This window comes from Monodon monoceros, unplaced genomic scaffold (genome assembly GCF_005190385.1).
Source record: "Monodon monoceros isolate NGI ecotype Baffin Bay Population unplaced genomic scaffold, NGI_Narwhal_1 Super_Scaffold_3, whole genome shotgun sequence".
NCBI lineage: Eukaryota > Metazoa > Chordata > Mammalia > Artiodactyla > Monodontidae > Monodon > Monodon monoceros.
Window position 1 is genome coordinate 7,716,410 of NW_021703780.1, and position 72,089 is coordinate 7,788,498.

Here is a 72,089-nt window from a genome sequence, read left to right on the forward strand (position 1 = left end):
GCTTAAGCAGCCCAGCCAGATATCTTCACCCATTACTCTGAGAGAGAGCGCACTTGAATGACAGGCACGGAGCCAGTGTTTACCCTGTGGGGCTCACGACACACACAATGTCTGTCAACACTCCCTATCACTTGCCTGCTTATGCAGACTTTTTTTTTTTTCCTGATGTATTCATCACCAGACTGCAGACACCTAGTTAATCCATTTAGAACCTATCAGCTCTGTTCATCGGCTCATAAACCTATTACCTTGGAGGCGCAGCGCTAAGGGACACAGGTGCCAGACCAGTGCACAAAACCCAATTGAGTTATGTAGCAGGCAGCGAGGGGTTCCTAATCACGGCTCTGACTGCATGCGGAATTGCCCGTGTTATGCGGTAGCAGCCACTTTATTAAATATCGATTTAAATCACGGCCTTTAATCAAATCTGATAGAAGACCTTTTTCACCTTCGCCCCTCTTTGGTTCCTCCTCTCCCCCTCCGTTTCCAGTCAGCCTGTCTGGTGACATCGGAGCTGAGGAATGAATAGTTAGCAAGTAGTTCACTAGAAAACCCTTTTCAGCAGTAATGAGGCATTTGTGATAATCGAGTGATGAAATGTAAATGGGCAGTAATGAGCACAATTACGTCCACTAGGGAACCGTCAACGTGGCTTCTTTCCTCACAGATAGATGAGCTTTCTCTGTCATTGCCCACTGCTTGACTTCACTGTGAGGCAGGATGCCTAGCGCGGGGTTGGGGAGCTGAGAAATAGATGGAACACGGCCCTGAGAGCGGTCAGCGCCGGAGCCTGGGCCACTGCGGTCTTTAACGCCCCGGCCTGGACGGCTTCCGTACGTCTCCCATCCCCCGCCGCTCCTCTCTCTTCCGTCGCGGTCCTTAGAGGATGCTACAACTCCATTGGCGGCGAGGCTGGAAAGCCGCCTCGCTGTGCTAACGAGCTTGCGTGAACCTCGGTCTGTTTGTTACCCTGGAAAACTGTGCGGTGGGACTGGGGCCGACTGGATGTGAGCAGAGACTGAAGCCAAGGAATGGGACCCTTGCCAGGAGCCACCAGTGCACTGCTGCTTGTGTCATCTTTGTAGTCAGGGAACTAGCAGGGAGAGAGATGCTGGCGTTTCCAGGAAACAGGACAACTCAGCACATCTGTTATCGCTCTACCCAGAGTTAACACAATCTGGCGTTGCATGGCAGGATGTTTTTACAACAAAACCAGAATGGCCTACCAGTTGCAGAACAAATTGTAGAGTATGGAAAATGTTTTGTGATCTTAAAAAGTTAAAATTAGTTGGAGAAAAGCATAGTCGGCCCTTGACATAGGAAATATGGTATTAAGATGTTTTAAGAACACATTAAATGAACTACTGGTTCACCAATGTGACTATATAATGTACACAGTCACATTAAAATTATATAAACATGTATATTTCTTTACTAGATAAATAAAGTGTAGATATACACATGTAAGGGATCAGAGTTAGGATATGAAAACTGATTTTAATGAATTTTCATCAGTTAAAAGCCAGCTAATGTTATTTTGTATTAGAAGTTTCCAAACCCACAAAAAGTTAATATTTCCTAAGATTATATTCCCAATTTATAGTAGAGCAGCTGCCATGTTTTTTGTTATTTTTTTGTTACTGCTATTTTGTTCTTTGAACTTTGCATCATTAAATATCTACTTAGCCAGAGTTGGTAAATTATAACAAGATATTGGGCCAAATTCTGTCAATAGACCAAGCTGTTAAATGCACATGACTGTTGATCAATATGAGAAATGTATCTATTGTTTAATGATATTCATTTGTCCAAAGATAAATTGACAAGTTTAGCAACTTTTTTCCATTTTCTAAATATTTTAAGGATAATTTTTCTTGGAAAATTCATTTTAAAGAGTGCTGTATTTCTGGAAAGCTAAGGTTCATGGGTGGCTTCATCTTCATAGTCTTGAATATATTTGGAAAGTTTGGCAAGAAGGCTCACTCAGAGAAAATGATGAATTGCCTTTTGGTGAACTGGTCATTTGGTTTATCACTTATTCATTAAATAGCCTTCTGGCAAGCTGACTTTTGTTAAACTGGCTTTAAAAATTCTGAATGACTCAGAAAGCAGAAGTGATTGTTGAACAATGCCAATCTGACCTAATTAAAAATAAATCAGTGACATCCACTAATTTAGTATAGAAAGGTGATATCTCCAATGACGACCTTGAGTCGCTCAGGACCCTTAATCTTTTGGGGTTTTTTTTAACATCTTTATTGGAGTATAATTGCTTTACAATGTTGTGTTAGTTTCTGCTTTATAACAAAGTGAATCAGCTATATGTATACATATATCCCCATATCCCCTCCCTCTTGCGTCTCCCTCCCACCCTCTCTATCCCACTCCTCTAGGTGGACACAAAGCACGGAGCTGATCTCCCTGTGCTATGCGGCTGCTTCCCACTAGCTATCTGTTTTACGTTTGGTAGTGTATATATGTCAATGCCACTCTCTCACTTCGTCCCAGCTTACCTTTCCCCCTCCCCGTGTCCTAAAGTCCATTCTCTATGTCTGCACCTTTATTCCTGTCCTGCCCCTAGGTTCTTCAGAACCATTTTTAAAATTTTAGATTCCATATATATGGGTTAGCATATGGTATTTGTTTTTCTCTTTCTGACTTACTTCACTCTGTATGACAGACTCTAGGTCCATCCACCTCACTACAAATAACTCAATTTCGTTTCTTTTTAGGGCTGAGTAATATTCCATTGTATATATGTGCCACATCTTCTTTACCCATTTATCTGTCGATGGACACTTAGGTTGCTTCTGTGTCCTGGCTATTGTAAATAGTGCTGCAATGAATTGTGGTACATGACTCTTTTTGAATTATGGTTTTCTCAGGGTCTATTCCCAGGAGTGGGATTGCTGAGGACTCTTGATCTTATGACAAAAGTTCAGAACTAAAACCTACTGAGGCAGTGATTATAAAAATGTATAAAACATGCTCTATGTAACTGGCTCCGCTCGCTCCAGCAGCCTTAGTTCTTTCAATTTCACAACTTGATTGTCTGAGTAACTGAACTGTAATAGTTCCCTACAAACACCATGTGGTTATCTGCCTGCACCTTTGTTTATTTACACAGGCCTTTCTGTCCTAAGGACCTTAGCCTGGGCCCTTTTTTATCTTCTTTCTCTTCATCTTCGCTCAACTTAAATGTCCCTTCCTCCTTGGAAAACCTTCCCAAGTTCCCAAGACTAGATATTTTGAACATTTTCTCAGCATCCATTGCTTCATTTGTGTCTTAGTTCTACTTTGCATATTTTATCCAGAGTAAAGATCTTGGAGTTAAAATGCTCAAAGATGAATCTTTAGGTTTGTACCTGCTGCATGAGTCGTGTTGCCTGGAGGATAGTAGTTTCTCAATAAATGTTTATTAACTAGGATTGAAAAGGTTTTAACCCATCTTCTTAGTAAGTATTCAAGCAGAAACGTTAATTGCATCTTAATCTTACCTTTTTAGTTTGTAATCTTCTGCCTCTTTCTCTTAAAAAGGTGAGTCAGAAAATGTCCCATAAATTAAAGGTTCTATGAGGTTGTGAGTGTGTTAATGGAGCCTTTAGAAAATTCACTCTCCCTTTTTCTGTTAGAATAAAACCCAATCTGCCCAAAATGATTGTCTTCCTGAGCATCTGACATGAACACAGGTCTAACTCTGACAGGTAAAGAATGCTTTATTTGCAGCTTTTTTTCTTTCAAAATCAGTTTGCACTTACAAAGGACATAAAACACGCATGAAATGACAACACAAGGAAAATAGCTTGACCTACTTAGAAGAACAAGCTGTTTTAAACAATACGGAATCATGTATTTTAATTCAAAAGTGCATGATAAATCCTTTTAGATATTTTAATTGAAATAGATCCTCCATTTAGCAAAAAAAGGATAACTACTTGGTAACACTTTTTAGCCTGTTTTAAAATCCCATAAGAGATGTTACTCTAATTCAGATTGCCCTTGTTCACAACATATTCCTTTCAAGAGGGCTGAAGGGTACCAGTGTTAAGCTATTTCTTTGCTCATTTTTCATGACTTTTTCTTCCTGCTGACTTTTTAGTATTGTGTTTCACTAGTGCTTAGCAGCTCTACTATAGGAAAAAAAAAATGAAACTTAAACCAGTCAATTCCACCAAATTGGGAAGGGAGAAAAATACTAGAATAAGAAAAGTTTCAGAGAATCTGATGGAAATTTGGAAATTATCATTTTCAGTCATCCCGTGATTGTGAGCTGTATATAATATAATATATAATATAATTATATTCTATATAATTCTGAAGTATGCCAAATTTTAAATGCACATATACCATTCTATTGTTTTTCATTTCTTATTTTCTAAGAAGTTGTTAACAGCCTAAAAGGCCATACTTAAGTTATCACTCTAAAAAAAATATAAAGAAGCTCATTTGAGTCTTTTAGGAATAACATTGGCCTATTTTATACGGCACGTATCAACAATTTATTTCACTTTTAACCCATCCCATAGCCCATCTGCAGTTATCCGTGGATGCAGTTAGAGGAGGTTATTTTCCCTCTGACAAAAATGGGCCATTTTCCCTTGTTTAGTGAAATCTGGAACACAGATCATTATAGTGCTTTTGGCAGCTAATTTGAACAGCAGTGACTCAACTTTGAGAAGAGTCTTTTTTTCTGCCCTAAAGAATCTCTGAGTTTTCAGACTCCAGTAATTGAAAAATCCCCAAACACTCACTCACAGAGGAGATACACATTACTTCAGGAACAGTCTACAAATTGTAAAGTATTCAATTTACATCCCCAGCACCTCAGGGCAATTCTGAAGAATTTATATCTTTGGGAACCTTTGAACTAACAAAAGATAACAATTCACAGTAAAGTCTGCTTGCATAAAAGTTTTTAACTCCCTTCTTTCCTTTTTATAAAGGAATAACTTCCTTCATTTGTGATTCTGAATGCTAAGAGCATATATTCACAAAGATGAAACCCATCCATGACAAAGTTGGACAGAAAGAAAAAAAGAAAGAGAGAAAAAAAAAAAAGGAACACCTTTTCTGTCAAAAAAGGATGCCTGGATTTATGTTAATTATTCCTGAGCCATCGTGGCATAGTTACTATAACTTTTAGTTTTAAGAAACAAAAGGAAGTTTTATTTCTATGATTATAATTCGAATTTGAGAAAAAATGGTACAATTTTTTTTTTCTATTTGGGATTCTCACCTGGATACATAGTTTTTCGATGAATAAATATATCTGGTAATTTTGATATTTTTAAGGAAGTTTTGGAAAAATGCTTTCATTGGAGCATTAAAATTTGGAGCATCCATGAGACTAATTTCTCATCAAAGGTTCAAATTAGCAAATAAAAACTCCTCCTTGTTAATTACCGCATGTACTCCCACGTCCAATGAACCTTAAATGATTCATTTAATTTAAAAAATATGGCTCCGTAGTATTTGGTTCTCCTTATTTTCCGGCTCTTGTAAATGAAGCAGTAAGAAATTTGCAATGGATTAAATTGGACCTGTATTTTCTAGGTAGGAAATGATCTTTCTCTGCCCCTTCCTCTGGCTTTTTGATCAAAGATGATTTCATGTAGAGTAATTACTAATCTTCTGACCTCTGTGGCTCAGGACAATGTTAACATTTGGATTGAAAATTAAAAAAGCAAAGAAACACTCCCTTATGAAATCCTTTCTCAATTTTTCAATTAGCATATTCATTACCAATACTATGGTAACAATAATGAAACATTTTAAATGCAATAACTTGATAAGCTTTTTTTAGGTTAAAAATTGATCAGTGTTTCTATTAACTAATAACCCAGGAATCAACAATCTCATAAAACTGTTTTATTCAGCCCAGAAAATTAGGCAATCCATCATGACTGATTTGCTCACATTTCCCCCTGCAAATAAGTGAGATGGAAACTTTAAAACCAATAAGATAATGCACTTTACAAATTCAGCTGAGAGAGATGGATAAACTAAGATCCACTGGCATCAGTTAGGAAAAATCTGTCGTGTTTCCAATTATTTGAGCAGATTTTTGTATCCCAATTTGCTGCCAACCTGGCTGCATCTAGCCCCCTCCTCCTGTTTTTTTCAAACCAAATCATCAGGTCTTAAATCAGAACAAGCTCATCATATCATACTATGAAAGGCCAACAGGGGATAAAGGACACCAGATGTTATATGAGTTTTCTTTTAGGCTTTCATTTCAGCCTTCCTGCATTCCCCATGCTGCTTTTTACTTGTCAGAAACAAAAATGTGCTTTGATAGATAACAACCCTATTTTCTTCACTGGCTGAGCTTAGAGAATACCATTAAGTATTGATATCTAGGGTGCTTAACTAGGGAATGCAATCACAGCAGTCCCAAAATTGGGGTTCTGTTGCATTATTTTACATGCCAAGATTTTTGAAAGACTCCAAATTAATTTTGTTTTCCTTAGGAAATAAAAGTCATATAGTTTTAGTTGTGAGAGATGAAGGAAGGGAACCAAGGCCTGTCCTTTCCCTGTATCTCTTCTTCCTCCTATAGATCGCAGCTCACATCAGGGGGTCCAGATACCCCTGGGAAGCCGTGCAAAGGTGAATTCTTGAAATGGAACTATAGTCCCAGCGTGCCAAAGCAAACTATTAAAACGCTTTGTACTTGGAGAGCTTAGCATTTGTACCACTTTGGTTTTATTAACAAAGAAGGGAATAAAAACAGGGAAATCTTCCATCATCTACATTCACAGAGACAATCTCATCATGCTTGATGATAACTCTGACACATGGCAAACTGGGGTGTCTTGATTTGTTCATGAGGGGGGTTCAAGGTCAGCCTATACTAGCTATAGTAATATAGCTACATTATGTGATTTGATTCAGGAGACAAGATCACTCTCCTCTGGATTCCAATAAAACTATATGTAAATATATAAATATACATGAATTTATATTTACATATATGTATATATGTACATATATATGTATATATATACACACACTTTTGTAACCATTGAAGTACATATGTGGTAGAAGGATGCCCAATTTTGCTTGTAGTCTTCGGTAGCCTTAGGTCATGAAGGTGGAGGAAGACCCTTGGATGATGTCTTACAAGGAAACACCGCTGTTGTTAAGTCTATAGCAGCATCCTTAACTGGACGGGATTTTCCCCTCACCCCCAGGGGACATTTGACAATGTCTAGAGACACATTTGATTGTCACAGTTGGGGGGTGGTGTGTCCCTGGTGTCTAGTTGGTAGAGGTCAGGGATGCAGCTAGACATCCTACAAAGCAAGGGCAGCCCCCCGCAACGACCGTCTAGCCCCAGATGACAATAGTGGCAAGGACGAGAAACTCTGGTGCCAAGGGTGAAAATGGGAAAAGGAGCCCTGACTTCAAATGCTGGGAGGATGGTAGTGGGGAGGCAGGGGCAGAACTGGCCTGGCCATCAGTTCTGTGAAAACTGGGAATCCAGCAAAGGCTCATGCAGGTGTGGCAGGGTTGAACCAAAAGGGACTTCCAGGGCTTGTCTATTCAGCTTGTCACACTTTTGTGACCAGCGGCTGGAAATTATTAAAAATTATCTGGTAATAATAAGCTGTAAAATGAAAAGGCACCCAGCTGCTCAGATTAAATCCTGCAATCACCCGTGAACCAGATACTACTAAACGGCACATGATGGCCACTAGATAAATGTTCATTTAATGAACAGAAGAATAATTGTTTTTTAATTGAATGAATAAACAGATGAGCTAACTATTTTGGGATGTCCGCACTCCGAGAGGTTTACTGAATCTTCTCAGTCACTAAGCCCAGCAGGAATGGTTTAATGACAAATACCTTAGGGATTTTAAAGGGCGGATGCAGACCTCAGAGGTTCTCGTACACACAGAAGCAGTCGGCTCACCTGTACAATCCTTACTGTGCAAGAGACAGTTGATGGTTTATGGGCAGATGCATACATTTAAGACCTGGAGCATTTTACGATCAATAGCGTATCCAAAATTATCCGCTACCAAGAAGTTCATGGATATTTTGTACTTTGTCTTCTTTACATACTGGTTTCAAAGACTGAGAAGCAAAACTAAGTTAGAGACATAAAATAGGTCAAAACTTATGAAACTGCTAATATTTAACCTTTTGACCTACAAGAATGGCAATTTTACATGGTTCAACCTAAATAAAAGATGCGTAAGATAAATAAGGTAAAACATATACAACAACGTCTTTGTGCAAACAGAGCAATTTTCCTAATCAGTAACCATGATAATCCACTGTCAGCTTCAGGGGACGCATATGGATCTGTATATATTCCACTATGCAGCTATGAAGTAGGTGAAGCAAAGGATAAATGGCAGGAGAGAAACTACCTGGAGAAAGGAGTAGAAATTCTAGTCCAAAGAGGGGCACCCTGCCATGGATAAAGGCTAATTAAGGTGAATCCCAGGCTGGGATAGAGATCCCAGAAGATGTGGATCTTGTGGTTGAGTTAGAGGATTTGGATATAAATAACAGTAACTGTAGCCTCAGATATAGTATCGAGTTTAAGTGGAGAAATCCACCTGAGAAAAATATGAATAAGTGCCTGGTCCTATTTTATGGCAAGAAACCCTTGGGCAGAACAGACTTCCAAAGGACTATTTAGAAAACTCAAAATGGAAGCACAAGCCACTTTTCAAGATTCTTTATCTTTGGCTTCAGTGTCACTTCTCACTTACGTTTTGCCTTCTATCTCCCTGATCTTTTCTTTGCCTCATATGCCTTATTCCTTTAACCTTGGCATTACTTAGGAAATCATCTTATCGTCTTCTCATTCTGTTATAGTTTTTACTAGGACCAGCTCATGCTACATTCATAATTTTATTAAGTGTGCGCCACATACTGATGACTCTTTATAATCTGTTCTCTCCCTCCCGGTGCTTGCTTCCTGTAAGCTCCAGACATGAATAGCCAATATGTCTAATCCCTCTAATGCAGTATGTTTGCAACTTAACGTCTCTGTTTCTACACCCCTTCCTAACTACCACCAGTCTGTTAGTCATTATCCTATGCGTCTGACATTGACTAATTGCATGACCATGTTGCCTATATAACCACCTGCACATTTTCAAGTCTGTTCTTGCTTTTCCCTTGCCACCACCATTTTTAGCTGTTTGACCTTGGATTAAGTTATTTAACCTCATTAAATGTTTAAATAAGTTCATCTACTTCTTGTCTTGCCTCCATTAAATTAATTCTCCATCTTGTAGCCAGAGCCTAATCACGCCATGCCCCTGCCTAAAAATGTTCATTGCAGCCCCACTGCCTATATGCTAAAATTCAGTTGTTTAGTATTGGATTCAGTACCATCCCTAATCCCAGTTACCGTTCTCTCCTCCATCATATTTTGCCACTTCCTAGCCCTCTGATAATTTCTTACCAGTTTCCATTTCCATTTCATCTTCCATGCCTTTTCTCATACTTGTTCCCTTCGCCTTTAATAGGATCCTCACTGTTTACTCTTTTGGTCAACTCTCACCCCTACTCCAATTCAGGCATCATCATCTCCATGTAGCATCCACTGAACCGTATTTTTAGACCAGGTGCCTTCTTTTCCTGTTTAACTATAGCATCCTGTACCTGCAACAAGTTGATGGTATTAGGGTCGTTTTCAAACAGTACTGAACTGTTATGTTATTAAAGTTTCAGAGTGGGTGACAATGAGAGAGAGAAGTAAAGGGGATTCTGAGTCCAGCTTCACTTCAAATATGGAAACTTTGCTTTCATCTATTTTAAAATTGTTCACCTAAGTAAGATTTCATTTGAAGAGAGTTCTCTGCAGCAACAAAAGCAACAAAATTCACCGAAAATCATTGCCATGTGATGCTGAAATTTTCTGCCTGTGACACTTTCATAAAGTCTTCAATATCATGCAGCAAATGCATGCTGTAATGCTTAGAAACAAACAGTAGTTGTTGAATGGAACATACTTGGCTCACAATAAGCATTGAACAAGCGATGGTCGATAGTAGTAATAATATTTTTCATGCTAAATATTCAAAACTTAGTGTTTTCATATTTGGAAGATTTTTACCAAATGATACTTGGATATGTGTATGTGTAAACACAGAAAGTTACATATATTTAGCCTTCTTTAAATATATATATATATATATATATAAATATACTAATATATTTATTTGTAACAAACTAAATACAGACTCTCTTCCTGACCCAACTTTATTCAGGTTCCTCTGAACCCTCTGATGGATTAGGCCTGATCTTGCTTTTCTCTCTATCCTATAGAATCCAGTTGAGCAAGAATTCTGCTAAATCAGGTTAGGGAAAATCCCACACCCTTAATATCTGACCACCCTTCATATCTTATTATCCTGGCCTGCCTTCAGCAGGAATTCTACTGAGTTGATCTAACAAGAATCCCCCTTAACCCTGAGCTCTTCTCTTAGTGATTTTTCACCCACTGACGCTCCACACTGCTTATTCATTATAAATCCCCACTTGTCCCCAATTTTAACAATTGAACTTGAGTCCAATCTCTCTGTCCCATGTAAGACCCTGTTGCCTTGGTCCCTACATCCAACATGATGCCACTCCACCCATTGAATAAAGTCTGCTTTACTATTCTTTAATAAGTGTCATGGAAAACTGTTTTCTTTAACAGTTAGAACCATATTTTTTCTTTAACGCACATGTACCTATTTATACTGATATGTACACTTATAATCTGCCTATAAAAAGTGTCTTTATCTGAAATTGCATGAAGTAAGATGCTGAATCTTAAAATCCTGCCTTCCCCGTTTGTTTGGGGTATAGGAGTTTTATCACGTATTTACAAAGCTACATTCTGCAAAGTGGTTTGTAAGTGCTGTAGCACATGAGAATTCCATAATTATCTATTGTCATCAGAATAGACCTGAATGACTATGAGTTCTTTTTGTCTTTAAACCCCATGCAGATTCCATACCACATGGATATTAATCTGCAAATCAGTCATAGACAGGGAAAGAAGAGAATTATTGATTGCATAACTGAGCCGCTCTAAATAAGCAACTGTCACCATTAGAGATGAAGACAATGACTTGGAGGCAGCCTGAGACCATCATTCAAACAACTCATGTGGATTTTCATAAAGAGAATCTGAGACTGTAGCTGCTTACTACATGGCGAAGGAGGCCATGGCTTAAATTATGGAAGACTGACAAGTAATTTAGAACTTAGATCATAAATAAACAAAGTCCAGGACCTGATGGTTTAAGAAACACAAATTTGTCACTGTCTAAGCAGGAGGTGCTAGACAAGAATTTCTGTGATATCAAAACTCATCATCCTAAAATAGAATTCAGGGAAAAATTAAATGGATTTTTAAAAATCAGTTAACATAATGTATTACTTATTAAATTCTTTCATAGAGCAAATAGAAGACTAATTTCTCTGGAGCCATTCATGCCCCCAAAAGTTATAATTAAAGACACAAATTGAATGATTTTAATAATGATGAACATTCACCTTTTTAGTGCTTAGGTATGGTAATATGACAGTCACAGAAGGACTTCGTCTTCCATTTTCATTTAACTTTCTCTCCTGGGATTTATAAGGGCACTTTCCTCATGTATTTATTTATGGACATTAAAATACCAGGAACTTGCAAATGAATCAATGACAAAGGATTAATCTCTAAAATATATAAACAGCTCATGCAGCTCAATATTAAAAAAACAAACAACCCAATCAAAAAATGGGCAGAAGACCTAAATAGACATTTCTCCAAAGAAGATATACAGATGGCCAAGAAGCAAATGAAAAGCTGCTCAACATCACTAAGCATTAGAGAAGTGCAAATCAAAACTACAATGGGGTATCACCTCACACCAGTCAGAATGGGCATCATCAGAAAATCTACAAACAACAAATGCTGGAGAGGGTGTGGAGAAAAGGGAACCCTCCTGCACTGTTGGTGGGAATGTAGATTGATACAGCCACTATGGAGAACAGTATGGAGGTTCCTTAAAAAACTAAAAATAGAGCTACCACACGACCCAGCAATCCCACTACCGGGCATATACCCTGAGAAAACCATAATTCAAAAAGACACATGCTCCCCAATATTCGTTGCAGCACTATTTACAATAGCCAGGTCATGGAAGCAACCTAAATTCTCATTGACAGATGAATGGATAAAGAAGATTGTGTATATGTGGTACATATACACAATGGAATATTACTCAGCCATAAAAAGGAACGAAGTTGGGTCATTTGCAGAGACGTGGATGGAACTTGAGTCTGTCATACAGAGTGCAGTAAGTCAGAAAGAGAAAAACAAATATCGTATATTAATGCATATATGTGGAATCTAGAAAAATGGTACAGATGAACCAGGTTGCAAGGCAGAAAGAGAGACACAGATGTAGAGAACAAACGTATGGACACCAAGGGGGGAAAAGTGGGGTGGGGTGGGGACGATCTGGGAGATTGGGATTGACATATATACACTAATATGTATAAAATGGATAACTAAAAGAACCTGCTGTATAAAAAATAATATAAAATAAAATTTAAAAATAATATCAGGAACTGAGAGGCTGTTTTTTAAAGACAGAATTAGTAGCAACTACTCCAAAAAACATAGTGGGGTTTTGAGATTACAGAGGATTTCTGAGCTTCCCAGTGTTCACCTCTCTGCATGCTCACCTCTTCATATCTGTCCTGTTGTACGTGCTCCTGTCAAGAACAAGGATTTTCACGTATGTTGGAGCCCTGCCTCTGTTGTTTCCCTTTTGCAGAACACAATTAGTGATCATGGATGACTTTACAGGAAGCACTGATAATGGAAAAAGGAAATCAAAAAGATTCTTAAAAGATGGTGGCAAAATGCAGTCCGAAAACTTGCTGGAAAATAAGCAGCCTCTGCAAGCTGGTTGGTCTGAATATTTGTATTTTTGTATCATTTAGGAAAATCCTATTATGGCCTTAGCCACAGACACATCCCTGGTGTGCAAGATAGAGGCAGTTCATAAAACACGCAGCATTTTCAGCCAGAAAAGAGGGCAACCTATCGCTTTCTGTAGATGGCTGTTACACCCCAGTTCCCATGAATAGAACATAAGCTCATTGCAGCAGGCAATACTTGGTATCAATGAAACAGGAGTATTTTTAGACATGTGCTGACCGCTCCTACCTAAAGGATGGAAATATTTTGTGTTTTCGCAGTGACTAGTATCTTCAGAACTATATTTATAAAACAAGGTAGGAAAACAAAGAGGTACAGTAATTAGATGCAGGTACTCAGAGAATTCTATCTCCTTTTTTTTTTTCTTTTCTCTTCAATCTGTTTCTTTCTCTCTCTCTTCCATAAACTGTCATTTCTCCAAATGCCATTACAAAATGATTTCAGTCGCAGTATCAGCTACATAATTAATCCTCCCATCAGTGGATGCCAAATTGGATGTCTGTTTCCGTAATGCCCCCTCACTGGTAGAGTAGGGGGCTCTATGTGCATTTGACACTTGATAGGATAATTCCCAAAAATATTGGAAGAGATGCCAAATTCCAAAAGCCTGTGTGTGTCTAATACTAGGTAGGCTACACACCCAACCTGGCCAGTCTACACCCAGGCAAAATAAAATAAATTTTGCCATGCTGTTATCACAATGATTAAGATATAATAAGCTAATGAGATTACAATAGCTGATTGTGAACAAGACCAATTGTGTTAATTGGAAGCTCCTGAATGGCAATTTTAGCTGCTGCTGAGTTTTGAAATATAATCAGTTTTACTAATTTTATCTGATTTCTTAATGAAGCTTGCCCTGAGCAATTGTTCTATGTGTTCTTTAGCAAACAGTGTGTGTCATAACTGCTGATATTAATCTCGATTACTTTAGTTAAAATAAATAGTTATACTTGGGTGGCTTTCAGAAAATATATCATAATAGATGTAATGCTGGAAAGCAAGTAGCTTTCATTTTGTTTCTTTGGTTACATTTTATTTGATGCATCCCAACCATGGAGCTTCTCCCTTTGGTGTTACCAGATCCTTCTCAGAGTCTCTCTGCCTAAATCAAGAAGAGCTACTATCTGTGTGTGTTTTTTTGTTTGTTTTTTGTGTTTTTTTTGCGGTACACGGGCCTCCCACCGCTGTGGCCTCTCCCGCTGCGGAGAACAGGCTCCGGACGCACAGGCCCACCGGCCATGGCTCACGGGCCCAGCCGCTCCGCGGCACGTGGGATCTTGCTGGGCCGGGGCACGAACCCGTGTCCCCTGCATCGGCAGGCGGACTCCCAACGACTGCGCCACCAGGGAGCCCCTATCTGTGGTTTTGTAATTGTCCCCGTCTATCAGTTAAGGGATGAAGGTAAGATTTGCACCGAGGAGAAAGTAACTGATATAAAAAGTAGCTGGTACACAAGACCAGGAGAAAAAAAAAAAGTCATTGGAATGTCTAGAAAGAGTTTCCATCCAAGGCCTTGCTTTGGCAGCGCACAGATAATAGCGTCAACACCAACCACCAACATTAGTGACGGAGACTGCAGGAGAGCGAGCACTCAAGTTATTTGTGTTCACAGTGGATTAATATACATTGGACGGCTCCTCCGAGCCTTGTAAGTGCGTTGGAAGACTGCCATGCCATACAGCCAGTTATAAAGGGCTGGGAATGCTAAGAGAAAATAATGTTTGGGGAAATCAAAACTGCCATTTATGCAAGCTAAAGAAACATCTCTCATCCTTTTGATTTTTATCATTCACAGTCTTTCAACGTCTGCAATTAAGATTGTATATTTAGATTACTTAATGCCTGTGAGCAAAGGTTAAATGCGTTTTTATAGGAATAACTGAGGGGATGGGATTAAAACCTTTTGGAATCCAGTGAAACATCTAAAAATGACATAGTGTATATTAAAACCTCACAAAAAAGAGATTTTAAAAATTGAGTGTTTACAGAAGCAAAGGTGATATACCACTCTCCCCAATCCACACTAATATTTTAAAACTTTTTTTTATTGCATCCCAATGTTGTATGCAAGTGGATGGATAAATTGCACAAGTCTTAATTATACAGCTGGATTTTTTTTTAGGTATGTATATATCCATGTAATTACCACCCAGATTAAGAGATCAAAAGCTAGAATATTTCTAGTAGCCCAGATTCACTTTATAATTATTTTATCTATGTTGGTATTTAATTGTATCGATGTTTGTATGCTTATAAAAGGAATTAATAAGTGACTCCATTTCTTGTGCTGTACTTACCTAGGTTTGCTATTGAAGCTATCTTGGCTCATACATTAGAGGTTTCCGAGTTGGTTTTTCCTACTCTCTGGAACAGTGTACATAAGTTATAGATTATTTCTTTCTTGAAACTTTGATAAAAGTCTCCTGGAAAACCATCTGGCCCATCTATTCTGTTGTTCCATATTTCCGTGTGGTCATTTTAAGTTATTTATCTTTTACCAGAAAATTATCAATTTCACCTAATTTTTAAAATTATTGGTCACCTAATTTTTAAAATTATTAAAAACTATTATTCAAAGAAGTCTCATATTTATTTATTTTTATAAAGCTCTCTGGGTTTATTTTTGAAAAATTCAGTTGAACAAGTGTCTAAAACGTGAATTTTAGTGTCTGCATGTTGCCTGTTAGAAACGTGGTGGGATTCTGTTCACACACATAACGGGATATGGAGATGGAAAACGAGCCTTTGAACAAATGGTATATTTGTTCATAGGTAAAGTAAGAAATATACTTGATGTTTAGGGTTGAAAAAAATGAAAAGCTCTCAATTCAAACTCAAGGGCAAAGAAAGAAACCTGGTTTTAAAAATAACAACAAGGAAACAACTTTGTTACTACTTGCAGGTAGTATTTCACCTACATTCTTCAGACAGTTCAAGTAACTGTATATTGTTTGCATGGTCTTCTGTTTTGATATAATTTCAAACTTACAGAAAAGTTTCAAGAATCAGTAAAGGACCTCCTATATACCCTTTACCATTTACTATTATTATTCACTATTTGTTTACATGTGGCCTTATTTGCTTTAACATTTTGTTCTCACTTTTCTAATCTCTCTAGATAAAAAGATAGATAGATAGATAGGTAGATGATAGATAGATGATAGATTGATAGATAATGTAAATAGGTAGATAGATACTTATTTTTCCTAACCAATTGAGAGTTAAACCAATTGACAACCAACTGACATGTAAATAGCATATCCTGTAAATACTTCCTTCAGTCTGCATTTCCTAATAATAAAGAGCATTCTCTGACAGAACCACAGTGCAGTTATCAATATCAGGAAATTTAACAATGATAAGTTACTTTTGTCTAATTTACAGTCCATGTTCAAATTGGATCAATCATTCCAGTAATGCCCTTCATAGCTACTTTTTTTTTTTTTTACCAGTTCAAGATCAAAGCCACGATTATGCATTTCGTTTATTTGAGTAATGTCTAGCTAATCACCTTTAAAATCTGGAATACTTTCTCTGTCTTTCTGTTTCTTGTTTATTTTTTTAGAATGTCCCTTAATTTGGGTTTGCCTGATGTTTCCTCATAATTCAGTTCAGATTATGTAGTTTTGGTAGGAATATTACAAAAGTGATGCTCTTTCCTTCTCAGTTCATTTTATTAGAAGGTGCTTGTTGGTTTGTCCAAATAGTAGTGATGCAATGTTTGAAGACTGAATTAGTATCCACTAGGTTTCTACAGTATAAAGTTAATATTTCCTCCATGATTAATAAGGAAGTTATTGGGAGATACTATGAGTCTATGTAAGCATGTTGCTCTTTATCACATTTTCACGACTAGTTTTATTATTTATTCATGATTTTCTAACCACATATTGTTACGTAATTATTAGTCAACTTTCTGCTCAGGGAAGAGATTTTCCTTCTCTCTGTTCATTTACTTATTCATTTATTTTATCTTATTCACATGGGCTATTAGGTTTTATTTTATTGAATGAGTCACAATCCATTTTTATAATACTTTATTTTGATATTTAAATTATCTATATTTGACTACTCAGGGCTCTTTCAAGTTGGCTCTTTTGTCCTTTTAACACACTCTAGCATGATTCTTTGAGCACTGTCTTTTACTTTCTGGGGAAACAATACATTCTAGCCTCTTAAATTTTTCACTCCTAACTTTTTCTTTTTAAGAAATTTTAAACAGTTGGAACATTCATTGGAGAATTCATTTGAGACTTGCCCTTCCCAGTGAAAAGAAGGATGGTTATGTGCTCTGATTTTTGGTATAATAGGAAAGAGGTTAATCTCTGAATTCTGTCTCTCCCCATGGACTGAAATTTCATCCTCAGAGCTTCATCCTCAGTAACTGTAATCCCTAAATTACCATAATCTCTAAAGCACAGGAACTATGTTTGTTATATTTACCAGTATATATCTCTATGCATCACAACAAAGAAATGTTTATTGGGTGAATAAATGCATGAAAGAATGAATCGTAGAAGTCACAGAAGAAGAAAAATTGAGGAAAAGCCAACTCAAATGTTGCTTCTAATTTTTCCTCTACTGTGCGTTAGGGCCTTAAATCTCATTGTTAAAACTTTGTTCATATATTTCAGTGATTCTGCTTCTAAACAATTTTCTCCCTTGGATACTATGTTTTGAGAGGCTTGTCTAACAAGATAACTTATTGCTCCATGATCTTAAGGAGTTTGCCCAGCTATCACAAGTCTCTTCTACAAATGGGTCCTCTATAACACTAATCATTCAAATGTCAATACCACCACATATTGCTCCTTTTTTATACTGAGTCTCAACATCCTGCCAAGTCTCAGATCCGGAATGTGTAAGACAGGGCAGAGACACTTCCTGGAAAGTCCACACTCAAAATTTTCTGTGTGTCGACTGCCGATTAAACTATTAAACTAGTGATAAAATTTGTTGCCATACAACATAGAGAATTGAGTCTTGTTTGAAATACTAAACACTTGTATTCATTTGGACAGAAAGTTTTTTAAAAAGTTATATGTTACCCTCCTCAAGCCATGCTCTTAAAACCAGTAAGACAAAACTTCATTGCATGAAGAGCAGAAGGTTTGTACTTCCCAGTTTGCCTTTTGTTTAAGTCATCAGAAATGACTTTTTATCACACAAGGTAAAAATTACTGGCCTCCAGGAGACAGAAATCAGCCAAAATATTTCTGCTGTCCCTACCAAATTCATTATCCAGTAATGTCAAAGGATAACTTATAGAGCTCTCCTTTCTCTGAATGCAGAAATATTTGAGTGTATGAATGACTTAGGACTGTAGAATAAGCAAGACTCCCAGCACCTGAATCTCTGCCAGCAGAACCTGGTAGGCATTTCTGCTATGGTCTAAATGTTTGTGCCCTCACCAAATTCATGTATTGAACTCCTAATGCCCAAAGAGATGGTATTAGAAGGTGGAGCCTTTGAGAGTGCTTAGGTCATGAGGGTGGGATCCTTGTGAATAGGATTAGTGCCTTTATAAGAGAGACTCCTGAACAATCCCTGACCCCCTTCTGCCATATGAGAATACAATGGGAAGTCTGGAGGAGTGCCCTCACCTGATCATGTTGGCACCCACCCTACCTCAAACTTCCAGCCTCCAGAACTGTGAGAAATACATTTTCTGTTGTTTATCAGCCACCCAAACTGTGGTATTTTGTAGCAGCCCAAATGGACTAAGATACCATCCTCAGGTTAAAATAAAGGGCCCTCAATTTTATGACGTATTCAGAACACAAAGAGGCAAATTTCTCCTATTTATAGAAATAAGTGCAATTTAAAAATAGCATTTCTAAAAAAGGAGATCTAAGAAAAAAAAAGAGTTGTGAGGGGAATTTGAAGACATTATACTGCTTTCTTCCTTAGAATTTTAAATTTTAGGAGAGACCAAAAAAGTGCATATATATCTCACTTAAAAAGAATAGACAACAGCAGTAGACAATCCCATCTACTCCCCATAATAAAGCAGGTTTATCATTGCTGGCATCAGAGACACTGTATAAAAGGACTTTTCCCAAAGTCTTCCTTCTTGGACAACCTTTTGTTGCTTCAGTTTACTTCTCTGTAATATAGCAATAATACTGAATTTGTAAATCAGCGTGAAGATCAAATATATAAAGGATTTAATCTACTGAGATTAATTGTGTACCTAGTACACAAGTGAACACACACACAAACATTTGTAAGGCTTACATTTCCTCAAGGTTCATTTGGGTGTGCTGTTTTAACTATATTTTCCAAAATTTGCCTGGCAGTGATTTTCAATGTATGTCTAATATCATGGAATTGCTTTGTTTTGTTTTGTTTCTTTCATTGATCAATTCAGGTAAACAGTGTCAAGTGATCAATGATCATTTTAAACGTTGCCAATTATTTTATAAATACTGCCATAGACAGATAGTAGGTGAGAAGTCATCGTAGGCAGTTTTGAGCAGTGCTTTCCTAAATTTTTAAATTGTATTTGAAGTTCTAGAATGTGTGTTATTAAACATAGATCATTTTATTTTTAGTATATCTTTATTGGAGTATAATTGCTTCACAATACTGTGTTAGTTTCTGTTGCATAACAAAGCGAATCAGCCATATGCATACACATGTCCCCATATCCCCTCCCTCTTGAGCTTCCCTTCCATCCTCCCTAGTTATTTGTAGTGAAGTGGATGGATCTAGATCATCTTTTTTGAATTTAATCCGATGCAGGAAACCCTTATTCACTTGTTTAGGTATCTGAATCTGTCACAGGGGCAAGCATTTAACAGAATTTGTAAATGCCTTTCAAAATCCCATCTTAGTCACGATTGACTCTATACTGACCTCTTAAGAATTCAATTATTACACCTATTATGTTTAATAGAATGAGTCTGTGATTTTTTTCGAATAAATGAAATAAGTAAAATATGATAAGATCACAAGATCTGCTGGAGTGGCATCTTTATATCAAAAGAACACACACCTACACACAGTTATATTTCACTCAACACATTTGAATAATACGGTTTATCATTTAAGTTTATGTTAGCACATTACGTAGATTGAGTTAAATTTTTATATATCTCTGTTTTACTAGGTGTAGCATAACTTGTAGATGTTTATTTTAGGTCATTATCTACTGATGTTGAACAGTCCCTGATGAATAATCTAATTTCATTTTAAGCTTATGACTCCAATGCTGGATTTCTTGTTTCATGTTTTGCCACCAACTGTATGTCACCCAGATTGCAAATTATTCAGTATATATTTATTGAATAAATAAACTATATTAAATAAGTAAATCGAGGCAAGGAGAGATAGAATCTGTCAGAATTTCATTTTAAATTATATTAAAGAGAGACAACAGGGAAGTAATAGGAGTACAAGGAGGTCAAGTGGTCAGTAGTTTCTAATTGCATACCATTTCCCCCTTTGATATAAGGATTTATAAGGATAATTTGAAATGGGAAACATTATAGATAAGTTTGTTACCTTTAGACCGTGTTTTCTCATAGACACTAGATCAGTGTACACTGCTGTCCTCCCTGCCATTGGTCTCCCTCAGCTTGTGTTCCTTCTCTGGTTAGAAGAATCCATGGTTTATGGAGGCAAATAAAATTTACAGGGGAGGAGGATGTTAAAAAAAAAAAGAAAGAAAAAGAAAGCTAAAAAAGAAAAGAAATACAGAAAAATTCTATAAACGTTGAGCAGTGAAATCAAGCATAATTCTCCATTCTTTCTGAAATGCTCCATTCTTCCTGTCCACACCTCACCCACGCGTAGTTATCAATTGCCCTAAGACCCCTTGAGTCCTGAACGCAGGTGCCACATCTCACCACCACACACCTACCTCTAGTAGTGCAGTATCAGAACTTTAATGGTTCCAAGCTCAACCAACCATTTCTTTCCGCTGTTATCTATTTACATGTTTTAAGATAATTGCCTCTATATTTTGGTAGCTCCAAAAATAGAGCTACAGAGCTAAATGATCTAAATTATACTCTCTTCCAAAGCATGTATCAAATTGTAAAATATAATTTTGAAGATGTTTTCCTTCCCACAATATACCAGAAGGAGTTGAATGAAAACCCACAGATTTCCTTACCATTTCTCAGGTAGAAATAACACAATATTGCATCTCCAATTTCAGTTGGTGGGAGAACAGTATTAGTAGCTCCTTTCAACGAGAGAGAGTCACGTTTCATAAGCCAGAATGCATTTTCACATTCAGCTATCAATTTAGGGGTTGTTAAAGGGAAAATGACCGAAAAGAAATATTCCAGGTCCTCTATGTGAAGAGAATTGTGCTAAAAATCAAGCTTCAGCTTTGCCAGAAACAAGTTATATGATTTGAGGCAAATGACTAAACTCTGTGAAACTCAAATTTCTCAACATAAAAGCAAGAGTGATAAGACAGAATGTCGGCGGGTGCATGTTTGTGTGCACGCATGCGTGTATGTGTGTGAGTGTGTGTGTGTTTGCGTGTAACTTATTGAATGATGAATATATAGTAACATCTTTTGGTTACATGAGGTTAATGTGCATTGAATAAGCGTAAATGGCTACCTTTTTCTCATGAGTCAAAAAGAACTATTTGTTAGCTTTGAAACTCACTTCTCCCTCTAATAGAATTACATTGAAAATTGAATCCATTTATAAGAAAGCTACACATAAATGTCATTTACCCCGATCATGTCTATAAATGGGATGTACAAACCAAAGTGGGAAGCATTATTTTAAAAGAAAAAGCAGGGCTTCCCTGGTGGCGCAGTGGTTGAGAGTCCGCCTGCTGATGCAGGGGACATGGGTTCGTGCCCCGGTCCGGGAAGATCCCACATGCCGCGGAGCGGCTGGGTCCGTGAGCCATGGCCGCTGAGCCTGCGCGTCCGGAGCCTGTGCTCTGCAACGGGAGAGGCCACAACGGTGAGAGACCTGCGTATCCCTAAAAAAAAAAAAAGTAATGCATGTTTGTTTTACAAGTTATTTTCATAGTATACTAGATGAAGAATCCTTCTGTATATTGATATATGTAACCAAATGTGGAAAAATGCAAAAGTCTGGAAACCTAATATGGAAGAGATATATATATATATATCCTCTTGGCTCCATTTTCCTGATTCCCCTGGAGAACCTTGACTAATACAACTACCTTATATAGTAAAAGAATAAATGTCACCCTATATGGCACAGGATGTGATTAAGTAAAGGATTTTGAGTGAAGGATTTATCCTGGATTATCTGTGTGGGCTCTAAATCCAATGACAAAATGTCCTAATAAGAGTGAGACAAAGGGAGAATTAACAGAAGGAAGAGGAGGAGGAAGTGTGACCTCAGAGGCAGAGACTGGAGTGATGTGGCCACAGTCAAGGAATGCTGGCAGCCCCTGGAAACTAGAAGAGGCAACAGAACTGTGAGCAAATAAACTTCAGTTGCTTTACATTACCCTAAGCTTGGGATCCACAGGAATGCTGTTTAAGCCTGAAAATATGGTAGCATTTACTCTTAGGTTTCTTTAATGATCAAATGCAGTACCTCTTTTCCAGAAACCACACATGTACGGGGGTCACCGGTTTGGGATACATTCTAGCACCTACTTCTTCTGAAACCACTGTCTCCACAAATTCAGGCTCACTTTCCTAGACTTCGCACCCTACTGCTGTGACACCGTGAGTTCCCTTTCAGGGCTCCCCACTGTCCCTCCTTGAAAGTGAACCTCTTTCAGGATTGCTCAGGTCCATCCCAGATGTTTATGTCTCTACAGTTTAGGAACGGGCAAGATCTAGTTCTTTCTCCAGCACCTCAATTTGATATGCAGTTGAGCTTTCTTGACTAGAACCACTTGCCAAAAATATTACAGCACAAGAATGTGACCAACTAAACAACTTTATACTTACCTCACAGTTTTGTTTTGTTTTTTACAGTGTGGTCCCTGGACTAGAAACATTAGCATCATTTGGCATCTTGTTAAAAAATGCAAATGTTTGGGTCCCTCCCCAGAACTAGTAAGTCAGAAATTAGTAAGTCAGAACTTAGTAAGTCAGAAGCCCAGTAAGCTGTGTTTTAACAAGCCTTCTGGTATCTTCTGATGACATGTTGGCTTAGGTAGCTATTAATGGCTCTCATAACAAATTTACATTTGGATGACAACGTCTATGGCTTTTTATAAAAGTACCGAATAACAACAGAAAACGTTTCTTCTTGGGTAAGCATAATTGCAAGCAGAAACAAAAAGCAAGAAGCACCAGAGAGAAAGCTTAATGTAAGTAACCATGGTGACTAACACCATGTATGATACATTACCTGCTTTACAAATTTGACTCTAATTGATTTTTGTATTCTAAGTAGATATTGAGAAAAGCCTAGCTGGGTATCTGTTTCTATAACATTCCTCTTCAAACACATCTTTCTCTAAGCTTTCTTATTCAAAGTCCAATATAAATAATTACTTTTAGAATGTCAAAAAAAGAAAATGTAAATATCAATGTAGTTACTTGTACTTAGACGGTCCTACTATAGATCTCTCTTCACTCACTCACTAGTCCAATAATCTCAGGCAAGCTACTTATTAAGACTCACTCCTTGGAACTGTTAAAATGGGGTTAATGATTATCTGCCTAACTGGGTTGCTGAGAGTCTATAATAAAATCATGAATATAAAGAATAAGGGGCTTCCCTGGTGGCGCAGTGGTTGAGAGTCCGCCTGCCGATGCAGGGGACATGGGTTCGTGCCCCGGTCCGGGAAGATCCCACATGCCGCGGAGTGGCTGGGTCCGTGAGCCATGGCCGCTGAGCCTGCGCGTCTGGAGCCTGTGCTCCGCAGCGGGAGAGGCCACAACAGTGAGAGGCCCGCGTACCGCAAAAAAAAAAAAAAAGAATAAGAATGTGTGCCATATAATAAGTACTCAGTAAATATTAGGTATTATTTGTTTTATAATAGCAATGTTTTTTAGCATCAAAACAGCCCCTTCTCTTTCTTTCTGCATGGTCTGTATTTCCTCTTGACGACTGAAATATCTCCTATTTTCTCCTTTATTATTGTCAAATACAGAGAATGTAAATATATGAGATTGCTGGGGGAGACTTGGCAGTCTTTTCATATTTACTCAGTGTTTAAATGCATATCAAATTTGGGGATATCTCACTAAGAATATGATTTGTTATCTGACTAGGTCTGTGCCCGGTGGAGAGGTCAGCTTCAGGTGCTTCTACTACAGCTGGGTGTATTACAGATGATTTATTTAATATACCTTTGCTTTAGATCTCACTTCTGTCTCTACATTTGTTTGCCATTGTTCTTGTGGTTGTGATTATTATATTTTTCTGGTTATACATATATAAATCTGGACCCTTTTGTGAACCTTGGATGTATGCTACCTTGTATGCTAAGCCTAAGAATTCACTGAGGTGATCAAAGTTAAGATATGATTATGCTAGGAAAAGACAAATGAACAGAGTAAAATATCACAAATACAAATTGTGACTAAAGGTACAAAGAACTGGAAAATGTATAAAAACATACACGCATTAAAATACTTCAATGAAGAGAATGGAAACTAGCTCTTCTTCTTCACTGATGACACAGTATGAAGAAATAGACTTACAGTATGGCATAAAAACAGCAGGCTGAACTCCCTGGTAGATTGGTTTATTAAAATCTTTTAGTGAATAAAATTAACATAAGAGAAGCTATATAGTAAGTAGGAGAGTTAAGAAGGAGAGTTAAGATTTGAATCCAGTTCTACTTCACTGTAAAGTCCCTTAATATATCTGTGTCATGTAACAACATTTTATAGGAGCAATATCTTTCTCACTTGGAGGTCTGGTCTTTGAAAAATAAACTCCTATTTCTGAGGCTTTACCTTTGTGTGAAAACTGAATAGCCATTGTGCGGAGAATTTTGCTTATGTTCATTTTAATTACATATTGTGGATAATAAAATATGTAAACTTTATTTAAACAATCCTATTAGCTTCATGTTGGTCTAGTTTGAATACTTCATTGGCAAGCTCTAAGACAGCTTGCGTACAATCCTCTCTGTAAAAGAGAGATTGTTCAACACTCCCTGCTCAAGTGAACTAAACTACTCCCTATTCACTGCAGAAAGAGCAATCCAGTACAAGTACAGTTATTACCATTCTAGCCCTTTCACAACCTTACCATCATCCATTCATTCAATATTTACTAAATGCCTACTATCTACCAGAGAGTAGTCTGGAAATACAGCAGTGATTTTTAAAAAAGACAAAAATCAGTGCCTTCCCTGATATCACTTTCTAGTCACCCTCCATTCTCCATAGACTGTCAGGTCCTTGAGGACAATAATTTAATTTAACGTTCCTTTGTGTCCATCTATGTTTTCTAATGTGAAACTCCATACAGAGTGTACTTCAAAAGTTTTTTGAATAAAGAGATTTCATGGAAAAGAAGAATCTTCGAGCTAGAAAGAGCCTCAGAGCCTTTATTCCATTGTGTCATTGTACAAGGGCTCCATTATAAAATACCTTTGGGAAACACAGCATTAGATTTCTCTTCTCTTGGGGATTTATAATGCACATTAATGGATTATATTAAAGATCCTTAGAATTCCTACTACCAAGAACTTCCTAGAATTTCCTACACAATTTTTATCACAGAACTATATGGGGAGATAACATTTTAATACCCTTTAATTCCTTGCTTACTATTTTATTGAATATTAATATAAAAGTATGTTTTGCATTTAATCTAAGATGAATACTGTTATTTTAGATAAAGTTTTAAAAGTACCACCATCTCAAATTCTTCGTACATTTGAGATTTGAATAGGAACAGTAATGTTACTTGATGAATTTATAGATGAGAGATGGACAAGGTATCATTCCTTTCTTGCTCATATTACTTATTGATATTCTACTTTAAGACCATGCAAGGAGGTAGTCATGAATAATCTCCCAGCCCCAACTCTCTTTCATTTATTCCTTGATTCAATAGTTTGATCAGCTCCCTCTTGATTCTTTTTATATAGGAAAAACTGTCTTCTCTTTATGTACCCACGTTATGGGACCTTTCATCACCTCCCCAATGCAACTTTTAACTTATGATGGATCAAGTGCTTGTAAAGCGAAGCATATTTAACACTTTTCAGATTACAAATGCAGGGTCATAAATGTAAAACAGCCCAGTAGGTAGAAAGTTTATGTCATAATTAGGAATGGAGAGCAAAGCTTTTGTAAACCTATTCTCAATTATCTACAATTCCTTCAAAGCGGAAATCTGGAGCCAGGTATGGCAGAGCATTTTTCTAGCCAAATGATTATCAGTATACACCTGCACTGTTAAAAGATGGCGTCCCTAAATAGCCCATTTTCTTCTCCCTCTCCATTTGGTATACCAGATGTTTTGGCTTTTTTATTTGTTGAAGAATGCATTGAGTTCCCATATGTCCTTTTAAAAAAATTATAGCTTTTAAAAATAAAGCTCTCTTCCTAAATGGCAGTGGGCCATAGATAAAGACCAACATGTGTTGTAACTCAGAAAGTCTATTGCTGTGGTTACATTTTTATGATTTATTGGTAACATATTTAATATAGACATTCTTGATTTTACTTTAACTTTAAAGAAAAGGAGGATTAGAGCTGTTTCCTTAATTTTGTAAGATATAGGGTATGTGTAGAAATTTAATAACTTTATTTTGGTCAACCAGCTGCTCAGTGACAGAACTGAGTTTAGAATTCTAAAATTTCTTGTCTGCTACTACATCCATTTCACTCCACTCTAGGTACAGGTCCTAACTCACTATGCTTCCCATTTCCTACCCTCACCAGTCTATTACATCTGAATGTACAGTTACTTTAATCATGCTTACTTTACTCAATAAACTAATCTGTGTTTTTTTTCAACTGAAGAATTTCTTTTACGAGATTTTGTTGTTCTCGTTTCAACAAGTCCTCTGTTCTAAAATTGCAGTTCCTTCCTCCAGAAGTAACATGGATATTAAGGAACTGAGGTTTATTCTAGTTCCATACACTTCCCTCATCAGAAAATAAAAGACATAAAGTACATACAAATGAATACATGTTACTAATCATGAAGAGCTTAGATGGGAACCACCCAAGCTGAAAAGTCAAGGAGTAAATCCTGTGCACCCAGAGGAAGAAGTTATTCGCTAGCATGTAACTATTATGAGTTGATGTGTGTCCACACAAAACATCGAACCTGCGGTTACTCAGTCTCTTCATTATCATAAACTACTGTTTCTGGTATGCCTATGAGCAATTCCACCTCCAAACCTTTGGTCAATATGACCCCTTGACCTCAAGTGCTACTGTGAAGAGCTCAGCATTACTGCACTGGTGCCATATAAACTTACCTACCTAGAAGAACAAATCTCTATTTTATCTAAACTTTGACAGTATTTCATTTTTATCTCACCTAGAGCTTTTATCTAAAATTAGAGTTATTAAGTTATAACTCCCCTCTTATGCAATAAATTTTCTAATAACATACTCCAAATATCACAAGGTATCCTTTGACTCTCCTCGAAGTGTCTAACATGTACTTTGATGTAGTTGCAGTTTAATATTTAATTGTTAGAAAACAAAAATGTCCACTGTCACTATCTTACCATTTAAAAGATAGTAATATTTGGTGGTACCAGCTAATACGATTAAACAAGAGAACGAAATGGCATATAAAATGAAAAGGTAAGGAAATATTGTTATTAAGATTATTTTATGTAGGTAGAAGAGGCAATTGAGAAACTGAAAAAAATCCTAATAAGGTTAATAAAAAGTTACTTTGAAAAATCAATAGCTTTCCTATTATAAAACCAAGAGTTAAAAAATAAAATGGATAAAGAAAATGTAATATATGTATAATGGAATATTATTCAACCATAAAAAAGAAAGAACTCCTGCCATTTGCGATAACATGCGTGAATCTAAAGGGCATCATGCCAAGTGAAATGAGCCAGGAAGAGAAAGAAAAATGCTGTATGGTCTCATTTGTCTGTAGAACCTAAAAAAAGTTGAACCCAGAGACAGAGAGTAGAATGGTGGTTGAGAAGTGCTGGAGGGTGGGGGAAGTGTGGAGATGCTGATCAATGCACAGCATGGTGGCTGTAGTTAATAATGGAGTACTGTATACTTGAAATCTGCCAAGAGAGTAGATTTTAAGTATTCTTACCACACACACAAAAAGGATAAATTTGTGAGGTGAGGCATGTGTTAATTCACCTGATTTTGGTAATCATTTCACAATATATACATACATCAAATCCTCAAGTTGTGTACCTTAAACATGTACAATTTTATTTGTCAATTATACCTCAACAAAGCTGGAAAACATACATATACAATAGAAGAAAAGATTCAATTTATAACAGTAGCAAAAATATAAAGTGCCTTGGTATGAATACAACAAAAATATACAATTTGTATATTAAAAAACTTTAAAATTTTCCTGAAAACTTTTAAAATTTTTGAATAAATAAAGCATCTATTTCATCTTATGAAGTAAGACTACATTATAACACAAATGATTCCCCCTAATTAAGCTATACAAGTAACAAAACTCAATAAAAATACCAAAATGATTATTTTGTTACTACTTCACCTATACTGAAATAAAAATAAAAAAATGAACGTATATACAATTTCTGAGGAAATTCTAGGGGAAAAAGATATAACAAGCTGTCATAATTACAAACATTTAGTAAAAAATTCATCAATGGAACATAATGGACTCCAATAATAGATCCCAAGAAATATAATGGTTTAAATAAAGGTGACACTTGTATTAGTGAAGATGTATGATGGTACATGTACTGGATGTCCACCTTAAAAAAACATAGATCTCTTTCTCATTACTCACTCAAGATTCTAGGTAGATTAACAATTCAAACATAACAATAAAACTGCAAATTTATGCAATAAAACATGGAAATGTTTATTTTTTATAATTTTATACATGTGGAATCCTTTGTATCAATCCTTTTGAATGATACAAAACCCAGAAACTATTTCGTTAATGTTTTAAAATCTGAATACATAAAAATTGTATTAAAAATCTGAAGTGGAAAAAGTACAAAAGATCAAAAACAAAGAGTATCCTGGGGATATTTACAATATTTGTAAAACAAATAGAAAAGTTTAGTTACTTTGACACAGGAAGCACTCCTTCATATCAATAAAAAGAAAAGCCATGAAAAGGCAGTTCAGAGGAATGGGAGTACACATAGTTTGAAAAGATGTTCATTGTTATGCATAATGATAGAAAGGTATATTAAAATATTAAAATCATTGAGATACACATCGTCTTCCCTCAGGTTAACGGCGATCTACAAAGTCTGATGATACTGTGTTGTTAAGAACACCTGGTAGCAAGCAGTGGTGAGTTAGATTGGTGAAAAGAGGGAGAAAAAGCATACCTGACAGAAGCAAAACCTTTTGTAAAAGGCTGAGGCAGGAAGATCCTTGGAGAGTCGCAGGGACCAACGAGTGGGATGCTGGCCGCAGTTTGAGCTGAGTGACTCTTCCTGGACCTTGGCCTGGTAGTCAGTGTAGGGATCTGGAATTGGGTCTTAAAAACAATGGTAGGTCATTAAAAGAAGATGACCAGGTCAGATTTGGAGTGATCTGTCAGATCAAGACTCCTCTGGCTTCTGTATAGAGAGTGGATTAAAAGTGAGGAAGAGGTGATGATAGTCTTTGACAAAACTGATCGCTCCGACAGGTTTAAGCTTTCTTGATGACTATATGTGGAATGGGTTTATGAGGTACAGTGAATCTAGAACTGAAAACTCTTGGAGGCTGGTGGGCCTCTGTGCACAGCAGGATTCCCCTTTTTCCTTGCAGCCCCTGGTGCTGGCAGGTGGACCCAGGAAAGCAGTGAGTGGAAAAGCTTGAGCTGTATGACTGTTGTTAACAGGGTAAGGGATGGAAGGATATTGTTAGTGATTCTCAGCATGAAGGGTGTCCATGCTGTCCATGATCTTGAAGTGGTTGGATGAGGGGCCTCCTGGGATCCCCTTGAGATATTCATCTAGCCTTTAAGAGTCATCAAAAACTTTCATTAAAAAACAAGCAAGCATTTCTTATTAATAAGGAAATTGTCCCTTCTTGTACTTAGAATAAATGTTCACATGCTTCCACTACCCAGTATTTGTGTATCAATGTGCCTATATGTGCTTGTGTGCATGTGTGTGCATGCACGTGTAGGGAAAGACTAAAATATTACGTGTAAACCTCGTTATGAATAATATTTCTCTCTCATCATATTCTTACTACTGATTCACTGATTTTTGTCGCCATAAATCGTTCCACTTATTTCAGACTTAAGGAAAAGGCCCTTCCTTGCCTCTGAAGTTTTTACTGTGACATCGTTCAACTATAATTATACAACACACTGTATCACCTTGTGCTGTATGATACCAATCAGGGACTTGGCTGATGAGTTGAATTATTTCCCTTTTTCGATTAGTTTGAAAGTAGCTAATCCAAGATTAGTTAGTTAATCTTTCAGACTTTCCTTGTAATCATAAGTCCACTCTAGGAATCAAGGTACCATGAAATCATAAGCAGACCTCTAAGACATGCTCATCGTGAGATGTGTATAGTTAAATCCTCACCCATAAATGGGGTTTTAGTAAAAGCCCAAGTTTTTCAAGTCTGTTGATGAATTTTGCCACTCTGATATAATCAATAGCATTTTCAGTTATTCATTTTGTTAGTAAATAGAAAGATTTGCCTTCCCTTCTAGGTAGATTCTTTAACTCATTGATTATTCTGATTTTTATAATGGTCACTGGCTTTTGAAAGAACTGAAGTTCATGCTGACTAGATAGTGGACGAGTGGGAATGTCAGCTCTTATACTTATTCTAAGTAAAGGAAGGAACAATCTGTTTCCTTATTAATAAGAAATGCTTGTTTGTACAATAAGGGGATGAAAAAAGAGCGAGGACTTTGGATTTACTTAAGTAATTCACACAATGTCATGCACTTAATTTGAATCCGTTTTTGGATGTTTTCATGATAAGAAAATCTGTGTACTATACTTTTCAAATTGATAAGGACATTTTAAGCTTGTATGAGCAATTAGCATACCATATTTGTAATTACCTTGAATTTCACTTAGCTATTCTTTGAAATGTGTCATTAAATATTTTTTTCCAGCTCAAATTTGACTTCAGTAGGGTAAAAATGCTTCAATAAAAATTCCTCTGAATTAGACTGAACAATGAAAAGGGACATTTTTCTCCCAATGACTCTAGGTTTAAAGCCTGCCATTAGTTGAATACTGCTTCCTATGTGCTGAGGTTAAAGGACCATTTCACACCATGGTGTGTGCTTCTCACAAATTGCCCCTCTCAAGTCCTAATTCAACACCTAGAGTTTTGCTTTACTTATTTCTCATTTTAAGCACCTTCTATGGGTAAGCACTGAACTAGTTGCATTACAGATTATATTAATATAATCCTTCCAATAGCCCTATGACTTTAGGAATATTTATCCCATTTTACGGCTGAAGGAACTGATGTCCAGAGAAGTGTATCTGCTTTCCCAAGGTCACCTCGCTGATGGGTTAGAACCAGCCAGAATTTGAACCTATGTCTATCTCATGCTAAAATCCAAGTTTGTTTGTTCCAGTACATTAATTGCCAAGAATTGCCATCTTAATTGAATTGCATTTCCACAAGCATGTAATATGAAGTGTTGTCTTATTTTTAAGATGGATTACTATTTAGACTTCTTGCAAACCCACACTTTTGGGTAATACAAAGCAAGTTGACCCTTGACACTCCAGTCATCACGAGACAAGATCTAAGACAGTGGCTCAACCAAAAAAAAAAAACAAAACAAAACCCTTTGTGTACCTGCAGTCAGATGAGCTGCGTCCTGACCTACTCAGTTCATTTCACAGACTCCAGTATCTACTCTAAATGGAGGGGCTGAAGTATCCTCAAGGTTGCTGTCATTTAGAATTTTAGGTCATGCCACACTGCACACCTGCACATCAACTTAACAACCACCTTCTAGCTAGCTCCTCTGGCATACTGTATATTAATAGAATATTGATATAGCAAAAACACTGTTGTGGGATTCATCATTTGGTAAATCCTCCACCGTCTGCAGTTTTACAGAGCCATTTAATTAGCAATTTTACAACCTCCTCTCCTCTCATTAAATTAATTAATAATTAAGTTCAAATATAGGCATCTTTAATGTCATAATTATATTTCAGTTTTATGGTCACTGGAGTTTAGCTCATTAGAGGAGGCACTCATAAGCCATAGCCCTGTTTAGTGGCTGAAGCACAGCTATGTCACCCGGCTGATTCCAGTTGGTATTGTATTTTCTCTCTTTCTTAAGTAGCACTACCGTTTGGTAGAGAGAAATTTCAGTCTTTGTCCTCAGTGAGCATAAAATAACAATTGCAGTAACAACATCAACAAATGCAACACAAAACAGGTATGATGTGATTCTATGAGTCTCCTTGACTTTTATGATGTCTCCCTGGAATATTTTTGTAACATTGGCCCCACTGTGCTTTCTGATTGGCTCAAATTCTCCCACCCCTACACTTGGCATTAAGCACAAAGTAACCACGTCAGAGACTCATGAGCGATGTCCTCTCACTGACTTTATGATTTACTAAGTCAGTACTGGCATTTCACACAGTATGGTGGGCTGTGCATTACTTTAGATGGAGCGGATTTATTTCAGTCATTATCACTGATTAAACCAGCTTAGTTGAAGAAGCAAAACAAAACTTGCCTTTGAAATCATTCTTATTTAATTTTGTTCGCCTTCACATAACCCAGGACAGTGCTAATTATTCCTTGATGGAGCTCATATTTCTAATGTAATTCATATGTAAATTCTAATTCGATTCATATGGGAATGTTTGTGTTCCTTGCCTCGTTTCAGGCAAGAACACAAACACAGAATTAAAACTGTTTGGAAATGAAAACTTGCTGTTGCCTTTTTTGACCTGGTTTTGATTTGCTTTGCTTTGTTTTTCCTATAATAGCACTTAATCACTTTTGAAGCTTAAGATTTTAAACTGTACTTTAGGGGATAAAAACAATATTTACACCTTTAAAGAATTTGAGGATGTTTTGAAGGTGCAAACTGCATTCTCTCAAGCTAACAAAAGTCTTATCATTTAAAGCTTTACTCAAGTTTTCCTTGAAAGAAGGTATTCTTAAGAATCTAAGTACCTTAAAATGAGGATCTTCATAAGTTATATTAAAGGAAAATATAATAATCATTCTACTGTCTTGCTGGCAACAGGCTGTCATGAAGATGAAATAAGGGTGGAGCAGATCTCAAATTAAAAATTCTTTTTTTAAAAATAGTGATAGATTATTACAAGTTTGAATAATCTTTGGTGTTGTAACTGATATTTTTGAAGAATTGTGAGCTAAGATATGCCATGTTTAAAAAAAAATGCACTAGGCTGAACGGGTAACATATACCAAAAATATCCAGGAAAATCTCTTATCTAATGTCTAGCTAATATGTTTTCTATCCTTAGATTGAGATCCCTGCCCACAACATGGAATCTGTATTTCTTGAATTTTGGGGGATCTCCGGCTTCTAACATAATGCTCTTTGTAGGTAATAACTGCTGGAGGAGAGGGAACAGACAAACAAAAACTTCTTTAATCAATAAATTATTCAATTAATAACAGAAGTTCTATTATTTGATTTAATTGGTATATTCCTTTCACATCTTACTCATTTGGCATTTTCCTGAATTGTTAAAATATTAAAAATTATTTCTCAAAGCAGAATTTTGCTATCACCATTTGGGACAACTTTTTTTCTACACTGTAACTTTATGATTAGGGCAAAAATTCTGATAGATAATGAGTGATTATATCTTAGACTTGAGATCAATATAGAGCAGGTGGAAAAACTATAGGGTGTTCTATCTAAAACTCACAGTAAATTACCAGTACAAGGTATGCAAAGGGAAGATGTGCAAGTGACAGGCACATCTGAAGAAACTGAGTGAGAAACTGAAAGTAGAAAAGATCATAAATTATTATTGAACCAAAACTTGGGTCTGGTTGCCCACTAAGTAAAGCCAATCTAGTGACACCGGGTTGTGGTGAAGGAAAGTACAGCATTTATTATAAGGTGCCAGATGAGGATTATGGGTGGGTCATGCTCAAAAACCCCGAGCTCCCTGAAGGATTTCAGCAAAGTGTTTTTAAAGGCCAGGTAAGGAAGGGGAGTCCCAGGATATGTGATGAGCTTGTTCACAATTCTCTGATTGGTTGATGGTGAGGTAACAGGGTGGTGTCACAGGGGTTAACACAACCAATCCTTAGGCTCCAGTAGGTCTGGGGGCTACATGCTCTTGGTCATCAGGTAGTTAATTTCTTCCATTTGGTTGTGGGTTTAGCATCTGTAAGACAACTCAGGAAATGTGCATCAGGTACTGTTATCTAGGCACTTCACAGAGGAACTAAAGCGGAGGGTATGGGGGAGGGCCTGTCCTGGAAGGCCCCGTAGTGTCCTGCTCAATTATATAATGACAGTGTGGTTGGTGAGCCAACTATCAATTTACTATCTTCAAGGGAAGCTTCAAGGCCAGAGACTTACAAAGGCTCTTTGCACTTTGCCAATTTGGCTTTTAGTCTACCAGATATGTGTGTGTGTGTGTACCTGTTCTCTTCCCACTCTACAGTGAGATTGAATTATGCTCTCATGCCCAATAAATTTTTATCTGCTGTACTTTAGACAAACTTTTCACACTTAAGGATGTTTCCAATATAATTAAAGAACAGGAAGATATCTAAGATGAATCACCTGAGATTAAAAAGTTAAATCACCACTAGACCTATTTTCCACTTCAACCATACTGCCCTTAACACTTTTTTAAAGTGAAAAAGTTGATTCCTGCTTCTTTGCCTTCTCTCTTATTACCCATCCACTAGACACTGCTTTGTAATGTGTTTCACACAAGCCAAAGAAGCTACAATGTCTCGGTTAAGTAAAAGTTACAAACTGTAGAATGGACATAGACAAATAATGACGTATTTGTATTCGGCATCCGATCTTCTTTGTACTGCAGTCATAAAGGAAGGGCCTTTTCTGTCCTAACATCCTCACGTAGACTGACTTTGTAATATCTAGGACATAATTACACTTGCATTCAATATGCACACACACATACACGCACACATCATGCCAACATTAGAGCTGTCCGAAACTATTTTCAATAATTGATTTGCCGTTTAATTGAACAGCATGACTGACTAACATAGCTCATTACTTTACTCATTAGTTAATTATGGAAGAAAGTAGGACAAGTCAATAAAATGGAAGGCTGTAAATTCCAATACTAATTAGCACCATTTCCTTAGAGACATATTTAAGGGCAGATTGGCTACCTGAATGTCCTAGGACCTCACAGATGAAGGAGAAAAGTAGATGTACCATAAATCTCGATTACTGGGCAGGAAGATGAGTTGACAGTACGTAGACATGTAGACTCGTACTTAGCTACTGGGTAAGGAAACATTATTAGGAGAAAGAAGGATCCTTCATCTAGTATATTTTGAAAACAATCTGCAAAACAAATATGCATTGCTTTTTCTTTTAAAATAATGTTTCCCACTTCGGTTTGCACATCCCATTTATGGACATGATCAGGGTAAATGACATTTATGTGTAGCTTTCTTATAAATGGATTCCACCGTCAATGTAATTCTGTTAGAGGGAGAAGTGCTTTTCAAAGCTGACAAATAGTTCTTTTTGACTCATGAGAAAAAGGTAGCCATTTACGCTTATTCAATGCACATTAGCCTCATGTAACCAAAAGATGTTACTATATATTCATCATTCAATAAGTTACACGCAAACACACACACACTCACACACATACACGTATGATGCATGCACACAAACATGCACCTGCCGACATTTTGTCTTTCTCATCACATAGAAGGAGCTTCAAAGTCTCCTTGTGACAGTGCTAGTTGTATGCCCTTGGGAAAAAAAATCTTCCTTTTATTGGGACTCAACATTTTCTCATCTATATAGTGGGAACAATAGGATCTATGTTTCAGTGTTGTTGAGAAGCTGAAAAGAAATAATAAATGACTTGTTCTAGCCGTGTCTGTCACAGTGCATAGCATGGTTCTTACTCTGTTCTTGGTAAAAGTCCTAGTCAGCCTATGTGAGGCTATCAGATGACCCAGAACAATGGTTGGCTCGGTCACAACAGAAAATCATTTGTAAGGTAAGGGACTCTGGCCATGGAATTATTTATTTAAATGGTTAGAACTTATGGACCTGGTTATGATTGTATATGTGATATGGATTGTACATGAGGGGTGCTCTGTTAGCACTACCCTTTGCCTGGCTGCTTTGGCCATGATTTTTGGTGGAGCATTTCCAGTAAGAGATGGACAATTAATCTTGCATGAACCTTGATCCCTTTTGCTTTCAGCCTCTCAGAGGTTGCTCAATTTGTTCACGCTGTTGTAGAACTGGACCCAATAGGGTGCATACCTTCACACTGATTTTACACTTAGTTAAATTCAGTCATAAAAATAGAAACATCAGCCCTTGTGTAGTCTGTGAAATTCTCCCCATGTATTTTCAAGTATGCATGCGCAGAGTAGATATAGCTATTATTAACCTATACTATAAATATTAAAACTTGGTGAAGATATTCAAGGATATGCAGTCAATTAAAGGCAAAGCTACGATTGAAATTTATCTTTCTGATTTTCAATGTCCTTTTCGTAATCTTAAGTCTTATAGCCATGAAATATTATATCCAGAAGGACGTCCAATATTGCCAAGTCATCTCTCTTGGTTCAGAAAAGGAAATGCAACCTCTGAAAGGTTAAGCAAATTTCACAAACCTTGGGGCCAGATGTTGCATAGTTTGGTCTAGACTCTGGATCTCTTTATCTCACGTTCCATTGTCCCTTGCCTGGTCCACATCCTCCTGCCCTGGGGGTTGCATTAATCTCCATCTACTCTTTCTTGTTCAGTCTTCTCTGCTTCATCCCCTTTCACATCTTGGACTCAGTTTTGGCAGAGCAGTGCTGGGTCTAAGAAGAAGAAGGAGAAAACACTTTGTCTCTTTAGTAAAGAGCTGAAGGTTCCTAGAATTTACCTCTATGGATTTATAACAGCTTACTTTGGGGTGAATATGTGTGTTCTTTAGGCTTTCTTGTTAGTGTAAGTATATATAATGGGTAAGAAGAGACGAAGGAAAACTCTCAAATTTATCTTCATTTGTAAACCTATGCATATTCTTCCTGAACTACCCCCATGCTAGATTTCCAGTCTTGTGTCCTACCCTCGTTCCTACAGCATCTTGTGTTATTACCATATCAAATTCCACATATTCACAAAATGCCCCAGGTGCTTTCACTTCTTAGGGCCTTTGTTCATTCCAGACCCTTTACCCAAAATGCACTCCTCTTCCATCTGTCTTGGTCAGAACCCTATTCAACCTGATAAGGCACATCTTAAACATCACCTTCTTGAGGAAACTCTCCATGACTCTCCAGGAGGAATCAATTCTTTGACCTTATAAAGCATTTTGCTAGTACTGACGTCCACATCCTAGCTAGCCTTCTTGTCTAGTAAATCATTAGGTCACTGTACACATCTTATTCTTCTTTGTTTACACAAATACTGAGCATGGAAACTGGTGTAAAATGTGACACTTGGCAAATATTAATTCAACAAGTGAATAAATAAACAAATTAAAAATTTGTAAGATGGAATACTTGAAAAGATATTTTGAAACTTTTTGCCTTTTAAAACCTGTGATTTAAAATAAAAACTGAAATAATAATACTCTGAATTAGAGTAGCTGTGGCTTTTGTCATATTTAGAGAAAGCTTTTTCAAGATTATATCTTTGCATTTCGAAATAGAATTTCTAAGTATGTACATTAAAATACCTTAGTTATCATTTTCTAAGATTTATTATTAAAACACAAATAAAGAAATAACACTCTAAGTGAATTTTGTAATAAACCCAAAGTTAAATATAAAGGAAAATCACAGCTTATATTTCTCTGACCTGTTATAGTTATAGTTGGCATTATTCTCAAGCCACAAGCAATAATTTCTCTTTTTCCAACATGTTTTATAGGTACTGTATTAAGCTGAGCTCTTCTAATGACTCTGTGGGGAGTTTTTATCAGCATTTTTGAGACTCAGTCCTCAGGTACTAATAAATGAGGGCTGAGAGTTAAAGAGGAAAATGTGGTGGGATAGTGTAATGAAAAGCTCCTGGTTAAAATAGTAAGAAAGAAAAAGAAAAAATACTCTAATGATTTTAGGAAAAACATTTAAAAATACACGCCCTTGTATGTTGGAAATTATGAACATTTCAGAAGAAAATGGTCAATGGCCCATACCAAATAAAATTAATTTGGAAAAAGCTAAACTACATTTTCACTATTAAATGGTTGTCTGAATGCATTAATGCAATCACAAGGTACCTTAGTATTTGGAAAACAATCACCAATTGTAGAGTCAAGATATGCTAAAATTTAAATTCTTGGCCAGCGTGAGTTAGCACAGTAAAATCTGTCCAGAATCCTTGAAAGGAAAGCAAGAAGAAAAGAGACAAAATGTCCTATATTCATTAGAAATCTCTTTACATGGAAGAACTTATGTAATGGCATGATACACAGGGAACCAGAAACACAAATGGTTACCAGAATAAGATAAATGTTGACTGAAATATAAATCTAAAATGAAAAACTTTTATTAAAATGGTTTCACAAGCAGCATAAAGCAACTGATTTAAAAGTAAAAAATAATGAATACGTGTAATGCATGAAATTATCATTTGCCAGATTGATCCCATTAGATTAACTAAAGCATTTTAGCAAATAAGTTACAGATTTAGTAGGATAAATACATCACCCCAAATAAGAGAATTTATAAAGAGAGGAATATTTAAATGCATATAATAAATTGGGCTCATTATTTGGGTATGTAGATATATGCTTTACCTGGGAATATTTCTAAGGTAGGTAGAAAAATTGGAAATTTTTGAATAATTTGTGCATTAGAAAATTGTGAATTATGCTACAATGAACATTGGCATATAAGTATCTATTTGAATTCCTATTTTCAATTCTTCTGGTTGTACCACTTTATATTCCCACCAATAATGAAAGAAGGTTCTAGTTTGTCTACATCTTTGCCAATCCTTGTTTTCCACTTTTTTTACTTTAACCATCTAGTATGTGTGAAGTGGTATATCTCATTGCGGTTTTGATTTGTGATTCTATACTACCATCAAGTAACTTAGAATCTTAGAATGTCAAAGACACACAAATAGAGAATTTGTTTGACATAACACAATAATAAGCAAAGTGGTCTCTGTAGTGCAGGTAATATTTGCAAAAAATGATCTAAATCTATAATTATCAAATATAGGCACTAGATTTACAGAAAGAGCAAAGTGGAAAGTTAAATTAATTATCAGTTTTGCCATGCAATAACTCTTAACTTACCTAAACTTGAGGTACTCTAATTTCCTCATCTGTAAAATTGGGATAATGATTTCTCTTCTTAGCTTGCACAATTATGAGATAAGATCAAATGAGATAACAGATGTGAAAACATTTTGGGGACTTAAAGGTGCTAGGCAAATATAAGATCAATTATTATTATGTATTCTTGTGCACCAATTACTTAGCATCATAATAGTTGGTAATAATCATTAAGGGGCGTCATTAGAAATGTAGGCATGTCTGTAAGTTTATATGCGGTCTTTCTGTTTGTGTATATAGTACACCTGCACACTTGGTACACTGGCATGTGCATTTATTTTATTTTCCAAACTATGCATTTCTCTTCTAGTAAAGAAGAAGCAACTCGACATTTCCACTGTAGCCAGAATAAAATGTTCAGGCTGGAATTGTTTGGTCAAGTTTTAGTGGTCCTTTTTCAGAAACTGGGCCCTCAGGCCTCAGCAGCCTTTAATCAGCTGTAACTGGAGTGAAGCCGTCAGGCCCTGCGTGTTCTCTGTCAGCTTTACTACCATTTAGAGCATGCTTGATAAATGTACAGTACAAATTTAACAGTCAACCTGTGAGAAAGAAAAACCAAACATCTCAAACACTGAAACTTTCTTCAGCTCTGTCATGAAAAAATCCATGCGCTAGAAATTCCATCGTGGACAAAATAGAAGTTGGCAACATGTGAATAGTTAAGATGGAAAACACAGTAATCTTGGTATACCTAAGGGCTTTATAAAATCTGCAAAATTAGAGGAAAAAAGCAAAGAGAATAAAAGAAAAAAGGAAAAGTTGGGATGGACAAAATTCATGAAGAGAGAAACTAAAAGGCTAAGAGAATGTTCTGATGATTTACTCTGTGGATTAGAAGAAGAAAACCTCAGGGTATATTCTCTAGCCACTCCAGAAGGTGGAAAGTGTGTGGTTTGAGTGAAGAGAATTAATATGACAATTTAGAAGCACTAGAATTTGAAGAATTGCACTTGAGTTACCACTTCATTATTCACTGCCTGTGTGAAACCAAGAGAAACTGAGAAAGCTAAAAGGCGATTTTTTTTTTTTTTTTTTTTTTTGCGTTACGCGGGCCTCTCACTATTGTGGCCTCTCCCGTTGCGGAGCACAGGCTCCGGACGCGCAGGCTCAGCGGCCATGGCTCACGGGCCCAGCCGCTCCGCGGCATGTGGGATCTTCCCGGACCGGGGCACGAACCCGTGTCCCCTGCATCGACAGGCGGACTCTCAACCACTGCGCCACCAGGGAAGCCCCTAAAAGGCGATTTTAAGACTCAGTTCTCTCATCTACAAAATGAGGGTAAAATAATTCTGACCTCATGGAGTTTTTGTGAAGATGAAATGAAATAATATATGAGCTTCATAAACTCTAAAGCATTCTACAAAATTTGGCTAAGTTAATATTACTTACTAGTGTCCTGAGAGACTAACTATAAATCTACTGAAAAGGAATAATTCATTTTCCTAAGAACTCTGTTATTAAACATGGGCTTATATTGAGTTGCTTAAATACAACATTCCATTCACACTGAAGAGCATAGCCAAGTTCAATCAAGCATGTCTCTGGTGTCACAGGCAGGCTGGGTTGATGGCCAGTTGGTTACTTCTTGGAATGAAAGGGGTGAACATTGTCAGACCTTTAAAGCAGCTTCTCCCAAAGTATGTTCCTAGAGAATACTAGTCATGTGAAATAAAATATCCATGGTCAAATAAATACATTTTATAAATATAACACATTATCTCCCTGGTGAAAATTTACAACACATTTTAGTACATCAAAGTTCCAAAGAAGTCCAGCAGTAAAGAAACCTGGTCAACATTTTAGTTATTCACCAATTGGAACTGTGCACTCTGAAATCCCTGGTAACAGGTCCAGTACTTGGCACAAGTGTTTAATATATGTCAACTATCATTATTATTGTAGTTGTTATATTGTACATTTTGTTCCCAAGGAGTTTGGACTACTGACTCTTCAATTTTTTTTTTTTTTTGGAAGGGTGACATACCTCTTGTTTGGGAGGAGTATGTGACACATCCTTTTACTTTGTGTATTAAAAAAATGAAAATCTGGTCCGTGATAATATGTCTGAAGAAAATAATTAGAAGATGGAAATGAAGGTAGCAGTACAAATGTTTAAGCTTCCCCATGAAGCTTCCCCATGAACAGACTTATCAGTTATACACAGAAAGGATATACATGCTTCCTACAAAGGGTAATATCCGGTCATCTATTCATTGGATTATTCGTTTTGTACAATAATATTTATTTAAAACTCAGTTATATGGCAGATTCTGTGCTAGACAGTCAATTTCTTATGAAAGAAAAGGAAAAAAAAAGACCGAGTACCTACCCTTCTGTGTCCAATATTCTATGGAGTAGTCTACTAAATATAAATGTAGTCCTTCTTAAAATTTCACATATCTTTATAAGGCCCTCAGAAAATCCTACGCCTAAATATTAAATACAAAGAAACGAATAGAAACATCATATGGAAGAAACAAGATATAATGGGAAGATAATTGAACCTAAAAATGAGTTGAAGGTGATCTGGTTATGAGTCCTAATTTCATCACTTTTTAGCTATATGAGTCAAGCAACAGCTTTAAATATTTGAAAAATCTATTTCTTCATATGTAACCAGATGAAAATTAAATCGTCAAAAAGACCTGGAGGAAACTTAAATGCATATCACTAAGAAAAAGAAGACAATTGGAAAAGGCTATATTCTACATATGATTCCAACTATATGATATTCTGTAAAAGGTAGAACAATGGAGACAGTAAAAAGATCAGTGGTTGCCAGGGGTTGGAAGGGTGGAGGGATAAATAAGTAGAGCACAGAGAGTTTTTAGGGCAGTGAAAATACTCTGGGAGCTTCCCTAGTGGCGCAGTAGTTAAGAATCTACCTGCCAATGCAGGAGACACGGGTTCGATCCCTGGTCCGGGAAGATCCCACATGCTGCGGAGTATCTAAGCCCGTGCACCACTAGAGTGCTCTGTACTCTAGAGCCTGTGAGCCACAACTACCACACCTGGGCACCACAGCTACTGAAGCCTGTGTGCCTAGAGCCTGTGCTCCACAAGAGAAGACACTGCAATTAGAAGCCCACGCACTGCAATGAAGAGTAGCCCCCCCCCCATGGCAACTAGAGAAAGCCCGCGCACAGCAACCAAGATCCAATGCAGCCAAGAATAAAAAATAAATAAATTTATTTTAAAAAAAGACAATACTCTGTATGATACTACAATGATGGATACACATCACTATGTATTTGGCTAAACCTATGGAATCTACACCACCAAGAGTGAACCCTAATGTAAACTATGGACTTTGGGTGATTATGATGTGTCAATGTAGGTTCATCAATTGGAAAAAATGTACCATTCTGGTGGCGGATGTTGATAATAAGAGAGGCTATGAGTGTGTGGCAGCAGAGGATACATGGTAAACTGCTATACTTTCCCTTCAATTTTGCTGTGAACCTAAAACCGGCCTAAAAAATGAAGTCTGGAGGCCAGAAGGAAGTTGGCCAACATATTCAAAGTGCTAAAAGAAAAGCAAACAAACAGACAAAATACAACTGTCAGCCAAGAATCTCATGTCTGGCAAAATTGTCCTTCAAAAGTGAGGGAGATGAGGACACAGGGACAGGGAAGGGTAAGCTGGGACGAAGTGAGAGAGTGGTATAGACATATACACACTACCAAATGTAAAATAGATAGCTAGAGAGAAGCAGCTGCATAGCACAGGAAGATCAGCTTGGTGCTCTGTGACCACCTAAAGGGGTGGGATAAGGAGGGTGGGAGGGAGACGCAAGAGGGAGGGGATATGGGGATATATGTGTACATATAGCTGATTCACTTTGTTATACAGCAGAAACTAACACACCATTGTAAAGCAATTATACTCCAATAAAGATGTTAAAAAAAAAAGTGAGGGAGAAATTAAGACATTCATAGATAAACAAAAGCAAAAGCCAAGGAAGTTTGTTACCATTAGATCTGCCCTGGAAGAAATGCTAATGAATATCCTGTAATTTAAAATAAAAAGACATTAGACAGAATCTTGAAGCTGTATGAGAAAATAAACATTTCAGTAAATACAAATACATGGGCAATGAATAAAATTAGTATTGTTGTAGCAGTGGTTTGTAATTACACTTTTTATTTTCTACATGATTTAAGAGACTAATGCATTTAAAACAATTATTAGTTTATATTTGGGGGCACACAATACATAAAGATGTAACTTTGTGACATCAACAATTGAAAAAGGAAGGAATTGAGCTGTAAAGCAGCAGAGTTTTTGTATGTTATTGAAGTTAATCTGGTATAAATTCAAATTAGAGCTTCATAGCTTTAGGATGTTCAGTGTTATCCCCATGGTAACCATAAAGCAAATAGCTAAAAAATATATACAAAAAGAAATAAGAAAGGAATTTAAATGTTTCACTTCAAGAAATCAACTAAACATGAAAGACGACAGCAATGCAGGAAATGAGGGAGAAATAGCAATAAGACACATGGACAACAAATAGCAAAATGACAAAATTAAGTCCTTCTTTATCAGTAATTACTTTAAATGTAAATGGACTAAACTCACCAATCAAAAAGCTGAGATTGACAGAATAGATAAAACATGTGATCCAACTATATGCTGTCTACAAAAGACCCACTTTATTTTATTTATTTATTTATTTTTAAGGTGATGGATGTTTTAATTACCTTGATCTTGGTAATCATTCCACAGTGTATATGTCTATCAAATCATCACATTGTACATTTATACAGTTATATTTCTCAATTATCCCTCAATAAGTTTTCTTAATTTTTATTTTCAGTACATTAAATTGACTCATAAAAACATTCTAAAAATGTACAGTTTTTTCTTTTCAACAAAGTATAATAAAACATAAAAACCCCCAAAACAGAATACTTGACATTTACATTTCAAAATCAAATTAGCAGAATATTAAATATTTACAAAACTGTATCTTTTAAAAATATTTATAAAATTACATGCAACTTTGTAGAATTGACATAAAGAATGGCTCAAAAATGGGAGAATTTTCCTTCATTCCTAAAAAGAAAATATGTCCAATATAAGCTGTGAAGATTCTTGAGTACACAAAGTCTTCAATTTCAGTACCAAAGCCTGTCTTTGTGCATCTAAGAACTTTATGCATGTGACGGGCTTCTTAACACCTGGATGACATGGCCGGCACACCCCTCCCTCTGATAACAGTGTAGTAACATTGACCTTTGGCCTCAACAGGCACAGTACATAGTTTGTGAGTGTTGATTAAAGATAACTCACTTTGATTCAGAACCTCGGGACTTTTCAGTAATGAAGCCTCTTTAGAACCCATGGCTTTAAATGTCCCCTGCCTCATTCTTTGGGAGTCATCTGCACTTTGGAAAGGATGGCCAATCTGCTCAGGTTCCACAGGCCCATCCACTGGGACAGGTGGTCGAGCTGAGCAGGGTCAGGATTTCCCTTACAACCTTTAAGACTCTTCAACACGTAACGCCATCAGTTATCAGTGTGTAAAACTAGCAAGGCATCACAGAAGCCACCACAGAAGCAGGAAGAGTGACAATGACAGGGAGCGAGGAGGGTGCAGCCCAGTTCCTGCTCAGCAAGTGCTCACTAGCAACACTGCAGTGAGTGGACAGATGAAAGCCTCGGTCAGCCTGTGCTCAAACAGGAACGCATTACAGCTTCTATGATGTTAGGCAAAGTTACTACCCGCTATGCATCTCCATATGTAGTGTGCAGTGTAAACTAGCTAGGTGGACTTCTTGTGATAAAGGACCTAGAATTACAAATAGTGAATAAAAATACTGAAAATAAAGTTTTAAAAAAATTTTAAACTAAGACTTTGGCCTACCAAGAAAATAAATTCTAATCTCATCCAGAGATTCTCACATACACTCAGAAATAATGTTTAGCCAAATATCCAGGCTTAGTCTAGTCAAGTTGACATAGAAATTTATAAATTTTACCATTATAACAGGAGGCAGTTGTATGCGTTTTCTGTTTCATGGGGTCCTGTCTTCACTCACAAGTTTGAAATCCTTTCCTTCTCCACACAGTAAGAGATCCACTTTAGATCCAAGACACAAATAGGTTGAAAGTGATAAGATAGAAAAAGATATTTCATGCAAATAATAACCAAAAGAGAGCAGGGGTACCTATAGCAATATCAGACAAAATATACTTTAAATCAAAAAGTTACAAGAGACAAGAAAGACATTGTATGTTAATGAAAGATTGAATACAGCAAGAAGATATAACAATTATAAACATTTATTCACCTAATAGACGCCATCAAAATATATGAAGCAAAAATTGACAGAATGAAAAGATAGACAATTGTACAATAATAGGTGGAGAATTCAATACCCCACTCTCAATAATGGATAGAACAATTAGACAAAAGATAATTAAGGAAATAGAAGACTCAATGCCATAAACCAACTAGATCTAACAGTTATATGAACACTCTATCCAACAAGCAATACAAATATTTCTCAAGTGCACATGGCACATTTTCCATATGTTAAGCCACATATGTTAAGTCTTGCTTGGAGGCAAGGGGGAGTTATTGTTTGATAGCTATAGAATGTCAGTTTTATAAGATGAAAATAATTCTAGAGATAGATGGTAGTAATAGTAGCACATTATTATTATTATAAATGTATTTATTACCACTGAACTATATACTTAAAAATGGTTAAGATGGTAAACTTTATGTTACGTGTATTTTACCACAATGAAAAAAAAAATGGATAAAAATGATGTACAAAGCTAGCAACAATGGAGAAGCATTTTTAAATAATTCAATGTAAAAAACATAAGTGAAAGATTTTATTTCTAGGCACAAATACCAAAAACAAACAAACAAAGAAACAGACAACCTTAAAATTTTTTTAAATATACAATAACTCAGGGAACACTCTACTCTGAAAGCCTTCTTGCTGAGTTTACTATACTACAAACTTCTTCCAAGAAAAAGATGACTGGGAATATTTTGGCAAACCTACTTCTAGGAGTTTACTCTAAAAATTCACCTGTGATATACAAAAATATATGTGAGCAAAGTTACTAATTGCAGCATTGCTAACAACTGTAATATATTGGTGACCTTGTAAATTTTTATAAATTGAAGTTTGGTTTAATAAACTGTAGGAATACACAAAATGGATTACTAAGCTACTGTAAAAGAAGGAGGAGAAAGGGGATGAAGGGGAGGAAAGAAAGAATTTGATTTATATAAACAAATAAGGAAACATTTCTAGAATTGATTGTAAAGTAAAAAATCAAATCATAAATGAGTATATGTAGTACTTCACCTTTTGTGTGAGAAAGCGGGGCAATAAAATAATCAAATTTGTTATCTGAAGGAGTGAATGAAAATAGGATGAAAGGGTTGAGGATTGGGAATAGACACCTCTTGAGTATACTTTTTCTGCAGTTGTGACATTTGGAGCCATTTTTATATTTCACATTCTCAATAAAATAAAATAAAATCAATAAGAATGTGGTAAAACCCTAATAGGGAATACAGACATAAGTAAGTGAAAGCATTTAAAATGAATAGCATATTCACACTGACAAGAGGGTAAAACTAATCTACTACTAGGTTTTGAACACAGTATGTTGATTATACATCCTAGAATGAAAGAACAGTAACTATGTTTTGAATTCTAGTCCGGAGATTCGTTTTTACTCTGGCATAGATTGACTATTATGAAACTACTTTCGATGTACTCTAGTATTGAGCAAGCGACTAAACATATTAAAGATACTGGGAATTACACAACGGAAATGTGGGAGACCAGTCTGAATTCTATGGTGATGGACTGGAATTAGAGGTATAAGGATGACCTCATGATTTCATCTCCAGGTAAATAGATAGATGGAGATGGTAGATTAGATAGATAGATAATAGGTAGATAGATAGATAGATAGATGATAGAGAGATAGATGAATATGATAGATAGTAGATGATAATCTCTATTGCTCAATAGACAACACTGTGAAAATAAGAAGACTAACAAAATCTTCACTTTGGGTTTTTTGTTTTCATCTGCTTCCTCCTTAACTTCTAAACTTAGTATCTTGTACAACTTAAAAATTCAGGAAGTACAATTTACTCTCTCTCTACATCCTTTCTCTCAGGGATCATGGCCCTTTCATATATAGATTGACTGGTTGCCCTGAACTCTTACTACTTTTGAGAATCCCCAAAGTCTGGTGTCGCTTACCAGTCACGCTCTCTGACTTCTCAGGCTGTCCTCTCCCTAGACTCCATGTCAACAACTGGAAGATATTCTGAAGGGAGAAGTATCATGCAGAACGTTGGTCTACCTAAGAGGGCTTCCTTTTTTCTCTGAGATCTTGCTCTGTAAAGCCCTAACTGCTTTGGCAGGTGTTCAGTACTTTGTATCAGATGCTTTTTGTATATCATCTTGCTTCTCCAGTTGTTCTTGATGGGAAGATTGATTTTTTACAAACTTTTCCACTATAGCCTGAAGCAGAATCTAGAAGACAAAACCATTCACCACTAATTTTGATTTAGTTATTACATTTCTGGTGTATGATAGTGTTGAAGTGTATGTGCCACTCAGCTAGGAATATATGGGTCTAAATCCAAGGTCCATCCCTTACTATGTGACCTTGAGCAAATGTTTTAAATCTTCCTAAGATTGGTTCTTTTCATCTATGAGACGAGATTAGTAGTAGTGACTATCTCATAGCACTATTGTGACACATAACTGTAATAATGCACATAATATTAAATATAAACTATGTTTGTAGCTCGTATCATGTAAATACTAAAATGCACTTGAGATTAATGCAGCTGTCACTGTTCTGCCTTTGCCATATGTTGACCTCACATCAATACTCAAAAAGGAATTAACGTGCTTCTAACACTTTAAAATCTATGGATCTGTGTATGCACAAAAGAGATACATGTTCTTAAAATACCCATTTATGAAAAGTTTCATACAATTTTACTTTAAATTGAATACTATTCCACTTCAGAAACTACCCAATGAACAGTCAAGTTTAAAATCATGTTTTTACATGGCACTTACTTCAAGAACTATAGAACTAAGGATATTTTCTATCATATTATCGTCACAGGGTAGCTCTTTAAAAGGTCATTCATAAACTACACTTAGGGAAGAACTTTAGGGAAAAGGGAACATTGAAAAATGTGTTTGGGAGGACTCTGTTCCAAGTCTGGTATTATTCTGTAATCTGATTTGACTAGGATAACAAGAAAATGCTGAACGAAATAGATTCAAAATGGCCTTGAAGAAATAACAAAAGGTGATCAATAGATCAATGCATTTTTTTCCTTACAAGACTTCTTGTGCTATAGAACTTATAGAGCATTGGAAGAGAGTGTAAAAAAATCATTAAAGAGTTTGTGAAAGATCACAAGTTTCTAACAGGGCACACAAAATTAGTCTTCAGTGAAAAGAAGGTTAATATGTGAAACTAAGAGTCTTCTTACTGCACCCGAGGAAGGGATAAGATTCTTCTAAACACATTGCAATTATTTACCTGAGGATTTCCTGGAGAAATAATTCCTCAGAAAGAAAATACTATTTTTTACAAGATATTTACTAGACGATTATTGGAATGTTGGAAATAGCAAATTGGAAATAACTTCAATGGGCAACCATAGAATGGACTCCAGGGAAATAGTAGCATACTCATGTTAGAATATTAAATAAAACCTAAAGCAGTAGTTAAAAGTCTGTTACTACATATAAAATGCTTACTTATGTGAACACAAACAGAATATAACACTGATCTGTTCTATAATCAAAATATATAAAATTGTGTATTTAATTTGATGTGGACTGGCAAAAGTTTAAAATAAAATAAAAGCATAAAAAATTGTTAGTATGTACACGCTAATATGTATGAAATAGATAACTAATGAAAACCTGCTGTATAGCACAGAGAACTCCATTTTGCTATACAGTAGAAACTAACACAACATTGTAAAACAACTATAGCCCAATTAAAAAAAAATTGTTAGTATGGAATCTGGACATTTCCAAATTTATTTTTATTTCTGTTATTGTTATGTTATTTTTATGGGTTAATAGTTTGAAATATGATAATCCCAGGGATAAATAATGATGGTGGGTAGAGTATAGAATAAAAGCTAATAACTCTAGTAAAAATATCCTCTGGTCATAGTTCACTATATTCTGATACTAGCAAGTCAGCCAATACTAAGGAAAGTTTTCATCTCTTAATTTAAATATTAAAATCTATCCAAGGAAACAATCCAGCATTTGTTTAAGATAAACAACTTAAAATATTTCTGAAGAATTGACCCTTAAGCCGCTAAAACTGGCTATAGACTTTTATAATTTTCTATTAAATTCCCTCATTGTCCCGCCTGAAGATTTTACCTATCACAGAATTGGAAAGTATTCACTGGGTTAAATACTACTACAGAGAAAGGAATTATTGTAAGCACCTTATTCTATTAGGAATTTGGAATTATGAATTTCAGACTAGGTCCCAGTATACAGAGTGATGTACTATTTTTTACAGTGACATGGAAGGCCTATGGAATACCATTATTCTCATCCTCAGAGACCAAATTTCAAAAAGGAGTCTTGCATTAACTGTTTGAAAAGAGGCCCAAATACAAAGCACAAGATTATCACGCTCTCTCACACTCCAGAAAAAAATCCAATTTATCAATCTGCACAGAAAAGCTTTGCAGAGTTGAGACGAAATAATCCAAAAATCTAAAACCATTATGCTTAACTTCAGGTCATTAACATAATGTGCTTAAGGAAAATTTGTTTGCCATTGTTTACTAGGAAGAAATTAAGGTAATTTAAATGTAGAATTCCTTACCTGATAAATGGCTTGAATCCTAGCTATAAATAAATAAAACAAGTGTTCAGAATCTTAGAGAATGAAAGGTTCCATAAGGACTGACAAATGTTTTAATAACACATGAATTTTTATGCCATTGGTGATATAACTGGAAATCAAAAAGTATATTAAATATGAACAACATATAGAAATATCATAGTTTATCATTTCAAATTTTTTTTATTTCTGAATATCCAAATGAACATATGAAATTTGAGATTGAAAACATCTCATTCATTATTCAAACCTTATTTAAAACAACTCTGCACAAACCAAGAAAGAGGAATTTTCACCTCTTTCTCACATAGTGATAGAGAAATGATGACTGGAATCGTTTATCATTTATGATGTTTTCCAGGAACAATGCAACTCAAGGCAAGAGCTGAGGGACCCAGTATCTCAAATTTTAAGAACCCACTAACAAAAAACAGCCATTTGATATTCTAATTTCCCCCCTCATTCTGAAATAGTATTCCTTTTCTGCAAGCCTTTATTTTAGAATTCCTCAAACTTCAGATGATTTCCAAGCCAGAATTGATAGTGGAAACCAAGGCCCTTGGGTAGCCTCAGATGTTGGGAAAACAGCCCAGAGCCATAAAAGCACTCATGTTGAATTTGGAATTAGTTCACTAACTAGCTGAAAAAGAGGTTCAGACATCATCCATAATATAATCGTCAACATGAAACATTTTTAAAGATTAGAATGAAGCAACAGAAGATAAAACAGATGAGAAAGAGGAACATAAAGAAGACCGGCAGCAAAAATGAAGTTCTGCAATGGGTATTCCAGAAGGGATGAGACAACCCATTCCAAGTTCATGACCATAACCATTGCCAGTTCAGACCCCTGCCTCCAAGGAAATCCCTGTGTTATGTTTAAGGGATGTTCCCCAGCATCGTTAGGGAAGCTGGGTAAGTTGGTGGGGAGCAAGGGAAATCAAAACCCTTCAGGTCTAGGACCACACCATCTACCACAGACAGGCACTGCCCTACCCAGAAAAATCTATAGTGGTTGACATTCAGAATGGTCTTGAATGAAAATCAATTTAAATTTTGCATGTTTTGTTTTGACATGAAAAAAAAAAGAATAGTTGGGTAGTTTACAAATGTTTCCATCAAAAATAGTTAAATAATGGTTTTTCATGAAAAGAAGTTGTCACAAATAATCCAAGAAAGTCTCTTATCTAATGTCTAGCTAATATGTTTTCTATCCATAGATTGAGATCCCTGCCCACAACATGGAATCTGTATTTCTTGAATTTTTTGGGATCTCCTGCTTCTAACATAATGCTCTTTGTAGGTAATAAATGCTGGAGGAGAGGGAACAGACAAACAAAACTTCTTTAATCAATAAATTATTCAATTAATAACAGAAGTTCTATTATTTGATTTAATTGGTATATTCCTTTCACATCTTACTCATTTGACATTTTCCTGAATTGTTAAAATATTAAAAATTATTTCTCAAAGCAGAATTTTGCTATCATCATTTGGGACAACTTTTTTTCTACACTGTAATTTTATGATTAGGGAAAAAGTCATGATAGATAATGAATGATTGTATCTTAGACTTGAGATCAATATAGATAAGGTTTTATATATATATATATATTTAAATATATTACCCAATGTGTAACCCAAAAGGTCTTAAATTATTAGTATATTTAGTATATTTTACATTATTTCCAAACTGAGCTTGGAAACCATTTTTTGGTTTTTATGTTACAGGGACTCACATCATGCATAGCTGTTATAAACTTTTTAGAGAAAGTTCAGTACCAATAAGCAAATTTGAAAAAATATTTTCATATCTTCAATGATAAAGCAATTCTGAGGCAAACAAAAATTACATTAAAAATGAACTTAATGTTTACTTCTCACAATACTATGTTTAAACAATTTTTCCAATGGATTTATGCTTTTTAGGGGTATAATACCTATTCTTTCTCCTTATTTGAAATATGTTTTAATTTAAAATTTCTAAGGTTTGCCAAAATAAGTTGTCTTTATTTTTTATTAATTTATACTTTGATTACCAAAATATTCCATTTTGGGTCCCATGGTGTTTTAAAGGCATTAGAACTTTTTTTTTACTAACAAACAGAAATCCAGACTTTTATTTGTCTTTAAGTAATAACTAATCTCTAGAAGTATTTATCAGTTAAAATATGACTCACAAAAAGCCTTTCAATTTTATATTAATAAACTAAACTAAAATATTCCACAAGACTTTTTCACATCAGATGTTTGAATTTTGAGATCTGAATTCAGATAATACATACTTCTCTCATTGGTGTCATTCAAAATGTCACCCGTTTCCTTGCATTTTCTCAAATCTCAGGCTGCTATAAGAATCGTAACTTTGGTGCAATCTCCATAAACCAATTAACTATGGTGTTTACTTGTTCTAAGAAAGAGCAAGGCTTGGCGGAGGTGGGGTGTGAATGGAAGTGGAGAGAAGAAGGACCCACACGTGGAGGAAGATGGAAGCTAGCTTAACAGGCTAGCAGATTTGTAGACACAGAATAACCGGGTCTCAACCCTAATGAGCAGAATCAGGCAACTTTAATTCATGTCGTTTTTTGTTTTTTTTTTGTCTCCCTGACCACAAAAGGGAATATAGGACCCTGTTTAGGAGGGGATTAGATTAGTCCTATGTGGTCAAAGGGAACAATACTGACATGTTAGTTGATTAGAAAGATGTTTTCACACTGTTTCTCATAGATGGTCCCTGGAGACAACTTTCTTTTTCTCTCTCTCTGTCTCTCTGTCTCTCTTTTTTTAATTACCAAGCATGACATTCATGGTTATTTCTTCTTTCCACCCAGTTGCCTACAAAGGGTTCAGCTCTCGGGCCCCTTGTTGGTCAGGCCTGGGGGAGGAAGTGACAGAAGGCCGGCCTTATTTACCTTAGTGGCTTCCCGGTGTAATCTGGTTAGTCACGTGGCTAATGGGAGGACACTGCGGGTCCTCACACACTGTGCTGCACAATGAAGACTCATTCATATTTAATACAATAGAGTGTTTAAGTCAGTCCATGCTTTGCGGAGAAGATTGGCTTTCTTTGTGTGGCGTCTCCTGAGAGGGTTTTCCCCTCCTCCCCTTGCAGACAGGCATATGTTCCAGCTCCTGCCTGCTGCAGCTGGTCAAGGAAAGAGCAGGCTTCTTTCTTTTTCTTTTTTCTTTTTTTTTAAACCAATGAATCGATGGCTGTGGTGTGAAATGTGGCCTGAAACGGTCCCCTCTGCCCCACGGACGCATATATTAGCCTTTGCTATTCTAATATTTCACAGCAAGACATATTAAGAGGAAGCGAGGCTCGTGTTCCTTGAGTTTGCCATTGTGCAACAACAATCTGTTGAGCACAAAAGAAAAATAAATAAATAAAAGCCGGTGAGATGTTGACCTTGTTCTCTTAATATTATACATGTATGGTCTTCCTTAAATGGGGCTCGGGAGAAAATAAAGGGAGAGCTTTGGAGGGGCGGGGCAGAATATTCTTACTCCACACAGAATTTTAAAACGACCAAATTGAAAAGAGAATCCCATCAACACACTACCACTTGGCCCTCAGATTTGATTTTAGAGACAGAAAAAAAAAAAAATGAGGTCTCATTAGTCCTAATGGGATAGATAATGGATACATAGATTCTGTCACACCCCACTGGATAAACTGACATTTTTGAGGGTAATGGAAATTAATGACTTTTGATTTCTGAAGTACAGATTTTAATGGTCTTAATTCTTTAAAATTCTTTTCAAATTTGGTTCAGATTTAAAGAGTGAAGTATTGTATCTATCATTCTCTACCTTCAATCTATTTCAAATAGACAACCATTATCCAGCTACCTCAGGGAGATGCTGAGTCAAAACAGTAAGGTGACACTTCTACTTACATAGTAGAATAGTTTAAACTCTATTTGGATAATGACGATGGGCTTTCAAAAGGAAAACATGAATTTTAACGTCTTTACTCTCAAATATTGTGAGATTACCAAAGTCTTAGAGTTCTAAAATCTTTCATAAGCTCTTATGTACCTCAAGTCCTCTGGCCATAAGATCTTGTGTAGTGAATTTTTGTAAGAAGGGTCATGATGAAGAGTGTTTGCATTTAGAACACCAAAGAACAAACAAAAATCCTAAGATAACGAGCTTACATTTGCAGCCGCAGTGGTTTTGATTCAACCAAACAAATAATGTATTCTGCTGAAATGGCTATACATAAAGTAATAATAACTACGTACATATAAATAAGCCCCACTCTTTGATTAATGAAAGATGGAGAATTATTGACTATTGGACTATGCAACCAAAGGGGATGATTACATTTATTTTTAAAACAATATAGTGTTTCCCTGGTCTAGAGCCATGTTGATGTAATGCAGCCCAAAGCAAAGGATCAGACTGGTTGATTAATCCTGTTCCTTGTAGCCTTATCAGCAATACAGTAGTACATGCTGCTTGCTGTTTTAGCAAGGAAAGACTGTAGAAGCCATCCACACAGATTTATGTGTACCTGGGCAGTGGACACTTAGTGGACACTTAATTGTAATCATACAGTTAACTTTTTCACTTGCAAAAGAATGTAACAGTTGCTTTGGCTGATTCTATAAACCACGTGTGAATATTTCTTGTCTTCTGTTTATACAAGGCTCTGTTGCCTCTTATAGTCAGGAAATGATATGACATAAGTTGTATACAAAATACTACTGCTTTTTTTATTTAATGTTCATACACAAAATTACTCTAAGTGGTGAAAAAGGAAGTATTGACTCTATATTTCCTTAAAATTTTTATATAAGCAATTTGGAGAAAACAGACCTTTAAAAAGCAAATGAAAACAGTTAAAATGAAAGTGTACTTCTAAATGTTATTTAATCACAAAGGAAAAAAATAAAAAAGCTCAGTGTAGGGATTTACCTATGAAGATTTTTCTGTGAATGTCGGAAAAGGTAAAATAGAGAAGGAGAGTAAACTCTGTAGGAAGAAAAGTCTTAAAGCTCTTAAATTAACTTTGTTCAAATATAGGAAACCAAAGGGAACCAAAACCTTAATTAAAGTTTACTCTTGCAAGCCTCTATCCGCCCCCTACCACTCCTTGCCTCCCCAGCTGAGAGGTTTCATCTCCTTACCCTCCACTTCATTAGAGCCTTAACAATCCATTATCCATTTCCTAATCCTCCACTGCTCCAAAGAGTGGGGTTATTAGAGTATGTGAAGGGTTGTTGTCATTGTGATGGAGGTGTGAATTGATCACTAAGATGACAACTGGTGACAAGTGTGGGTTATTAGACTGCTGTTTTGCCTCTTAATTACAACTGATTAGCCTGCCTGTTCCAAGTGGAAAACGGACGAATTAACTGCTTTTGTTCTTGTTATCTACTACATTACGTTATTGTTTTGATTTCCTTTTCAACGTGACTCTTTTTTTTTCTTTACCAAAAGACCTAGACATTTCCCAAAGACCCGCAATAAGGATCCTTATTTTCCAAAATGAAATTTTTTATCCAAATCTGTTTCCAAAAAATCTATTTTTAGATTTTCCAAGGTAAAAATTTGTATTAAAATTGATTTCAAGAAGATTTAATTTTAACTGAGAAATTATTTTCCATGCCCTTAATTAATTTGGCCTTCTTTGCATATTTATTTTTCTTAGGCTTCATTTAAAGTTCTTAATTCAAGTAAGGTTTTGGGAAGAGCAATCATAATATCTGTACTTTGGTTGTTTTTTATTAAAGGAGAGGGCAAATTGTAGCTTCAATATTCATTCATTTGCTCAAAAATATTTTAAGGACTAATAATAGCCTACCTATGAAACAATTATGCTGTATACTTTTACTCAGGTTAGCATGCCACACATGAATGACTTCATGTAACCCTTGAATGTACAATTGACACCAAGAACACTTAAGAATATTGAATGTTTTTGTTTACAAAATGAAATCCATCCAAATTAAATGGGTTTTGTTTGTCTCTTTGCTCACTGAACGTACTGATTTTTTTAAAGTTTTTCTTGAACTAATAGCTTTCTTCATCCTCCTATCGCTCAATCAGGTCTTAAAAGAAATAACTCGTTCAGCATTCAAAAGATCGAAATTAGAGACGATGATGGCTAATCGGAATACTTAGAGCGTTATTATAGCCAGATTCTGGTTTAGCAGTTAAAAATTACTTTTTTGCTGATAACTAAATGTCTTGATTTTTCACGTATAGGGAATATTAACATTCTAATTTTAAAATTTGCATATTTTAAATATGTAATTCAAGTATAGTAGCCATATCAGCAGGAACTCAAATACTGTATTATTTTTCTTTAGAATCTAGCCACAGTACATAAGAAATGTCTAGATTTCCCTTCCCTTTGTGTTCACTTATTCCTGTTTTAAGTTCAAATCAAAACAGTAAGAAAGAAGGATCACAACCTAACAGAGAATAGAGAAAACTATCCTCATGACAGATATCAAGGGGGAAATTTGGCCTAGTTATCCTCAGTACACATAATGGACCTTTGAAGTAATATTACGTCTTTTGGCTGTAAAATATTTATTCTACACAGACCATGTGTAGTGAGAACTGATATATCTCAAGAATTGAAATTTTAAAAGATAGGATAATTTTTTGTAACAAACTTTATGGAGTCATATACTGTGTTAAAGCTGGAAGACCCACTGGAAAACAGACCAATCAGAGTGAGAAAGGAGTTTCTCAACATGTTAAATATAGAGTTAGCACATGACCAAGCAATTTAGGTCCTAGCTATTCACCTAAAAATGATTAAAAATACCTCCACACGAGGGCTTTTATATGACTGTTCATGGTAGCATTATTTATAATACCCTACAAGTGAAAACAATTTAAAATATCCATCAACAGATGAGTAAGTAAAAAATGAGTATACATACAATAGAATACTGTTTGGCACTAGTACAAAGAATGAAGTGCTGAAACATGCTACAACATTGAGTTAGCCTTGAAAGCATTATGTTAGGTGAAAGAAGCTAAAACTTAAAAGACAGGAAACTAATAGAGATCTTAGGGGCTTTTTCATCATTCCTGTCCAGGAGTATTCTGACAGCCTACAGAAACTGTCCCATCCACTTAGCAACACTGGGTCAGGGTGACCTTACCCAGGTAACACCCTGATAGGGTTATATATTTTACTTTTTTTTTTAAATTGAAGTATAGTTGATGTATAAAAGTATTTAAGGTGTACAATGTAAGATTTACAATTTTAAAAGGTTATACTCCATTTATAATTATTATAAAATATTTACTATATTCCCCATGTTGTACAATATATCCTTGTCACTTATTTTACACCTAATAGTTTGTACCTTTTATTCCCCTACCCCTATATTGCCCTTCCCCCCTTCCCTCTCCCCACTGGTAATCACTAGTTTGTTCTCTATTCCTGTGATTCTGCTTCTTTTATGTTATATTCACTGGTTTATTGTATTTTTTAGATTCCACATATAAGAGATATCATATAGTATTTGTCTTTCTCTGTTTGACTTATTTCTTTTAGCATAATGCCTTCCAAGTCCATCCATGTTCCTACAAATGGGAAAAATAGAACTACCATATGACCCAGAAATTCCACTCCTGGAAATATATATCTGGAAAAAACCCCGAAACACTAAATTGAAAAGATAACATGCACCCCGATGTTCATAGCAATTTACAATTGCCAAGATATGGAAGCAACCTCAGTGTCCATCAACAGATGAATGGCTAAAGATGTGGTACATATATATACAGTGGGATACTACTCAGCCATACCTTTTTTTTTTTTAATTTTACACCCACTAAGCAATTTACTGCTTATGACAACCCAATGTGATTGATTACAAGAAGAGACTGTACTGCTTAGGCAAATGTCCTCTACTAGTCTGTTAGTTTGTTCTTTTCCTCATTTTAAACTAATAAATTGGGATCCTGGGTTATATTTATGACTTCCAGTTACTGTAAATCTGATCATTTGTGCCTGAGATATTGGGAAAAAATTCTTGTCTCTTGTTCTGCAAAGCTGAGATTTAGGTAAGAATGTGATGAATTCACAAAAGTATCTGCCACTTGAAGATATCTGAGTGAAAATTCAGCTTTCTCACATGCTACTTCTCTTCATTCTGTGCACTGGATGTCTTTGGAATTAAAACATTTCTAAAAGTTTGCCGTCAAATAATTTTCAGATGATTCTCTTACTGAAAAAAGTGTTGATTGTTTCTGTTCTCTGAATTCCACTTTATTCTTACTTGAGTATCTGCTTAGTTTTTCCTTTGCATCTCTATCCCCTTTTGACTCATGGCAGAGAAAAAGAGATGCTGCACTGAGAATCAGGAAACTTAGGTCTCCTTGTCATAGCTCAGAAAATAACTTGACTATAACATAATCTTTATGGATCTTAGTTATTTTATAATTAAAATGAGAAATCAAATTAATCAGTGATGCCCCAAACTGGCAGTGCATCAGATTTTCCAGGAGAGCTGTATGAATACAGATAAGTAGACATATAGATGGATAGATATTGATAGATTATCTATATTTTCTATTTATCTCTCTATCATCTATCTATCTACAGATAATATGAGGATCTAGATATAATGACATAAACATAGACACACAAACATCTCTTCCCATTATCCAGACATAGTAAATGAAAACTCTGGGGATAGGGCTCAGGGATCTGTATTTAAAAGAGCACCCCAAGCGTTCCTTCTGCTTAGCCACGTCTGGGAATCTTTGGGCTTGATGATTTCTTAGATCCCTTCAGTTCTCAAATTTTGTCTTTTTGTTTTATTGGTTTTGTCTGAGTGTTTTTAAGTTGGATTTGGCCTCTCATTGACTTATTTTCCTTTTTCAACCTATTCCCCTCAGACTCCCATAATCAGTATGGGATACGAAACAAACCACTAGGTGAACCTCACATTCCAAGTTTCACTCCTTCCTCTTTTGCTGAGGCAGGGGTCCTTATCTAAGTTTTTCTCTCCATTTAAATTACAGTATTGACCCTTCAGGATGTCCTCCTGCTTGCACAGTTAACAGACTGTACAAAATGCTGACACTAGGATTCTACTGTAGTATCATATAAAACACTCACATAACTACTGCTTTATTAAATTCTTGCCAATCAGATTATAAATTTTGCTTTAAGGCCTTTTAGCCTGCCAATCTCTTCTGAATCTATTTTCTCTGATGTGCCAGCACCTATCACAGCTCAGGTAGCTGGACAGCCAGTGGATGTTGATTTTTATTCCAAAGAGTTGTAGGCCAAGTCTACATTCTTGATTGTATATGTTCACTGACAGGGGGTTGCATAACAGTGAAAATTCCAAGGTAATCCCAAAGCCTCCTGTTAATCAAGAATTGCAAACTACCTGCCTACCAAACCAGCATGGCTAATTTGTATATTATCCCTAATAATCACTTTATTAACTCCTGTCCACCCTCTGGTATGGTAGAGGTGCTAATGAGCAGTGAAATGAGTTAGGCGTGGGAAGTACAAGGCATCGAGAAACATGATGATTAGTCCCCAAATAATGGAAATTGGGAAGGGGTTTACACTTCCATACTTTTTTCTCATTGCCCCTGCTTTAATTCTAATTGCATTCAACAAATATTCATTCAGCACCTACTGCTGGTCAGAACCATGCTCAGTGCTGACCAGTTGCATGGAGAAGTGAAACATATCACCCATTCTGCACACTCAGGGGCTAGTCAATATAGGAAGGAGGATAAAACACATAAACTAACATTTTTAATCTAGGATAGAATATGGACATTTCTCAGGTCCTTACTGCACAATTCTTTTTCCTAGAATTTGACAGTTATACAAGCACGTGTCTCCACAAGAGTATACTATCTGAGAGTGTTGATACAAACTAATATACTCAGCAGGCATAGCCAGTATAGAATGATTTAATTTGTAACTTTTGTTCACAGTACAGTCTTGTCAGCTGTGTTGATAGATTAGATAGATAGATAGATAGATGATAGATGGAGCTATATGAGGTTGTATATATAGATATAGATATAGATATATGGGCATACATATATTTTTTCCATTATCCAGGCCCACAAATAAAAACTCTGGGAAGCAGGCCCACGGATCTGTATTTGAAGCAGCTCCCTAGTCGTTTCTTAGCCAAGTCTGAGATGCCCTGGACTTGATGATTTTTTAGATCCCTTCAGTTCTTAAATTCTGTCCTACATCAGGCATAACAATTATGCATTCAAAAACTTGGGAAAATTTTGGAGTTTTAAAAACGGATGGTCAATAGTTTTCCCTTGGGTCTACTAACAAATATAGAGCCAGAGTTGCAAAACCCAGATGCATGCCTCTAAGTTTTGAGAAAGTTGTAAAATGTATTTATACTATAATGAATGTGCACACTGTTATCACTATGATCATGATATGGCAGAGACTAAAATATAAAGGTTACAGCTCAACATCCACAGTCAAAATAGAAAAAAAAGGGATTATGAGCTTCCATGCAGGAATTCCACCACTTGAATATATTAAAAAGTGAAAAGAACACAGACAGTTGTTTCTGCTCAAACAGCAACACAGTATTTGGAAAAACAAGTACATTTTTAAAAGCATGGTTGCTTTTAAAATTACCATAAGACATTTTTATACTACAGTAGTGATTGAACTTATTAACTCATATAATGTTGTTTTAAATGAGTTCCCTCAAATGTGCCACCAAAAATCCTAATATTCAAAAGCGTGCCATGACATCAAAAAAAAAAAAAAAGAACTTCCGGTAGAAGACACGCACTAAAGGCATATACATGAATGACCATGTTAAAACAATCTTAAAAATAAAATGAATATAATAACAAATGTCCCCATCCTAAAGTTGGCTCATAAAGACCCTTGATGGAGGAGGTCTTGCCTCCAAAAAAATACATGGATTAACCATAGCATGTCTTCTTGGTGATTTCCAAGAGTGTCTTTCCACTGATAATGCTCTTTGATTACTCATTGCAATGGAAAATTAGATTTTTGTTCACACCAGGAATTTTGATGCAGATTCAGAAAGTCTGTGGAGTTCATTACCAGGTTTTTGTCACTTCTCAATGTTGATTGCCCTTAATCGTGGGAACCCTACTGGGCTTCCTACATTACTATTCAAGAGTATTTAACACTGCCCATTTCTCACACCAGTAGTAATGTATCAAAATTCGCATCTGTGATATTGTGGTATAATAAGAAATATATATTTGGTCTTTATCCCAGTTTCATAATTTCCTGAGTGATAAGAGCAACTTTGGTTATAAATATGTTCTTAGTTGCCAGTTCCTCACACAAGAACTTCTAAGACTTTGGGGATTTCTAAAGTGATGAGAGTGTCTTTCTGTACACTAGTGAGGTGCCTGGTGTCTGGGGGTCCCTGGATGCTTTCAGGATGGGGGTTGATCACCAGATTGAAGGACTGAAACTTTCAGTCCCACCCCTGACCTCTGGGGAGTTAAGAGGGGCTGGAGACTGAGTCAGTCACCAAGGGCCAATTACTTAATAAATCATGTCTGCATAATGAAGCCCCTAAACCTCTTTAAAAACCCTAAACTATAAGATTCAGAGAGCTTCCAAGTCAGTAAACACATCAAGGTGTTTGGAGAGTGGTGCAGCCAGAGAGAATGGAAGCTCTGCCCTTGTTCCTTCCCCCAAACCTTGCCTTATACATCTCTTTCATTTTGCTTTTCCTGAATTGGATCCTTTATAGTAAACCAATAGATGTAAGTAAATGGTTTTCCTGAGTTCCATGAGCTGTTTTAGCAAATTATCATCCCCCAGGAGAGGGTCACGGGAATCCCTGATTTATAGGTGGTAGGTTAGAAGTATGGAAGGCCTGGGTGTTTGAAGTAGGGGAAGTCTTGTGGGTCTGAGCCCTTATCCTCTGGGGTCTGCACTAATTCTTGGTAGTTAGTGTCAGAATTGAACTGAATTATAGGATACCCGGACAGTTGGTGAACTGATTGGTGTGGAGAGAAAATCCCCACACATTTGGTGTCAGAAGTGTTCTTTGGGCAGAAACAGATAATAGCATCCTCTTTAGAACTGCTTTGAGAACACTTCTTCATTCTCATCAGGTACCACTGACTGGAATAGCTATCCCCCCCCAGTTAACATAACCTCCATGAAAAATTAAGAGAAAAGCATTATTGTATGTTTCTTTCTCCAAGCTGTAGAAATAGACCAAATACTTTGTCTCATCATTGATGACTTCATTGCTTAATTCAACAAACATGTGTTGAATGTCAGATCTACGTGAGGTGTTATCTACCATGATCAGATGCTGTGATGAGCAGAACAAATAGGACTCAGATGTCACAAAGCTTAGAGTCTAATGAGCGGAACCATCTCCGTAATGCCAAAGCATCTCCATTCTCAGTCTTGAGACTTGGATACCTGTGAATTTCTACAGCGCTCTTGCACCCTCCTTAGCAAAGCATGCCCATCCTCTCTCTCTTTGGTGCCAAGCATTCTCCAGGCAGCTTCAGCGAAAAATAAGTCATTCAGTTCTTCACCTCTAATACTACACCAGCTCATTTGTGTCCACAGAGCTGAAATCCACATTGTATATTAACAGGAAAAGAAAGATACTGAAGAGGGAGTGCTTGTTTATGTGTCAGGAATCTATTATATACACTCCCACATACCCAGTAAAAACAAAATTGCCCCTTCGATGAGTACTCAAAATATCCAGAGAAAGGAGATTTCAGAATATTTGTATATTTTTTTATTTTTTGGCAATACTCAATTGAAACAGTTTTCTTGATGTCTTCCCTGTGTCTCAGGAAAATGGAAGTGTAACCATTATCCTGTAAATGATTTCTTCATGTAGTAAAACTGAAGATTAAAGCTTACTTTTTTTTCAGATTTCACAATTCCTATTTAAATGGTTCTTCCATACACTCATGATCACAGAACATTTTTTCACTATAGATATATATGCTAAGAAAAAGCTTCTCAGTGTAGACACCTAAAACAAATTATCTTTGAAAGAATCCCTCAGCCAAGGAGAACAACACTGTTCCCCGGAGTCTGTATTCCAATGGCATTTATCCGTTGAGTCCTAAACCTTTACACGCTTTCGTTGCTTCTCTGAAGTCACCTAATACATCTTCTCACCTGGGCAGAGTAGACGTGAGTCCTGTATTCTGCTCTGGGACTGAATGACTTAGTGAGTAGACAGAGGATTGCCTCATAGGTCTCCATGAATCCAAAGGATAGTCTATTTTCAGAACACTGGGAAATGCTTCCGATGTTAACCAGAATTGGAAAACACATAATAAGTAAAAGTTATTTGGATATTTTGGTATATTATTCATATCTTTGTTTACTTTGTTGTCTGTCTTTGTTTTTTGTTTATTCAGATCTCTCCTATGTTTATTTTCTGGTCCCCATGGGATTCACTGTCCATCTCCATGGGGACTAGAGTTCCACATGCCTTTTGGACTCCAAACTGAACTCCATGGGGACATTTAAAGTGTGAAAAGCAAACCTTGGTCACTTTACCTTGAGAAGCATAAATGGCTTTAGGAAGAGGAACAAAGAACATCGTTCTATTTTGAGGAAACGGGGAGTAGAAAAATAAATAAGACAGGAGAGAAGTCCCTGAAAAAATTAATTATGTTTAACTTCTAGAAGGAAATGCTCTTCATTTAGTTCAGTCATTCTTTTTTTTTTTTTTTTTTTTTTTTTTTAGAAGCATTCTGTCCTCCTCAGGGCAGCCTGCAGAACCAGAGGGGATGGAGAGGATGGGCAGGGGGCCTGTCTGCTTCATTGGATGCACTCTACTTCTAGAAGGTTCTCTGCTATATATATATATTTTTTTTTTTGAAGATGTTGGGAGTAGGAGTTAATTAATTAATTTATTTTTGCTGTGTTGCGTCTTCGTTTCTGTGCGAGGGCTTTCTCTAGTTGTGGCAAGCGGGGGCCACTCTTCATCGCGGTGCGCGGACCTCTCACTATTGCGGCCTCTCTTGTTGTGGAGCACAGGCTCCAGACGCACAGGCTCAGTAGTTGTGGCTCACGGGCCTAGTTGCTCCACGGCATGTGGGATCCTCCCAGACCAGAGCTCGAACCCGTGTCCCCTGCATTAGCAGGCAGATTCTCAACCACTGTGCCACCAGGGAAGCCCAGTTTAGTCATTCTTATGGTAAGATTAGACTACTGGCTAACCTCAGGCTTGAGTGGCCTTATGTACACAAGACGTTGCACATATTCTGCTCCTTGACGGGTGCATTTCTCAGCATCATGCAAATTGAATATTGGGTATCCCCAGAAATCAGGATTTCTCCCTTAAAGGACAGCAGTTTTGATGTGTAAAGCTGGGAAAGTTCTGGTGAGATTGATGGTTCAGCTCAGAACTTTGACATTTGGATTAAAGCAGTACAGAAATGAATCTTGTATTTGACATTTAAAAGGGAGGCTTTTCTACTGCCTGTAGTTTCCTAAATCATACCTAAAGGAACTGCCATGACAGAACAGCTTGAGAAATCACTTTCCATTTGTTTCTATATTTTCCCACATTATGGCCAATGAATTGAGACTCAGACTCATTACATACTTGGTGTCACAGCAACATACAAACTAGTGAAGCAATTCATGAATACTAACGATTGTTCCCTTTTTTAATAGATATAATAGCAAACTTTGATTTGCCAACACATCCACTTGGGATCTTTAAGCAAGCATAACATTTGAAATGGCTTTCTTCCTTCTTATTGAATATGTGTACGTCTTTGGTTCTTTTTGAGAAACAGGGCAAGTAGTAGATAGGCATGAACTGCTACAATTCGAATGTTGAAAAAAGAGAATTTCAATGAGTCTAATGGAATGTTTCAGGTAAATAAAACATTTAGAGTCTTTTCTCTGAAATGAAACAATGTATCAGCTTGATAGTTATATTTATAAATCCCCACAAGTTCAAGATAAATTAATACTTAAGTCCAACATTTTTATTAAATTTAGTAAGATAATTTTCTCAAAATTTTAGAATGGCAAATTATGAAATTATTTTCTACAGAAAGTTATAGGTACTTGAAAGGACAAAATATGCTTTCAAATGCCATAGATTTGACTTTTCAACAGTGATGAATAGATTGGAGAATATTAAAGTGCAATAATTTATCTCTGATTAGGTGATTGAAGAAGATTCTTGCTGTACTTACAAATGCTTCAATTTATATCTCTTCTTCCATGAAGTCATAATTACAATGTCATTAGTAAGATTGTCAGTATAATATGATATTCTTTACCAAAGACTATTAAAACAATATTATAGAATATATGGGTGTGTATATCACTTAAAGAATCTAAAATAAATGATTGCGTTTTCTGAACCTAAAAATATTGATTTGAAAAACATACTTGAAACTGGAACTGTACCTGAGAAGATTGATTGTTTAACATAGCTTTAAGGCAACTAGATGAAAATAAATGGGTAAAAATATATTCACCTCATAGCTTTCTCTTGGGTTCATCTCTGTTTTATGAATTGAAACCTCCTTGCCACCTCCTTCAATATACGCAGCAGCTCCCCATTCCACACCATTTTCCCTGTGTCCTCATGTCATGCCTAAATTATTCATTCACTTCATGAATAGAAAGAAAACCTCTTGTCCTAAAGCACTTCTGATTTTTTAAAAATAAAACTTTTTTTTCCTAAATAAATATCTTTGGGTTTTTTACGTTAGGGTAGTGAAGCTCTTGGACATATATTGTGATTGTACTGCTTTACATCTTATTTAAGTTATTCATATTTTTACACATTGTTACCTCCCTAAGATATGTAGCTGTCTTCTATAGAAAAGAGAATATGTTTATTGAAGTATTTATTATATGATCAGCATGTACTAGTCATTATGTTAGGTGCTATATATTCAGAGAAGAAAAATGACACAATCCCTTTTCCACAGAGCTCACAGAAGTCTATGTGAGGAAGCAGGCAAAGGAACCATCCTGGGAAAGAGGGGCAGGTGCTGGAAGAAAGGTAAGCACGGTGTGCTACGAGGGCACAGAGCAGAGTGGCCAACTCTGACTGGAGATGAGTGAAAGATCCATGGAGGAGAGCAGATATAAACTGATTTTGAAGGATGAGTAGGAAGTGGGGTGTTTGGAAATGCTGGTCAAGGGAAGGAAAATTTCAGAACTGCAGTGCTATCCAGCATGTCCTATATCCCTGCAAGGAGAAGAAATTGAAAGGCAGTGAAAGGAATTGATGTTGAATATATAGGCAGGGCTCAGATGATAAAAGATCACGCACACTAAGCTAAGGTTTAGGGATTCCTAAAAAAAAAGAAAAAGAGAAAAAGAAAGAAAGGAACAAGGCAACTATTTAAAGGTTCTAAGTAGCAAAATCAAAAGGAAAAATCATTTTAGATCAAACATCCTAGAAGTGTGGAGAAGGATTAGAGAAAGACTGTGATGGGAAAGAATTGTCAGGAGGTTTTTGCGTAATCCAGTGGCCATGGGGATGCTGAAGGAGGACAGGTTGGAGATATATTGGGAAGATTGAATCCACATAAGTTTATCACAGATATAATCTGGATTTTAAGGGAGAAGAAATCAAGATAGATGCCTGCTAGTTTTCTTCTTTGTATATCTCAAAGGATATTTATGCTGTTCAATGACAGAGGTGAAAAGAATTTGATGGCAGAGCACAGGGTAAGGGTGGAGATCACTTTAGCTCTCCCATGTTGAAACTGTGCTAAGACCTTCACATGGAGAGATCCAGGAAGTTGAATGTATGGGCTTGGGGCTCAGAAGAAGGACTTAGAGGCTTAGAATTGAGCGGCACTATTTTAACCTATAGAAAAAATAATATTTCCAAGGGAAAATGTGTGGTGAAAAGATAAGAAGCCTGAGTATAGAAATCCGTGGAACATATATTTGTAAGGTGATGATGAAAGACCCTGTAAGTGCCTAGAAATAAAAGAATAACCAGAAGAAAACTCTGTCAGAAAAAACAAGGGAGACAAGCATGTTCTGGTCCTATCTCTTGCAAGTCCCAGAAAATAGCTGTGTGTGTTAAAGATACATTAATTAAGTTGTATATGTAATGTGAATATACAGTTAAATATGGAATAAAATATATAAATTACATTATTTGAATAAATACGTGACATGGAAATCAAACAAAATTTACTTTATAGGAGAAACAGAGCACCCTCCATATCACTGATTGCCCATCACACATGGACCCTAGATTCTACTGAACTTTAGCTTTGCAGTTTAATAAAGCCTTTTTGCTTATATTTCATTATTGGGAGATCTCATAAGCAAGCCTCTGTTTCATTGCTCCACAATAAAAGATGTGCATTTATTTAATCATGCTCCCATCTTTGGGAAAAAAAAAATCTATCAATGTTTGCTGAAATTTTGAAAAAGGAAGTACCAAAGGAGCCTTAGCTTTGTTATAGTCACATTCTACTTATCTCAAATTATCTTTTTTCCCTTGTTCTGTGTCCTTGTCTTTTAATTATTCCAGAGGCATTATTTTCTAAGGAAAAGAGAGGTCCAAAAATACTAGGCATGGATATTTGCACTTAAGCCTTCATTTTACTATTCAGGAGAAAAAGTAGAGGTGTCAACTAGTAAACTATTGTTTTCCAGTGAACTTTTGTGAAGACTTCACATTTCTTTACTACTATCCTCATTTGCACCCACAATTGCAACTTCAATGAGTTCATTAAATGCATACGTAAAACCCTCCTCTTAGGAAAGTCATTGGTCACAAATTAATAACAGCATCAGGAGAGGGTGCGGAGAAAAGGGAACCCTCATACACTGTTGGTGGGAATGTAAATTGATACAGCCGCTATGGAGAACAGTATGGAGGTTCCTTAAAAAACTAAAAATAGAACTACCATATGACCCAGCAATCCCACTACTGGGCATATACCCTGAGAAAACCATAATTCAAAAAGAGTCATGTACCACAACGTTCATTGCAGTTCTATTTACAATACCCAGGACTTGGAAGCAACCTAAGTGTCCATCAACAGATGAATGGATAAAGAAGATGGAATATTCCATACAATGGAATATTACTCAGCCATAAAAAGAAACAAAATTGAGTTATTTGTAGTGAGGTGGATGGACCTAGAGTCTGTCATACAGAGTGAAGTAAGTCAGAAAGAGAAAAACAAATACCATATGCTAACACATACATATGGAATCTAAAAAAAAAAAAAAGGTCATGAAGAACCTAGGGGCAAGACGGGCATAAAGACGCAGACCTAGTAGAGAATGGACTTGAGGACACAGGGGTAAGGGTAAGCTGGGTCGAAGTGAGAGAGTAGCATGGACATATATACACTACCAAACGTAAAATAGATAGCTAGTGGGAAGCAGCCGCATAGCACAGGGAGATCAGCTCGGTGCTTTGTGACCAGCTAGAAGGGTGGGATAGGGAGGGTGGGAGGGAGGGAGACGCAAGAGGGAAGAGATATGGGATATATATATATGTATAACTGATTCACTTTGTTATAGAGCAGAAGGTAACACACCATTGTAAAGCAATTATACTCCAATAAAAATGTTTTAAAAAACCCCAAAACAAATTAATACCAGCATCAATAAGCTAGTATAAAATTGAAATAAAAATGATTAACTTATATCTTTCTAAAATAGAATAAAGAGGAATGAAATTACTAAATGATGAGACACTGTGACACATTGAAATATACTGTAAAAATGACTGAACTGTCATTTGTCTTAGGAATTTCATGCGTCTAAGTAATTTTGTATTTAATGGACATCTTTCTTCTCCAAGTTTTTTTTTTATATACTTAAACAAAAATATAACTGTTAGCGCCTTAACAGCATTTCTCCCTTAGTCCACGAGTATGTATTTCATTGACTCAAGGAAGTAACAAGAGGCTTGTTCACATGTTAAAGTGCCCTGGGATCATTAACATTCATCTTGTCAACCACCAGAGATGGGTACTTGGTTAAATGATTCTAAATACATAGGATCCAGAAGTGCAATAGTGCAGAGGTAGCAGAATACCTCTTTAGAGATTGTAGGATCTGAAGGCTATATTGTTAATGGTGGTTTGAGCTCATAGAATGAGAAGCACATCAGTATTTCAACACATATAATCCCTGAATACTATCCACTGTCTGCATAATTTTCTGTTTATTATCTCCTCCTCATAAACTTCTAAATTTAGGAAATATGTCTTCTGTGCCCAACATTTCTGCTCAGATAAAGGAAAAAGAAGAAACCCTAGTAAATAGTATAATTTCATAAAGCTCTTGGGCATTTGCACAGAGCCTACTAGTAAAAGAAAAAAGGGGAAAGAGGAACCCTGCCTCTCTAAAAGCATCTCTGAAATACAACACAAAAGTCTCGGTTGATCTTTGGATAGAAAAGTAACCCGAGTAACGTGACTAAAATACCTGCAAACAGAATGCTGTTGTTACATGTTCTCCTAGGTACACAGTAAAAGCAGAACTACTGGAAGCACACATTAAAAAAATAAAAAGTAGCCACAACCACCGTTTTAGAAATAGCTGCTCTTGCCTTATTTTTATTTTATCATGATTCTCAAACTGTGGGATTAAACTATGGGAAATCACGTAGAGGAACTTCTGAATGCATTAAAGAGAATATAACCATAAAATCTAGTCCAGTTTATTATAAATTCTATTTTTAAAACCTTAATGGACCTGATAATATGTTCTAGAATTCCTTAGGTCATTATCTTGCCTCAACTTTCCTCTCACCACTTTGTTTCATCTTTCACTGGGGTCCTCATCACATGAGCCCCATTATTAATTAACCTTCTTTCCGCTCAATTGCTAAATTCATCCTATACTATTTGAACATTCAAACACTAAAGTTCAGAAAATAAATGATCAATTTATTAAGAAAATAGTTCTGCTTCCAATTTCAGATAAATTCTGTTAAGCCTGACACAGATATTTCTATCTCTCCAAATTGCCTTCTTGTTCTCATTCTCATTTCATTCATAACTACAAATCTATATGCTGATTTCTAACCTCAAATTTTATCCTAATTTTTCTGTGTTGCTACATAGGCTTCTAAACTACTCATTATTGCAAGGTGGGTTCTCTGGAAGCAGACCCTGAGAGTTTGAAGTGTTAGATGTTTATTAGGGATGAACGTCTGTAAAGTTCAGGGGAAGGAAGCAGCCTTGCACACAAGAAAACTCAACAGTGAAGGAGTCATGACATGTCTGCCAACTGGGCAGGAAGATCTAGAGTGAGTATTGACTGGCAGAGTGCCCCATATTGGGCCAAAATGGCTCGGCCATTCTACCTCTGTCCTGCTTAGTCACAGGACTTGGGCTGCCTCGGGAAGGGCAGCTTTTTGAAGCTGAGGCAGACCATGAAGGAGCAGTCAGTGGGCGCTGCTTGCTGCCCACGCTCGCTACAGACGGGCCATGCATCTGCACGTCTACCTCACTCCTTATCTTTTGATGGCCAGTGACAAAAACCAAAGTCCAATCAGCCAAAATTCACCCTCCAGCTTCCAAGTTCTAGTCAATGTCAAATATCACCTGTCTTTGTTTTGTAAGAGGTTAAGTGCATTATCTTATGGTTGACCCTTTATTTCATAAAATAGCGTGAAGATGTTTAATTGCCATAAAGTATTACCACCATTTATAAAGTCATTTTTCTTTCTTTCCTAAAGATTTCTAGTCAATGGAAAATCCTTTCAACTGACCTCTCCTCTTCTAGAAGAAATTATGCATGGGAATTTATTTTTTACAAGCTTTCATTGACACCTCAAATCAGTATCTGAGATGTGCTCTATGCTAGAGAAGCTTGTGCTTCAAGCTTTGTCTTGGCTAGATAAAGAATTTAAAGGTGTGGACCAATTTTTGAATAAGGATGAAAATTCTTTTTTTATGTGCAGTTATGAAAACATGCCTTTGAAACATCTTGCCAAAGGCATTTTTGTCTTCTGGTTGTTATAGGAAAACATGGTCATCCCAAAGGGGTAAAAGAAGCCGAACTGTGTTCCACCTTAATCGGATTCACAATCACGTCCTAATGTAATTTGTCCTAATCCATTTGAGAGAGAGAGACAACCATTTATGATTCCCAGAGACATGGGAATAAATGTGGCTTTATGGAAGTCCCCTGGGTCTTCTATATACTATATTTACCAGTTCATAAAAAAAGCTAATCGCATTTCTGAAAGGAAGGCTTTATGGATGCAAAGTATATTCTAATGCAAAAGCCCTCCCTACTCAGGCACCCCACCGTCACATGGTACTGTCTGCTGGCTGTCCACAGATTGTATTTTGGATCACAGTAACTTATTTCAGAATCAGGAGTGCACACGTTACTGTATTACCCTCATCACATGTGTCAATGTTTGAGAGACAATTCTATTTTGAGTTCTTTTACTGGAAAAAAATAGGTAACACTTAGCATAATAATCAATTACCCTGTAGTAAAGTAGAAACTGATTGGTCCCAGATTTTTTTTCTTCCCGATGCCTTGGAAGATAAACACATTAAGTGACTTGTTAAAAGAAAAATAATTCTTTTTTTAAAAAAAAAGACCCACGGGCTTCCCTGGTGGCGCAGTGGTTGAGAGTCCGCCTGCCGATGCAGGGGACACGGGTTCGTGCCCCGGTCTGGGAAGATCCCACATGCCACGGAGCGGCTGGGCCCATGAGCCATGGCCGCTG